General features: G+C 29.2%; 5 protein-coding genes, 1 long non-coding RNA gene and 1 pseudogene across 13 annotated transcripts; 3 read left to right on the forward strand and 4 right to left on the reverse strand.

The window, feature by feature from the left end:
- Nucleotides 1-9,396: 9,396 nt before the first annotated feature.
- LOC111279314 (protein NRT1/ PTR FAMILY 5.2-like) lies at nt 9,397-14,796 on the reverse strand. Its single transcript, XM_022866337.2, has 4 exons — nt 14,608-14,796; nt 12,775-12,992; nt 10,617-11,182; nt 9,397-10,503 (listed from the first exon to the last, which is right to left on the reverse strand). The coding sequence occupies exons 1-4, from the start codon at nt 14,720-14,722 to the stop codon at nt 9,624-9,626; spliced, it is 1,779 nt and encodes a 592-aa protein (XP_022722072.2). The 5' UTR covers nt 14,723-14,796; the 3' UTR covers nt 9,397-9,623.
- A 5,233-nt stretch (nt 14,797-20,029) lies between these two features.
- Nucleotides 20,030-21,795, forward strand: LOC111280212 (uncharacterized). Its single transcript, XR_016334728.1, has 3 exons — nt 20,030-20,400; nt 20,500-20,589; nt 21,611-21,795. It is a non-coding gene; the product is annotated as an uncharacterized LOC111280212 (long non-coding RNA).
- Nucleotides 21,796-22,779: 984 nt separating this feature from the next.
- On the forward strand, nt 22,780-26,210 carry LOC111280081 (multiple organellar RNA editing factor 2, chloroplastic-like). Its single transcript, XM_022867236.2, has 4 exons — nt 22,780-23,274; nt 23,557-23,654; nt 23,763-23,828; nt 25,822-26,210. Exons 1-4 carry the CDS (start codon nt 22,853-22,855, stop codon nt 25,962-25,964), a joined length of 729 nt encoding a protein of 242 aa, XP_022722971.2. The 5' UTR covers nt 22,780-22,852; the 3' UTR covers nt 25,965-26,210.
- Nucleotides 26,211-27,103: 893 nt separating this feature from the next.
- Nucleotides 27,104-28,872, forward strand: LOC111279704 (large ribosomal subunit protein bL28c-like; annotated as a pseudogene). Its single transcript, XR_016334545.1, has 2 exons — nt 27,104-27,399; nt 28,441-28,872. The product of XR_016334545.1 is annotated as a large ribosomal subunit protein bL28c-like (transcript).
- Nucleotides 28,873-30,354: 1,482 nt separating this feature from the next.
- Nucleotides 30,355-36,024, reverse strand: LOC111279221 (protein NPGR2-like). 7 transcript variants are annotated; one of them, XR_016334543.1, is made up of 7 exons: nt 35,126-35,280; nt 34,424-34,707; nt 33,955-34,207; nt 32,558-33,774; nt 31,889-32,042; nt 30,773-31,381; nt 30,355-30,671 (listed from the first exon to the last, which is right to left on the reverse strand). XR_016334543.1 is itself a non-coding variant. In XM_022866176.2 (7 exons), the coding sequence occupies exons 3-7, from the start codon at nt 34,682-34,684 to the stop codon at nt 31,065-31,067; spliced, it is 2,202 nt and encodes a 733-aa protein (XP_022721911.1). In that variant the 5' UTR covers nt 34,685-34,707; nt 35,422-35,478; nt 35,804-35,962; the 3' UTR covers nt 30,355-31,064. The 7 variants fall into 7 exon arrangements, 5 of the variants coding, with proteins under 5 accessions (XP_022721911.1, XP_089612233.1, XP_089612234.1 ...); XR_016334544.1 differs by having other exon boundaries at nt 34,424-34,878; XM_022866176.2 differs by lacking the exon at nt 35,126-35,280 and adding exons at nt 35,422-35,478; nt 35,804-35,962 and having other exon boundaries at nt 30,355-31,381.
- A 1,118-nt stretch (nt 36,025-37,142) lies between these two features.
- On the reverse strand, nt 37,143-38,658 carry LOC111280111 (uncharacterized). The gene has a single exon (XM_022867274.2). The coding sequence runs from the start codon at nt 38,615-38,617 to the stop codon at nt 37,490-37,492; it is 1,128 nt and encodes a 375-aa protein (XP_022723009.2). The 5' UTR covers nt 38,618-38,658; the 3' UTR covers nt 37,143-37,489.
- Nucleotides 38,659-57,823: 19,165 nt separating this feature from the next.
- Nucleotides 57,824-64,026, reverse strand: LOC149510835 (cell number regulator 9-like). Its single transcript, XM_089756641.1, has 4 exons — nt 63,660-64,026; nt 63,418-63,489; nt 63,035-63,244; nt 57,824-57,882 (listed from the first exon to the last, which is right to left on the reverse strand). The coding sequence occupies exons 1-4, from the start codon at nt 63,733-63,735 to the stop codon at nt 57,824-57,826; spliced, it is 417 nt and encodes a 138-aa protein (XP_089612767.1). The 5' UTR covers nt 63,736-64,026.
- Nucleotides 64,027-67,037: the final 3,011 nt, after the last annotated feature.

A 67,037-nucleotide genomic window follows, 5' to 3' on the forward strand; every position in this document is an offset into this window, starting at 1 on the left:
CTTTTAATCCTACATAGTCGTCTCATCTATATCTAGATTTTATTAGTGAATGCATAGATGAAGAATAAGTGATCTCTAGACTCAACTTTCTTATTACAAAACAAGCAATTAGGGTTTGTTCGATGCTCTAATTGTAGTCTTTGTTTAGTGGACAGATTTGTGAAGAATGATTATCCATGAAATTGCAAGAGTGTATGAGGATTGATATTTAAACCAAATGATCTTATATATGCCAATCAACCATGCTTATCTTTCATCTTGTATGAAAGTTAATGCAATACTACACAATTTCAATAGATTCTTCCAACACCAACTACTACTATGTGAAGGAAAAACTTGCAGGATGTTCTTGCCCTTTAATAAATACTAGTGGGATACTCAGCTCATTGTTATTGGTTAAAATTTTTTTATTTTGTCGACTCTATTCATTATCTTTTTTATTGAATTATCAAATTAAAAAAAATAAAAAAGCAAAAGATAAAAAAAAAAATCAAATAGATATGACACATAAATACCTCAATTGACCTCATTCTTTTACAAAATTTATCTAATAAAAAAATTAAAAAAGAAAAAAAGAAAATAAAAAGCTTGGAAAAGGTGCAATAGACATCATATTGAGCTTAAAATAATAATTTTTAAATTAAGATATTAAATAATAATTTTATTAATAAAATAGATATATATATATATAAATTAAATTAAATTAATAATAAAATATATATTTTTATAATCCGGCATTAAAATACTCAAGGCTTTAACTTTTATCCTTTAACCATCTTTTGCAAAATCATGAGCTAGGCATGAAGACTTGAATATGTGTAATTTATATAATTTTGAAACTTTTTTTTTATAATTGAATAATTAGTAAATAAGACTATTTGGTAAATATATGTAATTTGACATTAAAATACTCAAAGCTTTAAGCTTTACCCTTAAACCATTTTTTTCAAAATCATGAAAAAAGCATGCAAGTTACTTAAAATGTGCATGTGGATGGATCAACACATGGTGGGACTATGCAGATGTCGTCCCAAAAAAAGCATACAATTTTAAATTAGAAACTCTATTTTTTATTTTAATCATTTTCTTTTACACATTTACTGTTAAAAATATAAATATAATTATAACTTATTTTTGTTTTTAAAATTGACAAGCTTTTGACTTGGAAGCTAATTACTTAACTAAGTCTTTTACTATTATCTTATTTACAGAGATTTGTTTCTCACATAAAAAGTTTATAAAAAAATATTTGAAATGAAGATTTGAATAAGCCTAATTTATGTAATTTTAAAAGCATTTTGATAATTGAATAATTGGTAAATAAGACTATTTGATAAATCGGAAGTGAAAATGATCTAATATAACAAGTTGAGATTCCAAAAATGATAAAACATTAATGGAAAGGTGAAATCATGAAAACGAAAAAAAAAACAAACAAACCCTGAAAATATCCAAGTTTTCAAAGATTCAAAGAAGGGTAACTACTACTTCAAAGCTGCAGAAATTGAACCAGTTGCTGCAAAAACAATTTACTCTTTTTATTTTTTATTTTTTATGTGTTTCTTTGATCGGATGAAAGAGATATTGAAATTCAAGATTTGTACGAGGAAGAAGATAGAAGAAAATGCAAAGAAACAAAGAAGGCAGATAGCAGATGGCAGATGGCAGAAGGCGACAACTCTATCGCCTGACAGTGAAGAAGACCTCTCAAGCTAAAACTATTGCTGCCAGTTGCCAGTAGATAAGCCAAATAAAAAGTCTATTCGAATGTTGTGTAGTTTTGGTAAGTGGCCTTTTCCCATTATTCGGTGTTCACACGGTGCATGAACAGTTATAATTTTACTCAAGGATTTCTGTTAGTTTCTTATTTATGATAGTACTCCTTGTCTCCCAGATTATTTGTCTTGCATTTATTTTTATGAAACTTAATAAAAAAATTTTAATTTTAATAACAAAAAATAAAAAAAATTTAAAATATAATTTTAAAATATAAAAATATTTTAAATATTTTAAAAAAAATAAAATATGATTTTGAGACATTCTAAAAAAATGAACAAAAAAATAGAGTAAGTAATTAATTAAATTGCTTGATAATAAATAATTTTTTTCCAATTTTCTTATGTGAAAATTAAGGAAACTTTTTTTATATATAATTTTTCTTTTCCTTTTCCAATTTAGAATCATTGAATTAAATGAATTGAGTGAGTAGAAGGTCAGTTGAGGGGAAAAGTCATAGGCTCATTGCATGCATATGGAAACACATGGGAAAGATGTACTAGGATAGTTAGATGACTATTTTGCCCTATAAGATGTTAGAAAATTAATCATGGAGTTTTTTTATATATAAAAAGTGTCGAATCCTCCTAAGATGAAAAGAAAAAATTATAATTATCGTGATCGACTCTTAATCTTGAGATTTAAAAAAAAAATTATTTGATATAAGGGCTTTTTATTTCATATATCACATCTTCACATTTTTAAAGTCAAGCTCTAAATCTCAAATTAAGATTTTAATAATTAATATGATAGATTTATTTTCTTATATAATATAGTATTTATGTGGATAATTCTCTTAAATGACATATAAAATAGTTTTTTAAAAGAATAAGATGACTTTTTAAATTATAAATTAGATAATTATAAATTTATTTAAATATCAAAATTATTCAAATTATAATTAAAAATCAAATCAATTTAGAGATATATATTCTAAAATTAAAAATATGAAAATGGATTTTATTTTTTAATAAATAATTTTAGTTGTTTACCAAATAACTTTATTGAACAAATTATTTAATAATCAAAATCTTTCAAACATGTTTAAAAATAATAAATATTAAGTTTATCCAAATCTTTTAATAATATTTTTTTATCTTGATTTAAAAAATTATCTTTTTAAAAAATTTACATAAGATATTGAAATTTTAAACAATTTTATGTAAGATTTTGAAAATTCAAAAAATTTTCATCTTAAACTAATTATCAAAATGATTATATTCATTTGAACTCTAATTATCAAATTTATATTTCAAATAAATGTAAAAAAATTAATATTATCTTTATTACTTATTATATCTATTTTAAATTTTAAAAATTATCTATTTAATCTTAATTGCCACTAAAGAATTTTTTTACAAATTTAAGATTACAAATGTAATGTGTTAGACATCAATTTTTTTTAGTAACTTTTTTTAAGGTATATTATATTACTATTGTAATTTGCTTTTTTTTTTGTTCATAAATTTATTCTAAGATATATTTTATTGTTATTACAGTTTCATTCTTATGAAAAATAGTTTTTTTAATTTATTTTTATTTTTTTCACATATTTTCTAACATTTTTCATAATTTGTATAATAATTTAGTCAAATTTACTAAAATAAAAGTGTGTTAATACTTCTTTTATTATTTAATTTATCATTCAATAATATATATTTTATTTTTTTAAAAAAAAGATAATTTATTTTTATTTGATATGATTTTATAGGTGTATAAATATTATTGTAAACAAAAAATCCAAAGGAAAGACATAAATTTTTTACTCTTTTCAGAAAATTTATTTTTTAATAATAAGTTAATATATATAAAATTTATATATGTTATGAGTTTAAATATTTGAATATAATTTTGAAAAAAAACTAATTTATGTATATATATATATTTATATTAAATAAACAAAATTATTTTATGTATCGCATGTCTTATAATTTAGTTAGATCTAATAATTCATAAAATCTTATCTCAATTAAAAGAAAAAGAGATCTTTAAATTTTTTTTAACTTCAAATCCAAACTTCATAAAGTGTGAATTTTCCCCAATTATAATATTGGATTTTTGGATATTGATTTGATTTCTCTATAATTTTTTCTTTCTATTATTATAATTTTTACTTATATTGTTGTGCACGTAATTTTATAAAAATACATAAATATTCATAATACGTTATATTTATAATTATAATTTTTTTTATTACGGTACTGTAATTATTTCTTTAGTGTTGGAGTCCACATCTTTTGCCTTGCTTATTTGCAGCTATGATCGTGTCTACGTAGTTCACTTGGAAACCGCTACATATATATATAACAATAAATTAATTCAAAACTGATGGTTTGTTTCGATTTTTTTATATATAAAAATATTTGTTTCAATCTTAAAATCAAGAGAAAATGGTCATAGCAAGACAAAAAAAAATTTTATATAAATGAATTCGATTTTATTTGTTAACAAAATAGAAGACTTCTATAAAAATTAAGTTTTATAAAGGCAAAGTTTCAAAGAATAGGAAAGATTAAATAAAATTAAATATTAATTTATTAGAATTCCAATCATTATATATGAAGAGATCAATTAACAAAATTATCAATTAAATAGTAAATTTAGTGAAATCTGTCTATTATAAGATTATATTTAAATACTCCTTTATTTTTACTCATCTAGACTTATAAATGAAAGCATTCAAAGCAATTTTAAGAATAATAGTCGAAATGAATTTGGCTTTTTAAGTTAGTTTTTATTCAAAAGAATTTATAATACTAATTAAGGTCCATTTAGATAAATAATGAGATTGATAAATTAAAAATAACGATGAAAATAAGATTAATTATTATAATAATAAAATTAAAATTAATAATAAATATATATATTTGAATACAAATACAGTGGTAGCAGTTAAATCAATTATAATAAAAAAATTATCATTAAAGATATTAAATTAAAATATATATATATAATAAAAAATTTAAATTATTTAAAAAGTTTATAAAAAAATATTTGAAATGAGGATTTGAATAAGCCTAATTTATGTAATTTTAAAAGCATTTTGATAATTGAATAATTGGTAAATAAGACTATTTGATAAATCGGAAGTGAAAATGATCTAATATAACAAGTTGAGATTCCAAAATGATAAAACGTTAATGGAAAGGTGAAATCATGAAAACGAAAAAAAAAAAAAACAAACCCTGAAAATATCTAAGTTTTCAAAGATTCAAAGAAGGGTAACTACTACTTCAAAGCTGCAGAAATTGAACCAGTTGCTGCAAAAACAATTTACTCTTTTTTTTTTTCTTTTTTATGTGTTTCTTTGATTGGATGAAAGAGATATTGAAATTCAAGATTTGTACGAGGAAGAAGATAGAAGAAAATGCAAAGAAACAAAGAAGGCAGATAGCAGATGGCAGATGGCAGAAGGCGACAACTCTATCGCCTGACAGTGAAGAAGACCTCTCAAGCTAAAACTATTGCTGCCAGTTGCCAGTAGATAAGCCAAATAAAAAGTCTATTCGAATGTTGTGTAGTTTTGGTAAGTGGCCTTTTCCCATTATTCGGTGTTCACACGGTGCATGAACAGTTATAATTTTACTCAAGGATTTCTGTTAGTTTCTTATTTATGATAGTACTCCTTGTCTCCCAGATTATTTGTCTTGCATTTATTTTTATGAAACTTCATAAAAAATTTTTAATTTTAATATCAAAAAATAAAAAAATTTTAAAATATAATTTTAAAATATAAAAAATATTTTAAATATTTTAAAAAATAAAATATGATTTTGAGACATTCTAAAAAAATGAACAAAAAAAATAGAGAAAGTAATTAATTAAATTGCTTGATAATAAATAATTTTTTTACTGTTTTTAAAAAATTTATTTTTTAATAATAAGTTAATATATATAAATTTTATATACATTATGAGTTTTAAATATATGAATATAATTTTAAAAAGAAACTAATTTATGTATATATATATTTCTAATAAATAAATAAAATTATTTCATGTATCATATGTGTTATAATTTAGTTAGATCTAATAATTCATAAAATCTTATCTCATTCAAAAGAAAAAGAGATCTTTAAATTTTTTTTAACTTCAAATCCAAACTTCATAAAGTGTGAATTTTCCCCAATAATAATATTGGATTTTTGCATGTTGATTTGATTTCTCTATAATTTTTTCTTTCTATTATTATAATTTTTACTTATATTGTTGTGCACGTAATTTTATAAAAATACATAAATATTCATAATACGTTATATTTATAATTATAATTTTTTTTATTACGGTACTGTAATTATTTCTTTAGTGTTGGAGTCCACATCTTTTGCCTTGCTTATTTGCAGCTATGATCGTGTCTACGTAGTTCACTTGGAAACCGCTACATATATATATAACAATAAATTAATTCAAAACTGATGGTTTGTTTCGATTTTTTTATATATAAAAATATTTGTTTCAATCTTAAAATCAAGAGAAAATGGTCATAGCAAGACAAAAAAATTTTATATATAAATGAATTCGATTTTATTTGTTAACAAAATAGAAGACTTCTATAAAAATTAAGTTTTATAAAGGCAAAGTTTCAAAGAATAGGAAAGATTAAATAAAATTAAATATTAATTTATTAAAATTCCAATCATTATATATGAAGAGATCAATTAACAAAATTATCAATTAAATAGTAAATTTTGTGAAATCTGTCTATTGTAAGATTGTTGTTAAATACTCTTTTTTTTTTTTTACTCATCTAAACTTCATAAATGAAAGCATTCAAAGCAATTTTAAGAATAATAGTCGAAATCAATTTGTCTTTTAAGTTAGTTTTTACCCGAAAGAATTTATAATACTAATTAAGGTCCATTTAAATAAATGATGAAATTGGTAGATTAAAAATAGCGATGAAAGTGAGATTAATTATTGTTAAGAATAATAACTCAAATCTCGTTAGAGATTTGTTTGAAATTTGTCAGATATTGTTTAATGGACAAAAATATTTGTAAAAAAAAAAAATTCTAAGAGAAAGAGAATTCTTAATAGGTAAGTTTGACTTGTAAGAGAAGAATTTTGAGAGTAAATAGATTTTTAATAAGCAAGTTTGTATGATTATAAATAAAAAAAATCTTTATAGTGTTAGGTACGAGAAAAATATATAAGAGAATTGTAGGGTTCTGTGGGATAGACACCACATAGGAATATTAAGGTTTTACGTCTTATGGATGTGTATGTTTGTTTGTGAGTGGACTAAAAAAGACTGAGAGAGTCTATATAAATATGATGTATTGGTACATATTGGTATGTGTTTGGTTATGTTGAAATAGTACACATAGGTATATGTTTGTTTGGGTTGAAAATACTCCATAAGACTAGAGGAGATTGAGAGGGTCTATGAGTTTTGATTGTTGAGTGGTTGAGTAAGAGTGATTTGATGTATATTTGTAATTCTATACAACTAGTAGATCTTATTTCTCATCCGTAGATGTAGGTTAATTGAACCAAATCACGTTAAATTGTTGTCTCTTGTATGATTGATTGATTGTTTTATTTCGCTTCGTTGACATAATTGGATTGGAAGCTTTTTGCCCAATAAATGGTATCAAAGCTATGGTGATTTCCCAAACAAGTGGTATCAGAACATGATTTGAGACATGTGAAGAGGCAAGCTCAGAGGAAGACGATTCAAGAGAAGAGTTTGAGTTCATGTTTTGAGGATTGAAGATCAATTTGCATAAAGCGTAAAGACACACAAGAGAAGAGAAGATGAGTGTGAGACTTCCATTGCAGGTGGAGTCAAGCATGTCTAGCTGAAAATAGATGATTGATAAAATTTGAGTCAAGGTAGAGATTGTTAGGAATAATGACTCAAATCCCATAAGAGATTTGTTTGAGATTTGTTAGAAATTTGTTTGGGATTGGCTATATATTTCTTAATGGACAAGAAGACTTGTAAAAGAAGAATTCTACGAGAAAGATGATTCTTAATATGTAAGTTTGACTTGTAGGAGAAGAATTTTAAGAGAAAATAGATTCTTAATAGGTAAGTTTGTATGGTTATAAATATGAAAAATCTCTATAGAGTTAGTTATGAGAAAAAGATATAAGAGAGTTGTAAGGTTTTGTGGTATAGATACCCCATAGGAGTATTAGGGCTTTACGTCTTATGAGTGTATATATTTATTTATAAGTGAACTAGAAGAGATTGAGAGAGTTCACTTAGGTATGATGTATGGATATATATGGGTATATATTTGGTTGTGTTAAAATGGTACACATGGGTATATGTTTGTTTGGGTTGAGAATATTCCATAAGACTAGAAGAGATTGAGAGTATTTATGAATATTGATTGTTAAGTGGTTGAGTGAGAGTAATTTGATGTATGTTTGTAATTCTCTATAACTAATGGATCTTGTTTCTCATCCGTGGACATATGTTGATTGAACCGAACCATGTTAAATTGTTGTTTCTTGTGTGATTGATTGATTGTTTGATTGTTTGATTTCGCTTCCGTTGGCATGATTGGATTTGAGGCTTTTTGCCCAATAATTATTATAACAATAAAATTAAAATTAATAATAAGGATATGTATTTAAATACAAATACAGTGGTGGCTATTAAATCAATTGTAATAAAAAAATTATCATTAAAGATATTAAATTAAAAAATATATATATATAATAAAAATTTTAAATTATTTAAAATTTATAAAATTAATAAATAATTTAAAATTTTATAATAATTAAATTATTAAGTAATAAAAATTATTTATTCTATTAATTAAGAAATTATTTTATAATTTTTAAATATCAAATAAAAATAAAAATAATGTAAAACATTTTTTATATATAATAAAACTTAAGGATAAAATTAACAAAAGAAAAAACCTTGACCGACCAGTCACCAACTGGATCAAAAATGATCAGTTGATGACTGACCACTTTTTCACCGCACCGTGCATCCATTTAGATGCAAGTTATAATTTGCACGTCCTTTGATTGTAATCTCACCGCCACCGAAAATGAGATGCCTCCAAATGAAGCCTTAGTTGGATCCCTTATAGCCGTATCACCTAAATCTAGATTTTATTAGTGAATGCATAAATGAAGAATATAAAAATCCATTTTATATTTTATTAAATAATAATTTTATTAATATAATAAATATATATAAATTAAATTAAATTAATAATAAAATATATACTTTTATAATCCGACGTTAAAATACTCAAGGCTTTAAGGTTTATCCTTTAATCATCTTTTTCAAAATCATGAGAAAAGCATGCAAATCACTTAAATTGTGCATATGGATGCATCAACACATGGTGAGATGATGCAGATGTCGTCCCAAAAAAAGCATATAATTTTAAATTTAGAAAACTCTATCTCTTTTATTTTAATCATTTTCTTTTGCACATTTATTGTTAAAAATATCAATATAATTTATTTTTGTTTTTAAAATTAACAAGCTTTTGACTAGGAAGCTAATCACTTAGTTAATAAGTCTTTTACTCTTATCTTATTTACAGAGATTTGTTTCTCACATAGAAAGTTTATAGAAAATATTTGAAATGAAGGCTTGAATAAGCCTAATTTATATACTTTTTAAAGCATTTTGATAATTGAATAGTTGGTGAATGAGACTATTTGATAAATCCCCATTTTCATAAATGTCATACAGATAATAGATTGATTACAGAATGAGCTTTCGGATGGTTGTTAATTGGCAAACACATTGTATATTGAATTACTATCATACCCAATAACGTTGATGATGCTCCATCACTTCTAACAAGTTTAATTTCAGCTCTGACATTCCAATGGACAATTGATATGATTCAACATGTTTCCATCAATCTATTCCGTTGACTGTTCTTGATTTGATGCCTTTAATCTCATCACCTTCAGCTCTTCTGTAAGCACATGCATTGAATCTGAAACTTCAGCCTTGTAAACATAAAACTTGATTACTATCAAGAAGAAAAGGAAGTTCAAGAAGTTGAGTATTGCAAAAAATGCATAATAGTAGTCAAGGTGAGATTTATTTAGGTTATTCAAGATCCATCCTTGGTGACCACGCTTTCTGGTGATACGAGAAACTGTTGAAAGAAGGAAGCTGCTGAGAAAATTTCCAATTCCCAGGCTAGTAGTTGAATATGAAGTACCAAGACTCTTCATGCTTTCCGGAGCCTGATCATAGAAGAATTCAATCTTGGCCACCTCTAAAAATGAATCAGCTGTCCCCATTAGCACAAACTGGGGAAGTAAAATGAATATGGTTAGTGGAAGTTGCCCCCCATTTTCAACTAAACCATGTTCCCTGGCCACACTGAGTCTGTGCCTCTCAATAAAAGAAGCAGTTATCATGATTATGATGTGGAGAACAATACCAGTTCCCATCCTTTGAAGAAGAGTGATGCCTCTAGGATTTTTAGTCCACTTCTGCATAATTGGGACGAAGAAGCGATCATAGAGGACAACACAAACAAGCATAGAAATTGTCACAAATCCAGCTAAACTTGCTGGAGGGATCTTGAAGCTGCCTATGTGTCTATCAAGAGTGGTGCCTTGTTTTACAAAGAGGGTATGGATTTGAGCAACCATGGTGCTTGGCACAAAAGTGGCGATCAATATCGGGATCATTCTTAACATTTGTTTAGTTTCCTCTACTTGGGTTACTGAGCATAACATCCATGAATCCATGGAGCCTGTTCTTACAGCAGCCTTGTTCAGGAACCTACATTTATGAAAAAGTTGAACAAAAATGATCAGAAGATCACAAATTAAAATGACAGAAAATTTCATATTCCTAAAAATATGTAACAAATGCTAACAACAATCTACGCTAACCTCAAGGTTGGTGTTGAATCAATCCTGAACTTTCCTTTCCTAGAATACTCTTCCAAGTCAAGTTCATAAAGTTCTTTAGGGTCACTAGGAAGAGGCACATTCCATTTCCTTATGGCAGCTACTATGACCATAGCCATCCTTGTGAAAGGACTCCCTGCGGGCACCTTGTGCCTATACAAAGGCGTGCCTGCCAGGAAAATCAGAACCGAAATCACCAGCCCAATTGTGGGCAGCCCATATCCTAATGTCCACCCCACATTGTCCTGAATGTATACAAGAACTGTGTTGGCAAAAAGTGTTCCAAAGAAGATGCTGAACATCCACCAATTGAAGAAAGATAGCTTATGAGCCTTCTCCTTGGGATGGAAATCATCGAATTGATCGGCCCCGATAGTCGAAATGTTTGGCTTGGTGCCGCCGGTTCCTACAGCTAGAGTATAAAGTGCACCAAAAAATACTGCTAACTGTAATGTTGATGCCTCCTTGCAATTGTCTACGTCGGCTTGGTGACAAGTTGGTGGTTTTAGTCCAGGTAGCGACACAGATAATGTTAGCAATGACATTCCCTGTGATAAAAAATTGGGTCAATTAGTAACTTTTTGTCTCTCAATATTATTAATTTGTTTCTTTTTAAGGATAATTAAATTGTAACTTCTAAGCATATAAATTAGACTTGATGATTTAAAATACCACATGATGATACGACACGAAATGATATGAAAAATATATAAAAATACGGTTTAAAGTTTTAGCAAAAATTATAATGATTTGATAAAAAATAAATTATGTGTTTCATTTTTAGTGTATCGAAATTAATTGTGAAGGTAATTTTCGCGTTTTATAGATATTTTAGATGGGATAAATACAATATAAATATATGAATTGTCAAGTCTAATATTAATCTCTTCTATTTTTGTAAAAAATCATAAATTTGATGACCATAATTAATCACATTTCTTTACATTTTTCTTTCAAAATAAAAGAAAGTACTCAAGTTGATTTTTTATTTTTATATATGTTCAAAGAATTTAGTACATGTGATTTTTTAATAAGAAATTTAAAGATTATATTAGCAATGATCAATAACATAGTTCATCAGGGAGTGATCCTACCCATATCCTATGACTATGAATGGTACAAGAAAATCTTTCCATACAATGATTCAGTTCACTTCTATCCAAATCCCATCCTACCCTTAACTAAATCATAATTTTAAAATCTTATTTTCAAATCTCATTCCTTCATACAATTAGGTGACTAACCAATTTGGAAAACATAAAATTTAATCATAATGTAAAAATTTGCAACAAGGTTTATATATATATATATATATATATATATATATATATAATAGATTGCAATATTAAGAATAGGAAAAAATTTGTAAATATTAAAATTTAAATATATCACATATTTTTTAAAGATCGAAAAAAGAATCATAGATGTTAAATTTAAATGTTAAACTTATTAAATACTATTTTTTAAAAATGATTATATAAATCAATTAAATTAAATTTCATATATCTATTGCCTTGAGCATATATGGTCTCAAAGTTGTGGCATAAAAATCAGTGGTCCACTTGACAAATTTGTCAAAGTCTTCCAACCAATATAAACCATATATAAAGTCATCTTATATTACCTTACACTTAAAACATATAAAAAATTTAGTCAAAGTTTCACATTCTGTCCATGTTTGAATGCAACCTTTTTTCTCGAAATTTGACTATAATTAGTCATTTTTAGCAACCATCCTTAGAGATTTCAAACCATTAACGTCACATCAGCTTCATTTCATGTATAATACGTTAGCACCATGTAAACCAATCATAATTTGATAGGCTTATTGATTAAACTCTAAAAAAATGGGCTTGGTTTTACTATTTTATAAATAAATAATTAAAATAGTTACATTTAAGTGTTTGATTCAATAATTATATATATATTCATGCATACGAAAAGATTTTTATTAAAATTATGGTATCATCATAATCAGTTATAGCAACATCATGTGTATAATAATAATATCTTAAAGATATATGTAGGTCCATTAATGTAACATCAATTTGACTAATTTTTTTCCAAGCAAAACTCGTTAATGTTTGACTACGAATAGTAATATAGATGTAAATGAGATGATAAGCAATAATAAACATACCGAGATATAAATTATAGAGGCAATGACAAATGTCCAGTAGCGACCAAGATGTGCATCTGCTATATAGGCACCCAAGATTGGGGTCACCCATATGGTGCCAACCCAATTGGTAACATTGTTGGCTGATTTGACAGTGCCTTGATGAAGCTTCCTCGACAAATAGAGGACAAGATTGGATGATATTCCATAGTAGGCCATGCGTTCAAAGACTTCATACACTGCACCAATGTAAAAAGAAAAAAAAAAAAGTTTTCAAACTAAAGCTGCTGCTGCCACTGAATGTAAACTTTTTGGTAGTTTCCCACCAATGTGCTGATTGGTTTGGGTTGCTTTTGTGGAGGTCCTTGATGCCAGCGTGTATGGGGTCCATGAAATAATGCCAAAAAAATTCTCAGTTTTGGAACTTGTCACTAATAATTGACTAGGAGCATATTTTTTTTTTAAGATTCAATTTTAGTCATTCAATTTATGATAATAATTTTAAAATAATTATTTAATTATTAAAATTTAAGTAAATATTTGTTATTTAATTGTTAGCCGATATACTAATATGATAATATTACAACAGATATTAAGTGTCAAGTGATAATATTATCTTTTAATATGTCACATGATTTTGTTAGCGTGACATTATAAATTTTAAAAAATAAACTAAAATAAAATTTTTTAATGTAGTAATATTATGTGATACTTGATAGGTAATGTGCCATTGTCACATTAGCATAACATTAGAGATTAACGGTTTGATTTAAAAAAAAAAAAAAAACACTTATACAAGATTGGTGACTAAATTGAAATTTTTAATAGTTTAGTAAACAATGATGAAATTTACCTTTTGTTAACTATTGAAAGATTCAGTTTCAGTCGTATATCTTTAGAAGCCTGAAACTTAATTATAAGTGGGATGCTTGAGTTCTTATTTTGTATTATGTTTATAAGAAGGAAATACAATGGAGCTGATCTGATCATGTTTAAAAAAAATGGTAGGACATGGCAGGCATGAAGCTCTCTGGACTATGGAGAGGGAAGGTGAGAAGGCTCTTAATGATGAGTCCAGTACAGAAGCTGGTGAAGGACTTAAAGATGGGGAGATGGGGTCATTTAATTCTGAAGGAGATAAATCTTTGTCAAATATATTAGTGGAAAAGGAAAACTGAAACCAAATCATCAATATCTTCAAAAGAAAAGCAAAAGTGGGTTGCAGGAAGCTTCTCTCTTTATTATTTGGTACTTGAACCAAGTCAATGCCTATCAAACTCTATAATCATGTTCACAAGCTAGACAACCCTCAAGTTTTAATGTTCAAACCAAGAGAACTAGATCATTTTGATCCTAAAGAAAACTCCAAAAAAACTACTACTTCCATAGCATAAAGTCTATTTAAGAAAAAATGATTGTCCTAAAGAAAAGATTTGATCAAGTCTTAATACTTCTTAAAAAAGACAGATAAAATTTATTAAAGTTCGTGAAATTCTTTAAATCGAAAATATAAATCAGTAGAACATTGAAAGGTTTTGAATTTTTTTAACTAAAATTTTTATTAAATCATCTGAAATTTCACGAACTTCACCGTAAAAAACTTGATCTAAATTATTCGTACCTCTTTTAGACTGAGAAGAGACAAGTGTGTGAAAGTTAATACAGGAAAAATGGTTTCATGTGACAAGAGGAAAAAGGGTTTGGTCCCATAACACAAGCACTTTAACTATTGTCTGAAGTGGAGGAGGAGGAGGAGAGAGATGAATGACAAAGTTTATAAGGCTTGATCTGTCCCTAAAGAGAGGGAATGAAGAGGGAGACACAAAACATAAATTAAGGGAAATTGAAGTTTACCAACAACAAAGGAGCAAGCAGTCCATCCACCTCTCTTAGATCTAAGGACTGGGTTTCCTTTGAGGTCCACGGTGCCATCTTGAGTGTAGTCATCCATCCCTTCTTCAACTGCCATTAAAGGACAACCTTACTTTTTTTGGGGGGAAGATATTCAGTCTTTTACACTTGCAAAGAGAGCGTGTCCATCTATCCACTCCTTTTATGGACCCTCAATTTGATTCCTCAAAGATCCTGCCAAAATTTCTGCTAATTACCACTTTGCCATCATTCTTGTTTTTTTTTTCTTTTTTTGGTTACTTCAGCTTTGGCTTGGGTTATGAAAGCATTGTCATTTTCTTGGTTAAAATGAATATAGATGTAATATTACATCCAATTCCATTTGAAACAAAAACAATTCTTCATGTGATCAGGCTGTGAAAATATTATCTACGTCTTCAACCAATATCTATACTACTGTTAAAATCTTTGATTGAATTGATATTTCAAGTCAGGTGACACCATCTCATGTTAGTGATTATTATTAAAACAATTTGGTAACACTTATATATATATATATATAATGGTTTTAATTTGGGAATATGAGATGAAATTGTATATGTCGAAATTTAAAATTAAAAATTGTTAAATGTTATCATGAATAAATTGAATTAAATGACAAAGAAAGGATTTGATGATAGTTTTTAACATTAAAAAAATAAATAAATTGCTTCAACCCCTTATTTGCGTTGTTAGGGATTACATCTTAGAATGAGCAACAAAAGTTTATCAATGCTCAAAACCCAGATACTTTATATCTTACAATTGAATTGAATAACCTAATTAACTAATTGGACATCCTCTCATTGGTTGGGGTGACAATTCTTAAGATTCATTTGGACATATAATGACATTAATTTCGATGAGATTAAAAATAACAATGGAGGTGAAATGCATAATTATAGTGGTGAGATTAAAATCAATAGTAAGATATATGTATGAACGCAAAAGCAACGATGATGATGAAATAAATTGTAGTGAGAAGAAAAAATAACCATTATGGATATTAGATTGAAAATTGTATAAATAATTTTATATCAAGTAATAATTTTATTAATAAATAATAATGAATCAAATAATATTTTTTATATTAAATTAATAAAATTATTTCATAATTTTTAAATAAAAATAAAAAAGACAAAAAATCAAAATACTAAGAATAAATTTTTTTTTAAATAAGTAGGAAAAGACCTTTTGACTGCTAGACCAGGCAATTATCAACTGGCCTTAACTGAATTGATCGATTTTATTCAATATATATATATATATATATATATAAATATTGTTTCCTTTGACAATAATCTCTTAGTAATTATTAGAGATGACAATGAATCGGATCGAGATAAATTTTTATTCATCTCGAATCTAATCCAATTTTATACCTATAATACCTGCATCCAACCCGATGATTTTTTTTTAATTTTTTTACACTCGAATTTGATCTAATATTATATAAATCGCAAATGACTTAACTCGATTTGAAATTAACAAAATATTATTTTTAAATATAAAATATAAAATTAAATAAATGTATAAATATACAAATATAAAATTAAATAAATAATTAAAAAATAATATTTTTATATATATTGAGTCGGATTGAGTTTGCCTAAAACCCAACCCCGACCTGACCTTGACTTTTTTTTTTTATTATTACCCAATCTAACCCAACCCAAAACCCATTTAAAAAAAAAAAAAAAAAAAAAAACTGACCCTCAAAAGTTCAGAGTTGAAATTCACTGAGAAAAATTTGAGCCGCCATCCCTAATAACTGGTGCTTCAGTGTGCTTCCAAAGGGCGCCTTATTGTCTTTATGTCTCTTTGTAATATGTGTGAGTTGTATCATAACTCTAATTTATGAAGCTCATGAAACCATATAGCAAAATTATTGAGATAACTTATCAACCATTGAGACTAATTTGGATCGATGCAAAGGGAAAACCTAAGGGGAAGATTGTGACTATATATCAATTTTCAAGCTTGGCTATGTTTCATCTAAACTCTAATGTCTTCCTTTGGTTCTCGTTTCATTTTCTAATTATTAGGGTTTATAATCTTATTTATATTTTTTATTTAAAAAAATGTTGTAAGGTAAAATATTTTTAGCTTACCAAGTATATGAAAAAGAAAGTTTTAGCAAGTTAAAGAGAACTTAAATTACACTAAGATGGAAGCATATTTTACCTATAATTCTTTTTACTATAATATACAATTATTTAATCATAATTAAAAATTATGTATTAATTCATCACTTATAAGTATGAGTTCTATATAAAATCTTGATGAGCCACATATAATTTTAAATTAGAATTGATTAATTATATTATAATTATTGTAAATGATATATTCTCGTCCAAATAGATTAATTTAGTTGATAAAAAGAAGAGTCTCCTTCGTTTTATCAAAGTCCAACCTTTGTGGAAAGCATTTTCAAAATAAAATTCTAAAATCAGTAGATAGACATAAGAAGTGCACTCCAAAGATTATCCGAAAAAATTATTAAATACATGAAAAGTCCGAGATACCTTAATTTAAAATGGGTCAAGACTTGTTTCTCGAGGAGCATTTTTGGATAAAATTCTTTTTATCTATTATGAAATAACATTTAAATTTATTATTTTACTTAAAATAATAGATCAATTTTATTATTAATTTTTTTAATGTGTAAATTTTAACATAGTACTTTTAATTTGATTAAGAAATATTAAAAATTTAATATTTTCTCACAAAAAAAATAATATTTTATAAAGTAATTTAATTTTGATCATTTTAAAATCAAATTAAAAAGTATAATTATTTTCAAAGATTAGTAGTAAATTTGGTATATCATCATAGCTAGTAAATTTAAACTTAATCCAATTATAAATATATCATTTTATTCGAAAATTTTTTCTAAATCGAAAATAAAATTTTGACTCTAAATTAAACCTAATTGAAATTTTTTATTTTTAAATTAATTTTTGATTTAATTTAATTTTTATTTTTTTTAATTTTTTGGGTTTAATTTTACTTTTTTTACTCAAAAAAATATAAGTTAAAAAAAAGGAAAGTTTCAATGAAATCCGCTGAAAATGATTTTGAGAGATTTTGGAAGATTTAATTTCAAAATCAATTCCTATTAAAATCAAATTAAATCGAATCACATTCAACACAAATTAGTTGATTGATTTGCCTAATTTAAAGGGGACTAAATCCCTGTAAAGAACCAACCATTAAACAGACAAGAAGGGTGGAAAATTTTTTCTAACAGTCAGCCTCACATATTGCTTCCAACATCCAACTTAGATAAAAGAATTCAGAAGTAATTCAGCAATAGGCAATTTGCAACCTTAGTCACGCAAGCCAGAGGAAGGACCAGAGAGCACCGAAAAGTAACAAACCCGAAGTCAGCATGCACAGTTTCAATAACCATTGAGCGAGTAACAACTCAGAAGCAGTACCCAAAATTAGAACTCAGAAGCAGTACCCAAAATTAGAAGCAGAGATCACAATCAAAAACAGAATCACGCACACATCAACCAAGCAAAGCAAAAAATCCATACCCAGTCAATCTAAACCCATACCCACAATTTACAACATCAAGCAATCAAGAACAAAGGCAAGCAATTTTCAGCAAGCAATCATCCCAGTTCTCAAAAGCAATTTATAGAAACATAATTCCAGAAACTGAACCCCAACCACAAACAGAAACTTCACAAACCTAAACCCATTTTTGTAGTGGGGTTTCGATAAGTGAAAAAGGGGGTTGAAAGATTTGAAGGAAGCTTCTGGCACCGGTGGCCACTTGTAGCGATGCACGGCCAATTGGTGACTGGAAACAGTGGTGACGTGCGGCAGCTTGGTAACAGCTAAGGGCGGTAGCAGTTCTTATCTTTGTCTGGCGGTTTTCAACAAAATTTTGGGTTTGCTAGGCACTCTTTTTTTTTTTTTTTGGATTGAATTTCCAGAGAAAAGAGGAAAGAAAGTCTGTTGAGAGAGAAGCAGAGAACGAAGGAAATAACAGATTTTAGAAGTTTTTATTGGATGCTGAAACGGTGCCGTTTTGGTGCTAAGGTAGAAGAAGATCCGTTGATGGAGATCTTGACCCGACCCGATTAGATTTGTTATGTACTGTTTTTTATCTTTTATTTAATTTTTACATATTTTTATTATTTATTTATCTATTTATTTTATGATGATGATGATGATGATTATTATTATTATTATTATTGTCATGATTTTTATATCTTTAATTTATTTGCGTGTAATATTTATTTGCATAATTAATTATTCACATTATTGCATGATAATTCATATTATTTGTATAATTAATATATTATATTATTACATGATATATTATATTATTGTATGATATTTATATTATTTGCAAGATAAATTTTGTAGCGTAATTTTTGTCTATTTTAATTTATTTTTTTTCTTTCAAAGGTTTTTTTTTAAAAAAAGATTTTTTTTTAAAAAAAAATCTTACCAAGCTATTAGAGAATTTACGTATGAAATTAAATCTTACTAACTATTGGAAGGTTTAATAAAATTTTTAAAAATAAATTTCACACTAAAATATCACTAAATTATTGAAAGATCTGTATTAAAATAAATCTTATTAAACTATTTTCGGATTTTATTAATTATTTTTTTGAATAAAATATATTAATGAATTCGACGACGAAGTTTTTTTAAAGTAAAACACTAGTCTCTATGAATACTCTTTAGATGAATGAATTATCTTAAATTACTATCAAATTATTGAAATAATTTTAAGATCAATTTTTAATATTATATATTTTTTGATAAATTATAAATATAATTAAGACTTGGATAATTTAAAATTAAACTGGTATTATCTTTTCGATAGACGTTGTGAATATGTTATAACTTTCTTAATGCGTAACTGTGTTCTTGAACTCAAAATCTAGTTTTGTGATCAGAATATAATATTTAAAAATATCTAAGTTAATTTTGAAATTCTTTTTTAAATATGACTAATTTAATTAGATGATCAATCGTATTTAAACAAAAAAATTGGTGATGATTTTTTTTAATTTATATTTAGTGGTAAGTTCACGAATTTATATGTTATGACACTAATTTGTATTGATAACGGAGTTTGAAATTTTGTAATGTCAAAATTTTAATAAGAGAAAAATACTTTTTTTGAAGTTCAAACTTTTTATACTATCTATCAATGTGAGTTACCAAATAATTTTTTTGGACTAATTAAAAATATTCAGACCTTACTTTTATTTTTATATATATATCTATATCTATATTATATACTATAATTAATTTCAATCTTTAAATATTATTTTTATATACTATAATTAATTTTATCAAAAGATAAATTTCTGAAGTGTTAAAACCTTGGGAAGAGATAGAAGACAATGCCACCATGTCCACGATCCGCGTAGAAACTACTGCTGCGTACTTCAGAAACTTCCCCTATCTATTTTTTCCAAGAACAGACTCCAAAAATGGATGACCGCAAAACCAAAGCCAACATCACCTGACGATTCCAAACCTTGAAGCAAAAATCAGGCAAAACCCACAATCAAATAAGCAGAGGAAACCGGTTTGGTTCAACCAATGTCTATGTAGCTCAGCTCCTAAAACGCCAGGCTCAGGTCAAGCCCGAAACCGCCCCTAAGCTACGGGCAGCTTTGCCTGACGGCCTAACCTCCCTGAGGAGCATCTCCATGAGATAATGAAGCCACCCTTGAGGTCCTATGATCCTAACCTTATCCAAGAACCAACTGTTTACAGGTTCTTCTTCTTACATAATTCATATAAAATATGAACAAGGAGGATTTTTTTTTAATAACCAAGTTTTTTTGTTTTTTTTTTGCCGGTTGAATGAGGCAGTTATGCATTTTGGTGACGGTATAAAGGAGATTATCAATGAAGAGTTTGGTGATGGGATGCAAGCTTTTTTAAGCGATTCCTTTTGGGCAAGTTAGTGCAATTCCATTTCTTTTGTTTGTTTGGATTTGAGCTAATTTTGAGTAGAAGGAATAGTTAGCCTTTGGAACTTGTATCGAATTTGAATTTAGAAATAGAAGCTGATTTCTAATTGTTTTCTTCATTTCCTGAGTGAACAAATATTTAAAGTTATAACTTTTTTTTGTCTTTGGTTACTAGAATTAGGGTTACTTGATTATTAATTATAACAGGAATTAAGTCAGCAGAAAGAATTACATGTAAAATTGGCCTATTAGTTGGAACAATGAATGATTCAGCAGAAAGAATATGGGATTCGTTTTGGTTTTTTCTTTTTTTGGTTTAGATATACTTGTAAGTGATAGAAAATCGGGTTGAGTTTCAAGCATGGAAATGCTTAAATAAGTTGTGACAAAGTGATTTGAATCTTCATTTATCAATTCACTGATTCACTCATTTTTGGTTTTTACTTAGTTCATGAGTAAAACATAACTGATCTCCCCATTGTTTCTAGTTGATATGGAATTACACACATGAAAGGCTCTCAGACAACAACACCACACATTGGATCCTACTTTGGCTTTTATAGTTAATCCTGAAAATTTTTCCTATTAAAGCTCAGTAGTTTTAACTTTTGTCAATGGCCAATTCAGGATTTTTTCTCAAAATGTCCATTTATTATAGTGGGTGTCTGCTGGGAGTTCGGTGTTTAACTGGCTGTGGGTTGTGATTTGGTATTGAACATAAGTAGCGAATGAAGTGACTAGGAAATTAAGAAAGATATATTCAGTGAAAAATTTTTGTACGTCCAATAGAAAATTGTGAAGGTGTTAACTGAAAATTTTTTCTTCAAATTTTCTTGTTTTTTAAACTTTAGGAGTGTCCATGGACACCCTACTGTAACATTTGCATCCGCCATTGACTTTACCTTGATACTGAGAAACTTCATTAAGAAAGGGATTTAACTTGTCTGATACATAACCCTTCATGCATGTGAACTGACAAGCACAAGCTTCAAATTCCTTTCTAATGGCAGAAATCAGAGCATATGGTTTCCAGACTACGGCTGCAAAGGAGCTATTGAACAGTCAGATGATGCTGCGAACCCGTTTAATATCTTCTTTTACAGCTTTTCTTTTTCTTTTGAAAATGTACTTTTAAGTGATTTTATCAAACTCAACTTTGGTGTAAGAAATTGGTCACTGGTTGAATTGGATGTTGCATGGCTTATCACTCTTATAAAACTCAAGCATAGCAGTTTAGCTATGGTGGTTTTGCATTTCACTGTCTTAGAATATCAAAGCTTGTTCTGAATGGATATTCAACTAAAAAATACCAAAAGAAACATACCAATTCACAAGTTTTACTGATCCATTTTCACTGAATATATGTTTAAATATTTACAAAAATTACCAGAAAATTGTACTACCAAACAATACTATCCACAGGCCGGACTATTCGCTTGGCTCAGGAACCAGGTTTAGGTTTAAATTTTGAAGCTCGTGCCGAATCATTAGTTAATGAACGAAAAATTATTTTTATTTAAGTTTAATTCTGAAATTTTATATAATATTAACATATAAATAATTTTTAATATTTTTTAAAACAATAATCGAACTTGTTTGATTTGATTAGGCATATGATTTGTTTAAAAATTGAGTTATTTGTGCAAATTTAAAAATTCCTTTAAATTTTAAGAGAATTTGATAAAAAAATTATAACTTAGTAAATGGATTTTAGCATAAATTTTGGCCCGTTTAAATTTTAAATTAAATTTTAAATAAAAAATTAAAATCTAAATTCAATCCAATTTGAATAAAATATATATAATTAAAACATTATAATTATATAAATACATATATATATACATATATTTTTATTTTTATTTTTATATTTTATTTTTTAAAAATAAATTTTTTATTTTTATTGTATAAATTAAATTTAATGAATGTGTTATTTATTTACTTTTTAAATTAGAATCTAATTTTAAAAAAATTTAAAATTAAATTTAAATAAATATATAAACTATTAATATAATATATATAAATTCGATATGACCTATTAACGTACCTAAATTCGACATGAATACGTCTAAATTCAAGTAATATCTTTTCTGCAAATGACAAAAAGTTTCTATGGTTGGGCCTAATTCAAAGCCCAAAATATGTAGAGAGAGAAAATATCGCAACATAAATCCCTCCCTTATCCCCAACTTGTCAAAACCCTATCTCAAACAAAAACCCTCGTACTCTCTTCACTGTCATTTCAATCGCTCAAAATGGCACAAACCCTAGTACGTGCCGCCACCTCCACCGTCACGCGCCACCTCGCTATCTCCGTCCTCCTCCCGAAACGCCTGTTCTCAAACGCCTCCATCACCCGTCCTCCTCCTGTCCCTTCGCTCCTCTTCTCCCGTCGCCCTCTTACCCCTCTTTCTCACGCCGTCCGATCTCTACCTGTCGTTCCCACGCGCTTCACCTCCATCCGATGCCGCGTCAACCGGTCTGGAAACTCTGCTTATTCCCCGCTGAATTCGGGGTCACACTTCAGTGACCGGCCACCTACCGAAATGGCCCCGCTTTTTCCTGGGTGTGATTATGAGCATTGGCTCATTGTTATGGACAAGCCCGGTGGAGAAGGAGCTACTAAGCAGGAAATGATTGATTGCTATATTCAAACCCTTGCTAAAGTCGTTGGCAGGTATTTTTCAATCTTTTGGTGGATTTTTGGGTCTTTGGATGCTGAGAAAGTGTGGGAAAATGAGAGGAAAATGATGTGTTAAGTTTGGGAATGAAGATGATATCTTGGGTTTTTGAGTTGGTTATTTTTCTGGGTTGGTCTTTATTTTCTTAAAGATTGATTCTTTAGTAGGATCGATCGTGTAAAATAATTTCATTTCTGGATTTGGGCGTACATAATTTTGACTTAGTTTATTTTTTAAAGATTATCGTGATTTATTTATTTGTTATTACTCTGTGTTAGTGAGGAAGAAGCTAAGAAGAAGATCTACAACGTTTCCTGTGAGAGGTACTTTGGATTTGGCTGCGAGATTGATGAGGAGACCTCAAATAAACTAGAAGGTCCTGCTTTTGGTTCTCCTTGAGTTGGTGGATTGATTTTTTTTTTTCTTTTCCTAATGGAAGTTTTTGTTCTATAATAAATAAAGTTTTTTCTGTTATTGTTAACAGGATTGCCTGGTGTTCTCTTTGTGCTCCCGGATTCTTATGTTGACCCCGAAAACAAGGACTATGGGGGTAAGCCTTTCAGGAATGAATTAGTATTGCGAAAACTTTTGCTAGTTTTTGCATAAAATGCTGATTAACTGAGGACATGTGCATCCATTCTGACATTTCTCTTCAATTATTCTTCCTTCTGAGGTCTTATGACAATGTCTATTGGTCTTATATGTTTATATGCTTCTTCTCTTGTGTTATGGTTAACTGCTGTTAACATGTTTGCTTTTCTTATTTTGACTATGCAATTGCATTTGCATAATTTGTTTTGCTTGTATGTTGTTTCTTAAGATCTGAAAACTGCAATCAGTAGATATGTTAGTTAAATTATGCATGGGAATATTCTATTTATTTTAATTGACCTCAGTGAGGTACTTAACATGCAATAATATCTAGCAAGAGTGTAACAGGGAATGCCAGGTTCCATTTTCTATGGTACATGCTAGTCCATCTTGGCAAAGTTAAAAAGCCATGTAGGCAATGTTTAGTTTTGAATGCTAATGGACTTAGATTAAATGTGTCTCTCTCACGGCTTTGTGCATCTTTTTCTACATGAAGCTCAGATTATTGGGGGGGGGGGGGGGGAAGGGGAGACATTAGTATATGGCTTGCACCATCAAAAGTGAACGAAGTTCTTCTTTAAGTATTTTAGTAGTTTAGCTAGGCATTTAGTCCATCTTGGCGAAGCTAAAAGGTCTTATAGTCAATGTTTAGTTTTGAATAGCTTCAAGGCTCTCTGTTCTCATCCTACATGGAGCTTAGCTCAGTGGAGATGAAACATTAGTTTATGGTTCGCACAAATAGCTTAGGGTGGTCTCCTTCTTTGGCCAATAATCAAGCATTTGTCTCACATCTCTTATCTTTAATTTCTTTTTCCATTTTTATGTTTTCTTTGGGTCTCTGTGCGAAAGTTTCCAGATTTTTTCTGTTCAATAGTCATGGCTACATTGTTGATGGGAGTAGCATTGTGTGATAAGAACGCCAGTCATGAAACTGTGGCATTATAGACTAATGAAATACTATCAGTTAGATATGTAGCAGCAATAGTAACTTTTACCACTGGATTCATTCTTTTCAGAACATATTATCACTCCATCTTGGCAAAGCAAAAAAATCTAATTGGTAATGTTTAGCTTCAAATGCTAACAAACTTAGATCAGGTTTCTGTGTTACTGGATCTGTACTTCTGATGCTTTATGTAGCTGCAGCTTTGAGAAGATGAAACTTAATAGATGGGATATTTGTATATACTTATATAGGCTTACTCAAACATGAAATGAGTCAATCTCTGCATGTCATGTGCATAGTTGTTATTTATCAACAAGATGAAGTGAATATTTTGCGTTGGAAGTTTGGAACATAAATGATCTATTTAAGAGCTTGTAAACCCTTTAGCTCAGTCCATCTTGGCAAAGCTACTAGCCTTGAGTCGGCAATGTGTAGCTTTGAATGCTAATGGACTCATATTGAAGTCCTCTCCGTACTCTTCTGTGCTAAATTTTTGGAGTTGCAGAGTAATTGGAGATGATACATAAAATTTGCTTTTGCGTAATTCTTTCACTTTTGATTATTTTTGTTACTCAGCCCGTTTGTGGTTGTTTATAGAAATGAATAGCCCAAGAGGATTCAAACTACAACCTAATTTGATTCTCTTATTTGGTTTTTCATACAACCGACTCCAAAATATGGGATATAAGGCTTAGTGTGTTGTTGTAGTCAATTTTTGGTTCTCAGAAGGGAAATAAATGATGCACAAATTTCTAATCTATAGTACATTTTAAGTTTAATCTCCTGATTACCAAAAAAACACAAAGATAGTCTTCTGCATTCGTTATTGTCTTGTTCCATATTTCGAATTTTGGTTCATTTTGCTTCACATTGTACGCTAGTCTCATAGGTCTAGGGTTTATATTGGGTTTCTTTTGCAAAGTTTAAAAATGAGAAGTTTTCCTGCTCTTGTTCTGTTCCCATCAAAGATGGATTGTATTTGACATTTGCATCTCTCACTTTGCAGCTGAATTGTTTGTTAATGGCGAGATTGTTCAAAGGTCACCTGAAAGACAAAGGAGGGTGGAACCACAGCCCCAGAGAGCCCAAGACAGACCAAGGTACAACGACAGGACTCGATATGTGCGTCGCAGAGAGAACATGCGGTGAAACATTTGATTACAAAAAAAAAAAAAAAAATGGATGTATAGAAATCTTGGAAGCAGTGAGCCTTCTTATGTGTTCGTGGACATATGGAAGCATTATTATGGTTATATGGATATGGCTTTTGATGTTTTCATGTAGTTCTTTTTCTGAACTTGGATGTTCTGTACTAAGGGTCTCGACCAAAAATTGTTGTACGAACTATGATAAAGTCATGCATTGCTCTGTGTAGAACCGAAGTCCCTTTGATTATTTTCCTTCTTATTTGCCATGTTTCGCTAACACGAGCGATGACGAAGGTAGCCTGTCATTGTCTTGATACAATTAGTTTAAACTTTTTCCAAGCAAGATGAAAGAAAAAGGGTAAATTGGTGACATATGCGGGGAAAAAAAAATAAAAACGGTATAATTTAAAATTTTAATAAAATAATATATTAGTAAAATGAAAAATGTGAATTGTTTAATAAATATAAATTGTGGTATAATAATTTTTATATTTTATATATTAATCAAATAATAAAATGTATTTAAATTAGATTAAATTTTAAAATTTTATTTTTATATTTAAAACAAGATATTATTTAATAAAATATTTAAATATTATTTAATTATGTTAAAAATTTTAACTTATAAAATAAAATGATTTATTTAATATATTTAGTTTTATAGTTAAGTTTTATTATTTTTTATTAAAATTTTAATTAATTTGGATAATTTGTTTTTCAAAATGAATTAATTAAAAACAAAAATTTTTATAAAATCATTTTGAATAATTGATTGAAATTAATTAATCAAATTAAATTGATTCGATTTATTAATTCAATTGAAATTGAATTTCAAACACCCCTATCAAAAAAAAAATTTAAACAATAACAGCAGCAGTAATAGTTTTTTTCTCATTATTCTTATACATGAATTTGGAAAAATAAAAATTATTTTAATCTTCAATAAAAATAATTTCATTTTTTTGGAAGGGTTAACCATGAGCTGGGCATGGTGTGTTCGGCTCGTACTTTCTTTTCTGCTTCAGCCATTTTTTCCTTTGTTACAAAAGAAAAGTTTGTTACTCTTTTATCTAAAGGCCAAAGCCCACAATATCAACAAATAAAACAAAAATCAATTAAAGATTAAAAAAAGAAAAAGAAAAAAGTGAACAAAATCATCGTCCAGACATTATTTTCTTTTACTAGCCAAAAACCAACTGATAAACAGAAAAACTGAAAGACAGACAAAGCAACAATGGCAATGTTGGCTACTTTGGGAAGTCCTTCAGTCCTTAGATTTCACAAACCAGAGCGTCTAAAGACAAGGCCATCTTCACAACTTCTGAGTTTTGTTACTTCTCAACTTAGTGGCATCAAAATCTCCTACAATCTTCCTGACGTGGCATTTGTAAAACCCATATCCTCACCTTTCACTCCTGCTTTCCAGCCTGTTGCTCGTAAATCATTTATCTATATTTTTATTTCAGTTTTTATAATTGAATTTCTGGTTTGGTTTCAATTTTGCGCTTTCCTTTTTGTTTTTGTTCCATTATGTGAAATTTCATTTGCAAGTCAACAATTTTGAAGTGCAAGTGGGTGTTTTTAAGAGTGTGGTAGTGAAAATTTTCAAAAATAATATCTGGGTTTGTTGACTTGAATGCAAAGTTCAAATGAAAATGTGAACTTGATTGGTTTAAGTTGCATTTTGGACAAATATATAGAAGACATAAATACCAGCTAAAATCTTTGAATTGTTTGAATTTGACAATTTTTTATTGTTAACCTCTTTTCATTACACAGCATGCTAATTCTAAACTGGAATCCGTTATCAATTAGAGTTTATGAAAGTTAAAATACCTGTGTTTTTGTCTGTTTTAGTATAGTGACCTTTACATATGAGCTTTTGAGGAGGGAACTTTGCCTTTTGTTGGCTTTTATGTACAATTTGTGGAAGAATTTTTGTTACATTTGGTGGGAAATGGATAGAATTGAGTGTTGGTGATTGGTTAAGTGTTCCAGACTAAAGGATAGAATGTTGATCATGACTTTCTCTGTGGAGGATTTTAGAGCTGAAGATAGAATGTTAATATCAACAGTGTTGGTTGAGTCGGTAAGGTTCGAATACTTCACTTGTAAGGCCTAGATTCAAGTCCCACAGCCAGCTGTTTCTTTGGTGGGCAATCTATAAATCCAATGTAAATCTTCTCTGAGATTTGCTGTCTGCTTTAGACCTAGAATGGGGAAGCCTTCCATTATCCTAAACTTTTATTTACCAGAAAAAAGAAGATAGAATGTTAATGAAGATGACAATGTGATGGCCATTTCAGTTGGCTTTAGTGATGAGGATATTGCCTTTTTTTGAAAGAATGGAAAGGGGGGGGGGGGGGAGGGTGAGTAAACATATGTCTATCCTCAAAACATGTTATTGATTTTAATTAGAGCCATTTAATTGATTGGGGACTATGAATCAGGATTCATATCTTGATCAATCTTTTCAGGCAGAGTATGTCCTTTCACTGGAAAGAAGGCAAACAAAGCTAACAAAGTTTCCTTCTCAAACCACAAGACAAAAAAATTACAGTTTGTCAACCTCCAATACAAGAAGGTTGGTGGGAAGCTGGTAAGCGCTACGTAAAACTGCGTTTGTCAACAAAGGCATTGAAGACCATAGAGAAGAATGGACTCGATGCTGTTGCTAAGAAGGCCGGGATAGATCTTCGCAAGGAATGATAAGGAACCAAATCTTTGGATTCCTGTTGTATTTGGAAAACTATTTTCAAGAAGAAAACAAAATTGTTCAATTTCCTTTTCCTATGTAACTCTCTGTAGCCAGATATGTTGAATCCTTTTGTTAGAACGAGAATATCATGATTCCGACTAGTAGCTGTATTTGTGAGAAAAAAAGCAGAAGTTAGTTTGAGTTGGTGAAAGTTTTAGATCCTTCTGGCTTCTGCATTCATCTTGCAGTAAGTTGGGCAATAGAAGTGCTCAACTATCATGTCATGTGCATCAAACAGGAATTTGTGTTACTTTTCTTCATTGCTTGGAAGATGAAGCATAAATTGAAATAATTGCATGGTTGAAATTTCAGTTGCAAAAATCCATATCATATGATGATGATTACAAGTTGCGATTCAGATAATTGAGAGATGTCATCACCTTCAAACAGCATCTATGCAGGTGCATTCATCTTTGTATGTAATCAACGAAAAGAGGGAAACATTTTTCTTTCTTCCTTTACAATTGATCCAATATAACCTAGAATCTAGTTTCTGTTGATTCAACTGAGAAAAAAGAAAAAAGATCTTATGTTCCTTCTTCTGATCCTCACTCCAGCAATTAGTATACAGTCACCAGATCTGCACCTGCATGAGAAGTGAAGGAATAATGAATCCTAGCCGATAAGCTCACAGAAGATGACATGATTGTAATAGAAGAATAACTAATCATGAAGAAAAGCATGGTTCATCTCTTATCATTCAAGAAGCAGTCTGCTGTTTCAGGATCAAGTCATCTGCTGAGTAACGATCGGGATCAAGTTCTAGCAGCAGGTGCTAGTGTCATGGGTCAAGACTTAAGTTTCGACTCGCGCGGTTTCGGGATCCAGGCATTCACCCTTCTGATGTCTTAGATCAGTCTGACCGTCACGGTTCACACCCTTGTGAGGTATTGTCCGTTCTGACCCTCACGGTTCACATATTTGTGAGGTATTGTCCGCTCTGACCCCTTTGATCTCACGGTTTTGTCTTATAAAAGGTGTCTCACAAGATAGGCGTCTTACAAGACAGAGGTGGTGTGAATCTTTTTATATCCCAGTGACTTTCTTATTATGTTCGATGTGGGATTCAGGACTCCTCTTTAGGTTCGTGACATTCTCTCCCATCCAACCTCGTGACGCCCCCGTCACGGAGACTGACCACTTACTTCACTCGAGGTTGGTTCTAATACCAACTGTCATGGGTCGAGACTTAAGCTTCGATTTTCGTGGCTCCAGGACCCGAGCATTCACCTTTTCGGCGTCTCAGATCAGCCTGACCGTCACGGTTCACATCTTTGTGAGGTATTGTCTACTCTGACTCCGTCTGACTTCAGAGTTTTGTCTCACAAAAAGCGTCTTACAAGGCAGAGGTGATGTGAATCCTTTTATGCTCCAGTGACCTTCCTGTTATATTCGATGTGGGATTTACGACTCTTGTTTAAGTCCTTGACACTGTAACTTGAACCTCTTTTAAGAATAGAAATTTATTTTGATTAAATCTGATAATTTTAAATATGATATAGTGATACAATATGATACAAAAATGATATAAAACAAGATTACAAAAGTGATGCAATTTAAATTTTAGTCAAAATTGTATGTGAATTTGATAAAAATTAAAAAATTCGCTTTGTGTTTAACATATTGACAATAATTATGACACGATAAAAAATTATATTTTATATATATTAAATAAAATATATAAATACGAATACATAAATTATCAAATTTATTTTATCACTCTTGTATGTCAGTTACAAAAACAACTGACGAACTCTGAAGAAACATAATCAAAAGCAGCATAGGCAACATGAAGCAGAGGAGCACGGCCGCCGATTCCATGATCCATGCAATCTTAGAATTACCCAAAATCCAACAGTTCAGATGGTGATTTCATTTCATTCAGCAAGACCTGTGGATTGTTTGTATATAGTGTACATAACTGTGTCGAGCAAATTATTTGATTCAAACCTAGTAAATATTTAAAACAAGTCATTTTGATAAGTAGTTTTATTGAATGACTTCTAATCCAACAATTAAAGCTGAAAGGAGCTTTTATTGAACTACCATACCTTGTGATAACCAGCAACCACAACAAATGGAACAGCATGTCTTTTCGCAGCAAAGGCAACGATATTCAACCCAACAGGTCCTATGACCCCACCATTTCCTCACAGCATAGAACTCCAATATAATTTGAAGCAGGGGAAATCATAATAATACAGCATTTTCCTCTTTTTTTTTTAGATCTATATATGCTAGATAATCTAAACTAAGATGTACAAAATGACATGTCTCAAATTACATACAACAATTCACACATGGAAAAGGCTAACAGTAACAAATTTGTGCAGATAAAGCTGTTCATCTAAAGGGTTCAACCGGTGCAGATTCTTCAAGAAGAGCAGCAGCCTCAAAGCATTCTGCAGCCTCAAGGGGTGATGCACTAATATCAGCCTTGTAGAGCAACCCCAGATTGTACCAGGCAGCCGGGTTTGTTCTGTCGAGTCGAAGTGCATCGGTCAGAAAACTTCTCACTATAGGCATTGATTGGCCACCAAGCTGTCTGAGGATGCAAGCCGTAGATATCAAGCTTGGAACATGTGTGGGTTCAACATCTAATGCCTTCCTGTATGATCTCAGAGCTTCCTGGTGCAACCCCTTAGCTTCGTTGAGTAAACCTAACAAAATCACCACCAAGCTTTAGTTCACGAGTTCACTCACCTATAAGACTACCAATCCCAAATACTAATAAACACAAACAAGTCATTCGGAATACATAACCGAAAATGAGTTCAACAGAGAATAATTAAAGAAAACCAAAGTTCATATTAGAAGATCGATAGATAAGACTTAAAAACAATTCCATGCAATAAAAGTTTAAACCAAAGTACTTTCTTGGTGCTAAATGACCAAGTGCATAATGAAAAAGTTTCAAGAAATCATTTTCACAGCTATGAGAAATGATCTATAAGCTACAGTCAACATATGTTCTATGGTCAAGTAAAGACAGAGCAAGGGAACTAAAGAAGCAAGAAATTTAATAACTGAGACTCTAGCTTTGCAAGTACAAATGATTAGTATGACAAGTTAAGAACAAACTGCCAGCTATGTTTGTGTAATACACATTACTAATCAAAATATCAAGAATAATTTATGAACAACAGCTGAATGAAGCATGTGTATACCTGTAGAGTACCATCTAGAAGCAGAAAATGGACTGATAGCCTTGGATTTTGACAGACAGACCTCCGCATCCCGCCACTCTGACAAGCTCGTGTACACATTGGCTAGATCATGCCATGTTTCCATTTCCAAGCTTCTGTCCCACTTTCCCTTATTCTGTGAGGAATAAAAAGACTAATTTAGCCAAGAATACCTTGGTTCATACTGCATTCCATTCAACACATACGAAACTCTATGCAGATTTTAAGTGGCTCGGGATAGCATGCAATCTCACTCTCAAGTTGAAAACAAGCATAAAGTTTCAAATTTTTTACTCTATTTAGTCTAATGCTTTGAATGGCTCTCAAGTTCAGGAGGATCTATGCACAGTGAGCCACTTCTTTGTTTCGCACTGACATGCAGGAATGAAAAAGTAATACATGCTCAATAATCTCTTCCCTAGTTAGATTGGTAATAGTACTATCAACTAGACAGTTAAGGTTATTATGAAAATTGGTGAGAAATTTATATACTTATCTCTAAGTGACGTGTTCCTCCATCAGATAGGAAAGTCAGTTTATTTGATTTTTCAATTCCTTTCATAAAATTGTCAACAAGTTGCAAGTTTATCCCAGTTTGGCAAAATTCAACTTCAAAAGAATAAATTTGATAAAATGGTATGTGCAGCCTACCCTTAGATATTTCTTTCCAGCACTCAAGCTTTTATACTGAACTTGGAGAACAGCAAGAAGATGAGTGTATGTCTCAACCGCATTTTTTAACTGGCCCTGTGCAATCTGGAGTTTAGCTTTGGTTCTCAACAGTTCTCCTTGATCCCATTTCACGGTTTGGTCAAGGGCAGTATTAATTACGGTCTCTGCATCAACAAACCATTTTTGAGCTGACAAAATCCGAGCCAAAAGGAGATATCCTTCAACACTGGACCCTGCTTCAAGTTTCAAAAGCTGCTTTGCATAATAAAATGCAACATCCAACTTTCTCTGCTCAGCATTTTCTAGACAAAGATGGAATACAATGTAAGGATCCCTTTCTCTCATCATCTTTTCTGCGGTTTCCAGCACCTCAATTGTTTCAGACTGCTTCAAAATCCTCTCAGAATCAGAAGAAACCAACCTAGATTGAGCTGACAATAAAACTCCCAGTAAGCAGTTTGCTTTGCTCACCATCTGCCTACATCTGCCATTCAATCCAGCAAGTGCTTTCCGTGCCCAATTGATCCCTTCTTCAATATAACTCATATTCTCCCCACAAATTTTTGAGGCTAGCAATAATTCCAGAATGCAGTCTGGATTGTCTCTGCTATTCAAAAGATTTTGCAAAAGATTCAAAGCAATTATGTCCTCAGCTTCCCCATAATAACAAAGAGCCAAAGTACAATATTTTTCATTTCTTTTCATGATCTCTGGATGCAACTCTTCAACCTGATGAGCTATGGCTCTTAGTTCCCCTGAAACAGATAGAGCAAAAGCAAGATGATCCAAGATTGATGGATCCCAACTAATCCTTTTGAGAACAAATTTTCTCTGCAGAATTAGTAATAAAAGAATAGCCTCTTCTATGTTGTTTCTAGGCACAAAGGAGTCTTCCATCTGCGAACGGAGGTTTGGAGGGCTTGCTTCAGCACCACTGTATAAAAGCAATATAGCAAATTCCTTTTCTAGCTTTGCTTTGGTTCCCGTATCAAGATTCCAGTAATAGAGGAGAGCCCGCCGGTACGACAAGATAGCTTCTTGGGGATCTCCTGCAAGTTTCCATAGCTCTGGAAGCAATTCCACAGCTTTGTTCACAATTTCCTGTAATTTACAATCTGCAGAGAAGTTGTTGGGCAGGCCCTCCGGCAATGCAGATTCAACAGTGTCCAATATAACTTTGCATGATCGAGCAGCTTCTGTAAGAATATCAGGAAAAAAAAATATAAAACGATGACAATGCAGTTGATGATTACCACACTGAACCATCAAAGATGCCAAAATTTTCTGTCTTTCAGTTTCTATTAGGTCACTGAATTAATTAGTATTGCATGAGAGATCTTCCAAAAAAATAAGTAGAAAGAAAATGAAGGGCATACCTCCAAACCTTCCAAGGTGCTGCAATGATTTTGCCTTCAGAAATATAGCTTCAAGAAGTAAGCTAACAGCATGCATAGACATGGCTGGAGCAGCATCACTTTGTGAGCGACGCCAATTTTGTTCAAATCTTCGAGAAAGAGAGGCTTTCATCTTGGAAGTCACCGCAGCAACATCTATTCCGTCAAATACATGAAGTGCAGCTTCTATATTTCCCTTTTGAAACTCAAGCCTTCCTAACAATGCCCTTGCTTCCTATAGATTAAACTATTTGTTAGCTAAATCTAAGCACTGAAAATCAATATAAAATAGGTAACTGTTCTATTGACCGATAATTACCCATTCCTTCCATAAAATTTCCATAAACGTCAAAGATCAAGAGGGTGCAAAAGACAATAAAAAAAACTGCTAAAAGTAAGAAAAGAAAAAAAAAGGGTGAAAGCAAAGAAAGAAAATTTAGATGCTATCAACCTCATAGTTCAAATAACCACTCTCACGAAGAGATGATTCGGCTTCTTCAATATTGCTGTTGTCAACCTTTGTCTCCACCATCTCACTGGCTCTAGACGAGTAACCACTCACTGAATAGTCCCGAGTTGCTAGGGACTCTGAAGAAGCAATAGTGTCATCATCAACTCTTAATTGCTGTCCTGACCAGATGCACATCATCATTTTCTGAAACCTCTCTCGAATACTAAATCGTCGCTTATTTATCCAATCCTTGATTGCCATACTGTTTTGTTACACTTGAAAACCTTCAACAAAAGCATCAAGATAACAAATATGCAAAATCAGGAGCATTCCAAGAACATAAACATCATAAAATGCAAGCATTAGCACCGGTTATATATCTATTATTAGCGGTATTGTCTGTTGGTAAAGCTCTGAACTCTTAGCTCCACTGATCGGATTCAATCCCCAACAATCTCAAATACCAAAAAAACAAGAAAAAACTGTTCAGCAAACTCTGAGCCAGAAATTCTTAATTATCTATCTAAAAGGAAAACAAAATTGACCTTTGTATGCTAAAGAAACAAAGATGAACTCTTGCAAAGAGATCTAAACCACAATTCCAAATCTTTGCAACTTTATAAAAATACTAGAAGCACTGAAGCTCTAAAATTTTGAAGTAAAAAATCATATGTTGAAACAAGAAAAAAAAAAAAAACCCACCAATTTTCCTGCAACCCAGCTTGAGAAAACCACCATAACCATTCAGGTACGGTGCTTAAACAGCCAATTTTCTCATCAAAGATAAGGAGTACAACTAAATAACAAAAACCCAGAAAAATTCAACTCAAACATGATCTTGGAGCAACCCACACCACAAACACACACCCCAAAAAAAAAAACTAAAATACCATAAATTGAAAGCTACAGTAGGAGGTGAAAATAATCACCCATTACATCATCATACAAAGAAAAATAAAAAGACCCAAAGGGATTAAAAATTGGTAAAAAGAAAGTACCTTTTTATAGCCAAAAAGCATTGATCGAGCCCACCAGACACCTACACCACTGTGCATCTCCACAATTCACCCAAACAAAAAAAAAGGGTCCTTAATTTTTCGCTTGAAAAGCAAGAATCCAAAGCAAAGTCTTGATTGTTATGTTATTTTTTTTTTTTAGTTTTGATGTTACATGTAGAGAAACCATGAGTGCATTGAATTATGAAATTTAACACTGTACCAGCTTTTCCTAACTTACAGATGTGAACAAAACGATCTCTTTATTGTTGAGAGTAATAATAAATGTACCATTCAAGTTTTTTTTTTTAAAATTAAAATATAGAAAAATCAGTTTCTTGAAAGAGGGAATGCCCCCTGGTCCAGTTTGAAATCTTCTCCCCACCTTGATCAGCTTCTGGCTCCATGGTCCATACAGATACTCTCTGTCTCTCCCCCTTTCCAGCTCACTGACACTTTGTTTCCCATTTTAAATAGAAATAAACCATGAATTTATGGGAACTGTGTTTCGATTTAACTAAAAATGGTATCCACTATTTTTCTTTGATGAGAGAAAGTTTTAACTTATTTGAAGGGAAAAAAAAAGTTCAAGGATCGGATACTTGTGTTTTCTGTTTTGCTATTTGCTGAGAACAAAACAAAGCGTCTTTAAAAACATTATTACCAAAAGTGTGATTGGATGCTGTTCTGTTACTTTGATTTCAATTCAATCCAAACCATTTCTTTTGCAGAAGATGTACTGTAAGACAAAAGTCAAATCTAGTGGTAGCATTTTTTATTTTATTTTTTTTGTAGTTTTCTCAAAGTGGAAACGTGTTTCCAGGACATGATATGGTAAGCTCCAACCTGTCCGATCATTCTCTTCCTTCAACATGGAGTTCCGCGTTAAACTTATGAAATATTATTTTTTATTCAAAAGTTTTATAATTTTATTTTATAAATTTAAATTTTTATTTATATATTATATTACATTTTCAAAATCTTAAAATACAAGATTGAAGTATCATGATCAAAATTCAAAAGTGATCCAAAAGTCCCACCACCGCAAGCTTCTTTTACCTTGTAAGAGAGTTACCAGTTTAGAATAATATATATAAATATTAATAAAATTAATATTTGATATATTATTAATATATAAATTTTATATATAATTAATAAATTAAATAATATTATTTCATTATTGAAAAAAATTAAAAAAATCAAATTTATCTGTATTCATTTTAAAAACTTGTAACAATTTAAATTTATTAAATAGTGAGATAATATTATTTGATTTATTAATAATATATAGATTTTATATATTAATAATATATCAGATATAAATTTATATTAATATTTAAAATTTAAATTTATAAAATATATTATCTCTTAAAAATAATGTATAAATTAATTAAATTAAACTTTAAATAACCTAAATTTCTTTTTGACAAAATTATTATTATTATTATTATTATTTACTTTCCCCTTCAACTCAAACCCCACCGGGAAAAAAAATGACATATAAACCCCATATTGCTTGATAAAACCTGGTTTTTATTTATTTATTTATTTATGTTATTAAACAGAATTATATATAGAATGGAGAAAATCATTTACTAATATGCAAAAGTGGTTCATATGAGCAAGGATGGAATCAAGATTTTCAATTTAGGGATGAAAGTTTTATAGAGCATTAAAGCTTAAATTTTACATAAAATACATAAAATAATCTAATGCAATGAGTATAAATTAAAGAAAAATAATAACATTAATTTCATTAACAGATGATATATTAAGCTGACTAATCAGAAATGCTTTGCACTATATATAGAGTGGAAAATTAAAGAAAAGCAAAAAGGGATATAAAAGAAGGGTAGGGTAACATTGGATTTGGTAATTAAGGGTTTATTTAACTTACTAATTTTATTTCTAAAATTAATATTTTGTTTCAACAAAATCGTTCACATGATGATGGTAATAGGAAGATGGTTGACGGTATTAATGTATTAAATATGCTCTAATAACTAGGGATTTTAATAAGAGCAATTCAATCCATGCATGCATGCATGCATGCATCGTGAAGCTTGTAGTTTTAGTGGTGTCCAATTCCGCCACCTCCTCCGCCTCCAAAACCTCCGCCACCCCCAAATCCACCACCTCCACCTGCTCCTCCCCCAAAACCACCGCCACTTCCGGCACCACCTCCAAATCCTCCACCTGAACCACCTCCAGCGCCACCTCCAAATCCACCACCTCCACCAAAACCACCTCCACCTCCACCTCCAGCACCACCTCCATATCCCCCACCTGCACCGCCTCCAAATCCACCACCTTTTCCAATCCCACCTCCAATGCCACCACCTTTACCAAAACCGCCTTCGCCACCAATGCCACCACCATTACCAATTCCTCCACCAAGTCCTCCACCTTTTCCAGTTCCTCCACCCAATCCACCACCTTTTCCTATTCCTCCACCAAGTCCACCGCCCTCTCCAATTCCACCTCCAATGCCTCCGCCACCAATGCCACCACCATTACCAATTCCTCCACCAAGTCCTCCACCTTTTCCAGTTCCTCCACCCAATCCACCACCTTTTCCTATTCCTCCACCAAGTCCACCACCCTTTCCAATTCCACCGCCAATGCCTCCGCCTTTGCCAATCCCACCTCCTTTACTGATGCCACCTCCGGATCCACCACCAATACCTCCTCCTTTGCCAATCCCACCACCCTTTCCAATGCCACCTTCATATCCACCACCTTTTCCAATTCCACCACCAAGGCCTCCACCCTTGCCAATTCCTCCTCCAAGTCCACCACCCTTTCCAATGCCACCACCAAGTCCACCACCTTTTCCTATTCCACCACCAACGCCTCCACCCTTACCAATCCCACCACCAAAACCACCTCCTTTCCCAACTCCACCGGCACCACCACCGCCTCCACCACCAAACCCGCCACCACCACCAGCTCCTCCACCAACTCCTCCTCCGGCACCAGCACCAGCACCAAAACCGCCTCCAACACCTCCTCCAGCTCCACCTCCAGCTCCAGCTCCACCTCCAAAACCACCCCCACCTCCGGTACCGAAGCCACCTCCCTTCGTTAGTGACTTCTCATCCTCGTTATTTTTCACTACATTTCTTGCAACCACATTCACTACAAGCACATTAAAGCAAAGCAAAGATAACAAGACCACTCCTTTGGTAAAGGTTACCATTTTGTTCAAGTTTAGCTTCGTTCATGATAGCTTTAAAATCACAAGTACTGCTTTTATAAGCCAATTGGATTGCATTAAATTACCTCTAACAACTAACCGTTCGCCACATTTAATACCCAAATAATAATCTTATTTACTATTACCATGTATCCAACATGCCTTTTTTTGGTAAGTTGTTTTGATTTATCTCTTCTCTGAGAGACTGACACCAAATTGGCAGCCAGCTCACATGGTTAGGTTTTTAATTTTTATCATGCTCATCTGAGATCAACCCTCGTTCTGCTTACATAAACTAGTATAAAACCAGATTAGTTTCAACGATATTAAATTTACTACAATAGTTTTATTGTATATCACACCATACATGATTTTTTTTAATATTTCATTTCATTTTGACTCAACGAATTTTTTTAAATGTTTCAAATTCATCCATTTTTGTCTACCATTTTAAGGGTTGAAATTTATGTCACATGTATATTCATATATACATACATATATATATATATATATGATACTGATGTAACATGTTCCATTGAATTTTTAATAGTGATATATGAAATGAATGAATTTTAAAAATAAAAATTTAAATTTAAAAATTATGAATAAAAATAAAATATTGCATAAAAGTCATTGGTACATTTTACTCTACATAAGCAAGTAAAGTTTGATAATATTTCTTCTATTACGAGAGTAGCCCAAGATTCAACGAATTCCTTTGTTTATAAGATAAAAATTAAGGGAAACTTGAACACCTCGAAATCTGACTTTTGGTGTTACTAACTGTCAAGGACAAGTCGAACCAATTCCTTTATGCATAGGTCAGTAAATGAGAAATGATAAAGAGTTTTGGAAATATAATTGTCAAAATAGTCACAATATTTTTTAGGTATAATTCTTTTTGTATAAAGGAACAGGTGTTAGAATTTGAATCTCAATTTATTGAATGCTACATTTTAAAAATGGTTACAGAACCTACTAAGATAAATTTCAGGTTCAAAACATATAAAATCTTTACTCATAAAATTTGTATTATTTATATATATTATCATCATTTTTATTTTCCATTTTTAGATTTCCGGGAATTTACCATAAACTTTGTAGATTTCCATTTCATATATACATATTGATATATTTTGAGGACCACAACCAGATTTACTGCTATTCCTTCTTGCTGAGCATCAATGAAGAAAAAAGAGGAAGAATTGCAGTCCTTTGACTAAATGACATGCATGCATGTATCATATCTGTCCATGCCTTACCTGGACTGTAAAACCAAAACGTTGGATATTCATGGAGAATTTTTTTTTTTAATAATTTAAAGACCAAAAATTTAATCAAAATGAGAAATTTAGTTTCAATCATCATCTTTTTTAGGTATATATATCACAAGATATTCATGCTCATAAGAAAGTCTCGGCTGCATCTATAGCCTCTATATATGTTTATCGTACAACTAGCTAGCCGATGGAGAATCGACCTCCGTTTCAAGCTGTCCACAGGCAACAATTAGTCACATTATATATATGAAACAGATCACCTTTTAATCAAAACCAGAAATATTATACAGAAATCGCCCAACAGTAAGGTATGGTGGAAGTTTATTCCATGCTGATCAACAGACACTTAGCTGTCGATGTTATTAGCCATACACAAAAAAAAAAAATAAATAAATAAAAACCAAAACCACATTTTCACCCTCTTTGTAAAAACATTTAGGAGATAGCATCAATTAGTATCTATATTGTTTAGACTTCTCATTTTTTTTTTGAAATACTCGTGTTTAATATTTTACATATCTAATGAACATGAAGGTTCGACTTCCAAATATATATGAGTTTTTTTTTTTTTTTTTTTTTGCAAAAATTAAACTTACTCATGCATAAATAGATCATAAAATCACTTCCCGAGTCCGCAAAAAACCTAAACTAGTACTGTAGCCTTATAAGATTAATTTTCTGGTCTATATCTCCAACGGCAAATGCATGCAGTATATGCACACGGGGTCCAACCTCAACCAACCCTTTGAAAATGAAGATGTGAAAATCAGGGTACCGATTTTAATTTTCAAAAAAGATTGAGCAACCAAAAGTACTTGGCTGTTGAATGCATGCACCGTATCCATGTGCTTGGTAGATAGAGAATTTATTGCATGCCAAAAGGGAGGAAAAGAAGGTTTCTTGCTTAATTTCTTTGTTATGGCATTTATAAGCTTCTTAAGAGGAAAAGATTTGTAGCTAAAGGATCAATAGCTTAAGCTGAAAGTTTCTTAATTTTCATGTAAATCCAAACATGTTCTCTCTTTGGGATATTTGATATTTCCCAATTAATTGTGATTTGTGTCCAATGGCTATCACCGACACTTGAAAGCAATGGTTTATCAAAAGAACTGGCGGATCAACTCAACCATTTACTAATAAGCTAATGATATTTGCAATATTGTCTCGTTTGTCTCAATTAATTGTCTCATTATATAAGGTTATGAGTGAAATGTAAATGATAGACTGACAAATTGTCTCATGAATTATTAAGGGAAAATATGACCAAGACATTAGATATTCAAAATTAAGGGAAAATGAAAGTGGAAAATTGAAGTGAAATTTTCTTATTAATTTGAATTTAAGACTTAATTCAATTGATTCATACAATTAATCTCAATATCTATAATCTTTTTTCATATCTTTGAATTTCAGCCCCAGTAAAAAAAATTCTTATTAATTAGCCCATGAAATCAAGAATATTATATATGCTACCAAGTATCATTTAGCTTTAGAAATAATTCAAGTTCTAGAATCAAGTTGTCTGGAATTTGAAGTACTTTTTTTCTCTCTTCAAAGATATTGTAACTATTGTTATATGCCTCTACATGTCCATATGCATTATCGATCAGAACATTGCAAAATTCAATTAATTTGCGTAAAAAAATACTTATTCAAAATGACAGCTAAAAATGGATTGTTATCAATTTGCCTATGCCCCAACTTGGCCACAAGCCCATGCCCCAAAATCCAAAGTCGTCTCCCTTGCGTCGGTGCTTGACTTAGATTGATGGTTATGCTTATCAAACTTCATTGGCACAATTTGTTTTGGTCTATTGGGAGTTATTGTCTGATTGCTGGTGGTCATCATTAAGGCATCTTTTTAATGAAAGAGACTTGAATCTATTATAACGGTTAGGGGATTTTAGACAAAAATTTTAAAAATTTTAAAATAGAGGAATTGCCACTTATTTTTTTAGTTAAGTGTGATTGATTATCTAAAAAAACTTATCTATTTAATACAATTTTAAAATTAATTAAAACTTATTAAAAATTTTTTTTTTTTATCTACGAAAAATAAAATTGAGTTTGGAAGTATAACCAGCATAAGAAAATAATAGCACCTTTAAAACATCCGTTTTAAAAACTATTCAAACTATTCATGTGTTATCCTTTTGCTTTGATAAAAATGACCTTAATTCTAATATTTAAAATAATTCCCTTAATATTTATTTTTTTGTAAATTTTTTTTTAAAACCTTTTATTTAGGAATAAATGAAAATCTTTAGTTTAGAAATATATTTTTCGAATTCTTTAATATTTAGGCGGAATTTAGAAAAACATTCTTTCACTTGAAACTCTCGCAATAACCTTTAATATTTGATATAATACTCATTTATAAAGAATAATTATTGAGAATCCTTCCAATATGTAGGCAAAATTCCAAAAATTACTTTTACTTAAGAATATTTTTTATTTCTAAAAAATATTTTCAAAATTTTTATTTTATCAATTCACATTTATTGCCTACTATGATGCATGTAATGTCATATGTGAAATAAATGACACCAATAAAAATAAAAGAATGCAAATAACCAATTTTATTTCATTCTTTTCAAATCTTTCATTTTTATATTTCTTATCATTATTTCTTTGATAAAAAAGTTTAGTAATAAAAAATTTCCTTAATTCTCCAATATTTAAGTGAAATTTAGAAAAATTGATCATTTATTTCAAAAAATTCTCACAATAAAATTTCAAAAGAAAGAAGATAAAAAAGTAATTATTTGAATTACCTCCAATATTTAGGTAGGGCTTCCAAAATTACTTTTACAAAGAGATATTATCTTATTTTATTTCCAAAACTCTCTTTTAAAGGTTATTTTGAAATTACAAAATTATTTTAATTTATTTTTTATTTAAAAATTTATATATTTTTTTATCAACAACTTCATTCATCTGCAAATAAATTTCATCTATAAATAATTTTATTTCCAAAGGTGCTTAATCTTAAATAAACATAAAAACAAATAAAATAAATGGTGGGAAGAAAATATACCCAATTTGTACCATAAATCCACAAGTCACATGCCTTGAAAGTCCAAATCAATTTGAAGCACAAATTCACATCCAAATTTTAGTGTTAAAATCTAAATCCATAAGTCACATACCTAAATGTATTACACGAGAGAAAACCCATACAAATTGGGCCTATCCAGGATTATAGGCTAACAAGGGTCAAGCTTGTTGGGTCATAGGTCGGGTTGACTCTGATTAGGTCAAACTGACCTATTTTTTTTCTTTTCTTTTTCTTTCTTCTTCTTTTCACTTTTTCTTTCTAATAGAGAACCTTTTTCTCTATACCAGTCATCGGCCGCCATTTCAATAAATGGTCGGCGTCTTTTTCTTTTCAAATTTTCACCAAATGTCCTCTTCAACACTCTTGCCACAAGTCTAAACTCAAATTTTCTTAAAATTGCCTATAATATCGTAGATTTAAGACTTTAGCCTAAAACTTCAAACCATTAAAAATCTTTCTTCTACTATTTAATCTTTCTAATATCGAAGTATGTCTTTCTCCTCCCTTTACTGCCCCTTTTCACAGTTCGAATGCCTAAAACTCTCCTTTGATAATGTAGACAACCTTACATCATTACTACTTGTGCCATTGTTTACAGCCCAAAAAGCCTTTTTCTCTCTCTTATTTTATATACTAAAATGAGACCACTTAAAAACCTATGAAGACTAACTAAAACCAAACTTCCTTTCATTTTGTGATTTTTGCTTTTTTTTTTTTGTTTTGCTTTTGTACTATCATTATTCATTCTAAGGGATATATTTGATTTTTTAAAATTTTTTTGTGCTATAAGTTTCAGGTTTGGTTACAAAAAAGTTTTCTTTTTAGGTGGTTGTTTGAGTTGATGGTGATCTTGTTATAGGTTAGAAAACAGCGAGTGAGGATGGTAATGGGGTGGTAATGGATTAGGATCTAATCCGAGTGTTGGGTTGTTGACAATAATGGGTGGTGATAGGGCTTGTTGAGGTTTGATTGTAGTGTTAGGTGTTTTTTACGGTGGTGATGGTTGTTGAATGGGAATGAAAATTCTTCTTGAAAATTATACCCCTTGTTTCCTTGTTTTCTTATTTTTATCCTTTTAGGAGAGAAGATCTAGGATTCCAAGCTGTCAACTTTATCTAATTGAGGATTTTCGCATGTTGTAGCAAATAGTAATAATGACTATTGATTTTTTGGTCTATAGAGCACATTTATTTTGAGGTATTAGGATTTTGACCAATTCATGTCAGAGGTCAATGGGTAAATTAGGAGGGGAAAAACATAAAATTGGAAGTAGGCATCAATTTGGAGAGAGGGTTTTGGGAAGTAGGGCACGTAAACTATCATGGCAGTCTAAGCTTCAAGCTTGCTTCTTTTTTTTAAATTAATTTTTTGTATTTTTTAGCTCTTAACAAAATGCACTTAGGCTTTAAAATTTGAATGTAGGTTTTTATTGGGTTTTAGCCTCCCATGCCCAAATAATGTAACTTAAATTTAACCCAAAATTAAATTGGGCTTTAAAAATGTATGTTCGAATTTCAAGCTTTTAAGATCGTATGAAATTAGCCTAAGATTAGATTTAATTAGACTTTAATCCTTGTGAAATGATCTAAAAAAATAATTAATCCAACACTAAAGCCAAAATGAACCTGATTAGGTAATTGTCATTAAAATGCTCAAACAAGCCCAATGTCAGTATATCCAAATACGTAATAGAATTGAAACAAATCGTATAGTTTTAGACAAAACTACCATTATTTCAGTCATTGATCTACTGTCTGTCTCCATCACTGTAATTTTTTTTCAAAATTTTCACAAAACGTCCTCCTTAATACCCTCATCATAGATCTTATCTCTGAATTTCTTAAAATTGCCTCTAATGTTGTAGATTTAAAACTATAGCCCAAAACTTCAAACCACCAAAAATCCTTCTGCCACCTTCTGATCTCTCTAATATCAAAATATGTCATTCTCTTCCCTTTACTCTCCTTTTCCACCATCTGATGCTTGAAAATCTCCTTCGACATCGTGAACCACCTTATGCCACTGTTGCTTGTGCCACCTTTTGTAGCAAAAAAAAAACCTTTTTCTTTTTTTTTTTTTTTTTTTTTATACTAAAATGAGACCATCGAAAAACCTATGAAGACTAACTGAATTTGAACTTCATTTTATTTTGTGAATTTGTTTTTTTTTTTTTTTTTTTTTTTGCTTTGGTGGTGCTTTTTCTCACTCTAGGGGATGTGTTTGATTTTTCTTATTCTTTTGCTTTTGATTTTTTTTTATGTTATGGATTTTGGGTTTGGTCATAAGTAGTTTTTTTTTTTTTTTTGGTTGTTTGGGTTGATGGTGATATTGTGAGAGGTTAGAAGGCAGTAGGTTATGGCAAAGGATTGGGATCTAATTCGATTACTGGGTTGTTGGTAGTAGGTGGTGATAGGGCTTGTTGATGTTTGATTGTAGTGTTAAGGTATTTTTAATGGTGGTGGTTGCTAAATGAGAGTGAAGATTTTTTGCTTCCTAAAAATTAGTTCTTTTATTTTGTCCTTTTTATCCCTTTAAGAGAGAGAATATAGGATTCCAGCCAACTAACTTTATCTAATTGAGGATTTTAATGTGTTGTCATAGATAATAGTGATGGTTGTTGATTTTTTTATCGATGGAGCATGTTTATTTTAGGATATTGGTGGTGGTGGTTGCCAAATAGGAGTGAAAATTTTTGCTTCCTAAAAAGTGTCCCTTTTATTTTGTCTTTTTTATCCTTTTAAGAGAGAGAATATAAGATTTCAGCCTATTGACTTTATCTAATTGAGGATTTTGGTGTGTTGTCATAGATAACAATAATGATTGTTGATTTTTTGGTCAGTGGAGCATGTCTACTTTAGGGTAAATTTAAAGGAAAAAATAAAAAACTGGAACTAGGCATCAATCTGAAGAGAAGGTTTTGAGAGGGAAAGCTAGCTACCATAGTAGTCTAAGCTTCAAGCTTGTTTCTTTTTTTTTTTTTTGTATTTTTTAGCTCTTAACAAAATGCACTTAGGTTTTAAATTTTGAATGTGGGCTCTTATTGGGTTTTGGACTTCCATTCCTAAATTATATAACTTGAATTTAACCTAAATTTGAATTAAGCCTTAAAAATGTATATTTGGATTTCAAGCTTTCAAGTATGAAATTAGCCAAAGATTAGATTCGATTGGACTTTAATCCAAAACCATGCAAAATGATCTCAAAAAATAATTAATCCAAAACCAAAGTCAAAACAAACTCGATTAGGTAATTTCCATAAAAATGCTCGAACAAGTTCGAGATAGGCATGTCCAAATATGTAATAGAATTGAATCAAATTGAATAGTCCTAGAAAAATTAGGTGTCTATAAAATCTATCATTTAGATTAAATTCTCACACTATTTTCACCTTTGTAAGTTAATTATATTCAAATATATACATAATACTAAATGCACCTAGATTCGATTTTTATGAAAAGTATTCTTGAAATAAAATTTTAAAATGCATCAGATTTATGTGAGAAAATATGTGCTAAAGGTATTTTATAGTTCTAACTATAAATTTGTCTTTTTAATGTAGAGAATGACTCAACAAACTAAAAGTTTACTTTTGATCATTTGTATCGATTTGACATGGCAAGCCAACTTAATTTTTTAAAGCTTATCTCAACTTAGCCGATAGGGTAGCCTACCCTCTACCACTTGAGAAAGTTAATGTGTCACTCAAACATTGAGAGTCAACACACTATGTCAGGTCAAATTGCATCATGTCAGTTAAAGATCAAGCTACAAAGGTCAAGCTGTTTAGATTCAGTTATGTCTTTCTTCATGTATAAATACCCCTTTTCAATCTTAGTAAAAGTAAGGAATCATTCCTTCATTTTTCATTTTCTTTATTACTCTCTCGTTCGTCTCGATCATTGATTTGAGTATTGGAGTATAAATACTGGAGACAACTCCAACCTTTACTTCTAACTGACCTTCCACATTATAATTTTAGGTTATTACCTTTTAATCCTGATTTAGCACTAACATTATGCCTTTAAAATCATCTAAAAAAATTAGGTCCAAACGAAAGTCTCAAGACATCTATATTACTATATTTATACTATACATTAAAACTATCCTCTAAGAGGTTAGTTTTTTTGACACATGTCTAGTACTATTAAATTATTAGTTTACCCTTTCATTATTATAACATTATTATTTTACACTTTAATATAAATAAAAAATAAAATAAAACAAAACATGATTAATAAAATTTTAAAATATAAGAAAATTAAAATAAACTTAGATCTATAAAAAACTAGATCTAAAATAAAAAAAAAAATGGATACACCATCAACCACCAACATTTACCACCATTAGCCATTGTCATGTCAACTAAACAACCAATCCAGAATCCAACCACGACTTATCTATACCAATTACTTAACCAACAAACAATAACAAGCATCATTCTTGAAGTTACATAAGTGAAAGCAAAAATAACATAAAAAAAAACCAAGAAATAGCAAAACAAAAATGAGAAGTCTTCATTTTTTAGAGTATTAAGAAGTTTTTGGGCTTGAAAATCAAGAGTAGGGAAGGTCATAGGATACGGATAAACATAATAAGAGATAAGGCAATTTGAAGCGACAGAGGCATGTGTTTTGGGAGTTTTTAGACTACGCCTTAGGTTATAGATCTAGGCTTTTAGGGATTGATTTTGGAAAATCTAAGCCTAGAATAATGACGAGAAGGGTGATACAAGTCTGTGATAAAATTTTGGTAAATTGCATTTGTAGTCCTAAAACCTTTTATATAGGTTCCGCTTTGATCCCTAATATTTAAATTGTTCCATAATAGTTGCAAACCTATTAAAATTGTGTCAATATGCTCTTTCAATCAAATTTTATATAAAAATAAGAGAGAATTACAAGTTAAGGTAATATATTTAAAATTATTACTAAAATATATTTATTGAAACTAAATAAAACTTTTAAAATTTTTAAAAATGAAATATAACTATCATTTTTGCCCCTGGTTTTCAAATTTTAGTTGAAAAATAAGGAAAAATGGCGCTTTGGTTTTCTTTTTCATAATTTTAAAAATTTTATTTTCTTTTTAATAAATACATTTTAGTATGATAACAAAAGTATAAATTTTGGGTCCACCATGATTTTATCTCTTTTTTATTCTTATTTTATCAAATTTTATTTTTCCTATATCTATAAATTTTGATCAAAGAATATAAAATTAAATCTTGTTAGGAATAAAACTAGAATTAAAAAAGAAAGAAAGAAAGAAAGAAATGAAACATACCCAAATGATGTTTTAACACTTAATTAAACATAGAAGTGTCGTAACGATTTTAGAACCACCAGACATAAAGAATTTTAAAAATCGAGAAAAATAAAAGGAAGAGTCACCACCAATCTTTTTTAGGGTGTGATTGGCCACCCAAAAGTGTATCTTTTTAATAAAACTGTAAAATCATATTTAAAGTTTATCAAAAAGATGAATTTCAATCTACGAAAATCAGGTTGGACCCAGAAGTCAGTTACGTGTGAGGAAGGATTAGCACCCCCACAATGCCCATAAATTGGTATCATTTAATCATGCGCTATTTTCAATGTTGGATGAAATGATTTCGATTTGATATTTAATAATATAAAATTTTGTTTAGTACTAAAAAAAATTGCTAAAATTCTTTATTTAGAAATATTGAGAAATCTTCAAGTTAAATAATCATCTTAAAATTCTTCAATATCTAGATAGAATTTAAAATAATTTTTTTCACTTAAGATTTAATACAATATCCCTTAAAATTAAAATAACACTCATTGCAAGAAATGATTGTTGGTGACTCTCCAACATCTAGGCAGAGTACCAAGAATTATTTCTCTTGAAATGTTATTTTTATTTTATTTTAAAATATCATAATTTTAAAAGTAAGTAAAGTAAAAAAACATTTTGTGCAAAAAAATAAATAAATAATGGTATTATCAGGTAACAGGTAAAAATTAAAAACAAACAAATGCAAACAATAACGAATAAATGTATGTAAGCTAATAGGTGTTGTATATGATGATGAAATGCAAATTTGAAATTAGATTCTTAAATATAATGAGACCTCTTTGACTCTCCAACATCTAGGTGAAACTTAGATGCGACTATTCATATTTAAAATCCCATTTTATTATTATAACTTTTTTTATTGATTTTAATCCCATGGTTAAAGCGAATTAAGAACTGGCATGAAAACTTAATGAAATAAATTTTCTTAAATACTTCATCGTCTAGGCGATATTTGAGAATAAATTATTTCGAGTGAAATTTTTATACGTACCCTTAGGATTTTGAAGTGGTCTTGGCTAGAGCTTAGATTGAGGTTTTAAAGGTTTGGTGAATTTAGGGTGATGATTCAGGAATGCGTATCAAATTTGGGTCTTTAGACTTTCGAATTTTAAGATTTTGGATTTTAGGGTTTGAGATTTTGGATTCTTGGGTTAGGGTTTCAAGTTTCAGATTTTGGGGTTTAGATTTTTGATTTAGGATTTGAGGTCTAGAGTTTTGGTTTTAAGATTCGAGGCTTTGGGTTGTGGTCGTAAGGTTTAGAGGATTTAAGATTTTGACTTTAGGGTTTGGATGTTCAGGGTTTTAATTTTTAGAGTTTGGAGGGTTTAGGGTTTCATTTTAGGGTTTGAAAGGTTTAGGGTTTCGTTTTAAGGTTTAAATGTTTGGGGTTTAATTTTGAGATTTGGAAGGTTTAGGGTTTTGATTTTAAGGTTTAGAGGGTTTAGCGTTTTGTTTTTGGATTTGGAAGTTTGGGGTTTAATTTTAGGATTTAGAGGGTTTAGGGTTTTGATTTTAGGGTTTTGAAATTTAGGGTTTGGATTTTAAGGTTTCAATTTTATGGTTTTAAAATTTAGGGTTTGGACTTTAAGGTTTAGGAAAACATGAACATCTCTAAAAATCTCCAACATTTAGGTGAATTTTCGAAGCAAGTTCGATTTTTATAATTTTTAAAAATTGTTATAATATTACTAATTTATTTAGTGTGTTTTTGTTTGTTTGTTTTTTTATTTTTTTGTTTTGGTTTTTTTTTTATAATAATAACTCCTCAATATGTAGGCGAAATTATCATTATTTAAAGTATGATCATATTTCTTCTAACATCTAGGCAGGAAAAATTTTTTTTATTATTAATTAATTTTACAATCATTTTATAATCGTTATTATTATTATTTATTTTATTTAACACTTGGGTTAAAAAAAAGAATTAAAAGTTTTAAAAACATTATTATTATTGTTGTTATTGTCATTTAATTATTACTATTATTATTAATTATTATAAAACAACATATAATTATTTTAATAAATTCTAACAGTATTAAAACATGCATAAATAACAATAACAATAGAGTTAAAAGGATATAAAAAAATATTTAAAAAAGATTGAAAAAAATGTAAAAAAACAAAATTACTTGTATCGAACCAGTCAACAGCCCGATCAATGGTCAGTCTAATCGGTTTAATGAATCGGTGATTCAAACTAGTGCAAACCGGTTCGTTGGTGATTCGTCTGGACCAGCTGAAAGCTGACTGAGATGGGTTAGCAGGTCAATTTGTGCGGATCTCAGGTTGGGTCATGGGCATGCGTAGATCCTCCCGATGCTCAAAATCGCGTCATTTTGCTTCTATGGTTTTTCTATAAAAGTCAACTTTTTTTTAGTTCATTTCATCGTTCTTTCAGAAAAAAAATTCTTTAGCTCTCCAAACTCTCTTTGGCTTTAGTCAGGGTCCTATGCTGTGCCGCCACGTCGACCATCGTCTGAGGTCACCGCCAGTGTCGCTATAGTGGTCGTCAGTGATTGAAAAATGCCAAAAAATCTCAAAAATTCTCCTCAACCTCCTCGTTCTCGATTCGATCTTGCTTTTGTGAGAAACGACCTCGATTGACATAGATCGGGGTTTGAAGTTCCTGAGTTCCTTGTTTTCTTCTTTTTTTTTTTTGAAAACCGACACTGACTATCTTTTTTTTTTGTTGCAGGAAAGCTTTTGGCATTGATGGTTCCTTATCTAAGCGACAAGGATTGTGATTTTTTTTTTGTTTCGAGTCTTTTTGGTTTTTTTTTTTAGGTTTTTTATTGAGTGGAGTGTTTGGGTTTTTCGGTATAGGATAGTTTGGGGTTTCTGGGTGTGGAAGGGAGCGGTATTTTGAGTTTTTGGGTGCATCCGAAGCTCTGTCAGAGAGTCTGGAAAGGCAAGAAGCTGGGTTCTTTATAAGAGGTTGGGTGGTGATGAAGGGTGGAGTAGATGGTGGTTGTAGGGGGTGGCTACAAGGTCGTTGGGTGTAGGAGTATAGTGGGTTGTAGGGTGGCTGACCTGATGGGATTAGGCAGGGGGCTGGACGGGCGGCAACGGCGCCATACACTAGCCCCTTATTTTTTGTTTTCTTTTTTCTTTCTTTCTTTTTTCTAATTTTAGTTTTTAATTTTTTAATATTATTATTTTTTAATAATATTATTATTTTTTAATTAATAAATCAATATAAATAAAATAAATAAAATAATTTTCAGGCCTTGGGCTTAAAAAGAAATAGGTTTAGGGCCTGATTGAATCGGATTAGGCCTGAAACCCAATTGAATCAAAATCGGGCCTAGAGCCCAATCAAATTGGAATAAGGCCTGGGTCTGAAAACCCAATACCTGTGACAAATTTTAACACGAGACTCAGCTAAAAAGCCAGACAAATTTGGTGTCTATAAGAAATAAATAACAATTAATAATTTTAGAAAGTACTTTTTATAAATTTACAAGATCACTTAGCAAATAAGCATGATTCATTTGCTGTTTAAGTTTAAAATTATAGCTAAAATGTAAAGTTTATTAACTGAGTGCTTAGTATATAGAAGCTTTTTATAATTTTTTTTGAAAAAATAAATGTCAACCACCCTAAAGTTGAAATTATTTGGGTATGTTTAATTTCTTTCTTTTTTTGTTAAAAATAATTTCTAAATTTATTTTTAATTTGATTTAATTTTATAATTTTATCAAAATTTGTAAATATTAGAAAAAGAAAATCTAATAAAATAAAACAAAAAAGAAATAGAATCCGGGTAATTGATCCCAAATTATTACTCTTTACTATCATAATAAAATGTATTTATTAAAAAAAATAAAAATTTTGTAATTATTATGAAAGAAAATAAGGTACCATTTTTGCCTTTGATTTTAAGTTGAATTTTTAAAATCAAGAGAAAAAAAATGATACTTTCGTGTCTTTTAAAAATTTTATTTTTTCTACTAATAAATATATTTAAATTATTTTGGGATAGCGTATTTCTTTCTCTTTTTTTTTTGTTAAAAATAATTTATAGCTTTATTTTTAATAGGATTTAATTTTATATTTTTATTAAAATTTATAAATATTATGGAAATAAAATAAATTAAAAAAAGAAATAAGATCAGGATAATGAACCTAAAATTATTACTTTTTGCTTTCATACTAAAATTTATTTATTAGAAAAAAAATTTTATACTTATACTAAAGGAAACTAAAGTATCATTTTGGTGAAGGTGAGACAATTGCCATAGACAAACATTATTATTTTGGCACCAAAAATTGTATTACTCCTTTATGCGAGTTTTTCTCTTTTCATGCTTTTTGAAGTCATCTAGAAAAGCTTGATGTCTCTTGCTTTTTAAAATTGCACGAAAAGATTAGCTTTACCTGCATGTATGAACACTCATTAGCATACATTTTTGTGAGATATATAATGCAGTTTTTTTTTTTCTTTTTTTTTTTTTTAATTTGGATTTATAGCTACAGCTTTAGTTTGCAAAGAAAAGTTGTGAGTTTTTTCTGTAGTGGTGTGGTGGTGGCGTTCTATATCTAAAAGCTTTTACCAAATAACAAGCCAGGCTTGGAAACAGGGACAAAACATTGATGAGCTGTTTTGAGGTTAGTTTTATTGATATGCTTGTTCAATTCTTTTTTTTTTTTTTAAGGTGTAAGTGTACAACATGGTCTAATTGTTACATATGAACACTGTACGTCCAGTTCATTCTAATAATAATAATAATAAAAAATATTATTATTATTATTATTATCTATCAAATTTATGTGATAGTACTTCAAAAAAAAATTTAATGATATAACTGATTAATTGAATCTCTCAATGAAATATCAAATTTATATGACAGTATTTAAAAAATCTATCAAATTTATATGATAATACCTCAAGAAAATGTTATATGATATAACGGATTGATTGAATCTCACACTAAAATATCAACCAAAATATTAAAAATATACAAGTTGTTAACGACTTCTCTTCAAGTGTTTCAAGTTCAGAAAGATTATCGTTGAGAAGAAATTGGGTTCTGAAGAGTGTGGGAAGTTTGGTTTTGTTTTTGGTGATAATGGAAGTAGTGGAAGGGTGAAATTAAATCCAGGAAAGGAAGAATCCAGCAATTTTGCAGCTGAGTTTGGATGATTGTAGGGAAGATGAAAGTAGAAACTCGTGTCCAGGGTTGCAAAGATAGTAATTTGGAGTTTACTTTTAATTAGAATACAAGTGATTTAGCCTCAAATTTGGATTCAAGAAAGGTAAACTTTTATGAAACTCTCAAAGAGCAAGATTTTAATGATATAATAATACTTAAGAATGTAACAACTAATTATTTAATGAAAGTTTTGTGTTGATCATATGTTCAGAAATTATAACATGTATATATATATATATATATATATATATTATTACGAAGATAGAATAAAATATAATATAGGGAAAATATGTGCTGATGGAAATGTGCTAAACTTGTATTTATGGAGTTATGAACTGATAGTCAAGTTCTCATAATTACCATTTTGTCTTTTTTTTCTTTCTTATTTATTTTAAAGGTAGAAACAATAATTTTAATCAGAGCTATTATGCTAGCATAAATATCATTTTTTTTCCTTTGAAAATGATTTTAGTTAAAAATGATTTTAGGGTGAAAATTTTTTTTCCAACCTTTATCATCTTTGAAAACTAGTATCCACTGGTAGATCAAACTTAGCTGGATTGGGGCCATGAGACATGGCTAGAGAAAATAGTAGAAAGGAAAATAGTGTCCTAAGCTTGATTGTTGCTTGAACTAGGAAGTAGGGAAGATCACCAGTTAGGTTTGAACCAGCAGGCAATCCAATTATCTTTACTAGTTTTACTGGAAGTTACAGAAAGGGCTATGCTTCTCTTGGTCAGGCTAATAAACAATCTATGCTGCAGGTAAGATCATCAAGCTATAGATGATCGATCTATTTCACTTTAATAAGGTTGAATTACCAGGTGTACTGCGATCCAAAAGTTACAATTGGATTAAAGATCAATCACAAAGCATTTCGACATTATTGATAAAAAATAAAAGAGAGAAAACAACTACACAACAAGCACCAACAACAACAGGAATGATAACAGTAATAAGCATTTAATAAGGTTGAATTACCAGGTGTACTGCGATCCAAAAATTACAGTTGGATCAAAGATCAGTCACAAAGCATTTCGACATTATTGATAAAAAGTAAAAGAGAGAAAACAACTACACGATCAGCACCAACAACAACAGGAATGATAACAGTAATTAGCCATAATAGTTTCCCCTTTTGCTTTTTTTTTTTTTGGAAACAACAATGGCCGTTAGAATCAATGGAAATGGGGAATTAGAAGAGGCATATGACTCAAGTAATGAAAGTAGTTTTGACTTGAACAAGATATTATGAAGATGCAACATACCTTCAACAACCAATCAGTCATACATCATGAAGAAAAAGTGGTTCCAAGGAGAAGTCAATTGTTCCAACAACACCTATAACAAGCAATTGAGCAGTAATAAATACCTCCATTAATCCTCAACTAAATTTTTCATAAAGTCTAGCACTACTGAAAATAGCATCAAACTTGTAAGTGAAAAAATTGGAGAACAAAAAAAAAAACTTTTATGATCAGGTGATTTTACTACATAAAAAATGCAGAAAAATATATGTACTATAAATTTAACTTAAGCTCCATTTCCTCCCAATTTCTTGGCAGCCAAACAGGAAACCTTGGAATATGATCCAAACACACCTTAAAACAAAAGAAGAGAGAAAGAAAAAAGTCAACGTACCATGATGAGAAGCAGTCTTCTCAACTGAAGCCTTTTGATCCCAGAAATTTTTTGAGCTATCAAGTCACTGCACCAAGGATTCAAATAGCGGTCGGATAGCGGTGTCGCAGCCGCTATTTCACGGTCGCGCCACTATCCGTCACCGTTATTGGAGAAAAAATGAGAAAAAATTTGAATCTCGTCTGTAGCGGATGAATCGCGGCAGTGAATTACGGTATAACGGTGAATAGCGGCAATAGCGGTCCGTTATTGCCCTCTATTACCGCTATTGCCGCTATTCCTATTTTCATTCAAAAATTCAAAAAAAAGATTCATTTGATTTTATTTAAAAATTTAAAATAAAAACAACAAGAAAAAAAAATAAACATCAATTTACAAATTCAAAAAAAAAAAAAACCCAAAAAACTTAAACTTTCAAAAAAATCAATTCTCTCAAATTCAACTTCAATCAAAATTAAGTATATGCAATTTAAAGTAAACAATTAATTCAATACTCAAATTATCTTCTTTTTTTTTTAATTTCCAAATTTGTCATGATTTTGTGTGTTTGGGATTAGATTGGACTATATTACATTGATAGAAGGAGTCAAAAGTTGCTGGGACTTAAAATAAGAGATAAGAGATGAGAGTGAAACTTGAGGTTCACAGAAGCAAGCAAATAGCACATACCTAATAAAAAAAGAACTGAGAGATGGGGATGAGGATGAAGGTTTGGAGAAAAAAAATTATTGAATGCAAGGTGAAGGGATAAGAAGTTGTGTGGGTTTGTACAATTTAATCAAGAGACAAGAAAAGTAGACTTGAAGTTATTATTGTTGAAAATCGATCATAACATGGAGGCTGTCAAGTTTGATTTACTGTAAGTTCATAAAAGGCAATTCTTTTGACTCATAAATAATAATGCTCTTACTTAATTTATGAATACTTAATCATTTATTATTTGATTTATGCATAATATAGTTCGATAATAATTGGATGAGTACGGTAATTAAATAATTAAATATATTATTCATTATGATTATTTATTTTTTATATATTTATTTATCTCTTTTTATTTTTTAATTATCATATAAATAATTTTTTAAATATGAATATTTTACTATAAATATTTTTTCTTAAATAAATAAAATACATGATATGATATAAATTATTTTAAAAATTATAAAATAAGAGGTTTTATGATTAATAATTAAAATTATTATATTTTATAGCAAGTTGAGCAAAATTTAAAAAAATTCACAACCGCAATAACCGTAATGACCGCGAAAGTCTTCGTTATATCTTCAACTGTGATAAATGCGATGCGACTGAAAACGTGACCGTTACTGCAGTTTAAATCCTTGACTGCACCCAGCTAAAACCCCAGCTGTAATTGCCTGCAACCCGCATCAAAATCAATATATACAAACTGAAAACAACTCAAACAGCAAAAACTTAACAACCAACCCCAAAACAAGGCCAATGAAGCGGCGAAAAGTAAAGAGAAAATGAACCAGAATTGAAACAAGAATTCAACAAAGTAATCAATTTCAAAATATGGTTATTAATCAAGAAGAGAAAATATGTTTTACCACTACCTTGGTTCTTAGAGGGTGAGCTTAAAATTGAATAAGATATTTTCGCCATGCTTCTTGGGCAATATCAGACATGGTAAAGAAAGTGCTCAACCCTCAAAAACTCTTTTTGGTTTTTTTTTTTTCCTCTGAGCGTGACAAGAACTTAAGTTTCTTCTGTCAATGGAGTTTGATTGGGAGGTTTTTAAGATTTTTAGGACAGGAAAGTGTACAAGAATAGACGGGGATATGTTCTATAATGACAGCTTGGATTTTGGTTGTTGAGTTCTTCAGTTACACTTGCGATGCGAACGCTACGCTATCAGTTAGCATGGACAATGACTCAATATCCTAGTACACGTTTTTTCTTCATTCATTTTTATTGAGAAAAAGCACCTTTAAAAATCTACAATTACTAAAATTTGCAAGTAATTCCATATATATAAATTGTAAATAATATTTGGCCAAAAAATTACTAGTAATTCCATATAAATTATAAATAATTTGTAAAAGTAAATTTTTTACTAATATAAAAGTTTGTCATAATAAAAATAAAAGAATAAATTTTATTTGGATACAATAAAAAATGAAATTCTTTTTTAAAATTTTAGATAATTAAAATGTATATTTAATATTTAATATTTAATATTTTATTTTTTACATTTATAATTATTAAGATTTAAATCCTTATAATTAAAATTAAAAATACAAATCATGTTGCTATTGGTTATTTTTAATATATTTTTTAATCACTCAATGACTCATGTTTTTACCATCTAAATTTTGATTGGATCTTGAATTCTTGTTTTCATTTTTGTTTGATTCATGGAGTTTCATTTTTTTTAACTGTTTTCATAAAAAGACTCCATTACATACTTATAATAGATTGTGTAATATTTTTAACTCAAAAGATTTAAATTTGAATTCAAAATAAATTTAGATTTAAATTCTATCACTTACAATTTTTTTTTAATTTTTATATTACGATTTTTTTTTGTAAAAATTAGTTAAGTCCAAAATTTATTTTTATTAAAATTAAAATTTTTTTAAAAAAAATCTAGACTTCCTCTAACCCAGTTTCGAAATTCCAATTTGGAACTTCCAGGCTTAATCTAAAGATAAATCTTTTTATTTATCAAAGATAAATATTTGACAATCTTGTAACTGAGCAATTGGTTTTAATCTCCTTTGATAATTGGTGCTGATCATCTCTGCATGGTAGGAGGCAGCAGTGAAGGTGGAGCATTAGGGAGTCCATACCAACCTGTAGTAAGCAAATTAAAATTACTCAATTATTGTAATTTTTAAATTTATCATTTTACTTAAAATGAGGATTAAAATGTAAATTATTTAAAATTTTATTTTAATAGAATGCATAGTTATTTAATTTATTTAATAATTTGTTTACACTCTTTTAATAAAAAAAATAATTAATGAATAACATAATTTACATTTTCTCAATTATTTTAATTATTTCAAATCAAAATTTATTTAATAAAATTTTTATTTGATTGTTTAATTATTCAAAAAACTATTGTGTTCTATTTCTTAAAATTTCTTTCAATTATTTTTAATCTTACTCTTTTTTTCATATTAATAAAAGCCAAATTTAATTTATACTCACAATTAAAAATAATAAAAAATAGTAAAAATGGATAAGCAAATATTTAAATCGTTATTTTTACCACAAATTTATGATTTTTTTTGTGTGAATTATGTTTGTTTTCTGATAATCGGTGCTGGCTAAAAATAAGACAGCGGAATTGTGTGTAATTGCCTTCTTATAATTTTAAGATATTTTTAATTTTTTATTATTTACATTTTATATTTTTTTTTATTAAGGGTGAAATGATTATTATATAATATGAAGGGGCGAAATATTCACTGTCTAATATTGGACACTCGTCAACAAATTTTTTATTATTTATATTTTAAATTATTTGTTGATTAAGGTTAAAATGACCATATAAAGAGATAAAGAGTCATTGCATAATATTGGACACTTGTCAACAACTAAAGGGATAGTTTTCACAATTTTTAAAATGTGGTCCCCACTACATCACAGATTATTTTTTTTATTTTAAAATATAAATTATTTAATTTTTTACTTTAACAAAAAAATAATTATCTAGCTTACTTAATGATTTAGTTTTTATTATTTTTAATAAAATGTCACATGTTTAATTTTATAAATTAATGGTAAGAGTGTTATAGTATTTTAATATGTTGTTAATTTTATATTATGTTAAAATTTAATATATAATTCAATAGGAGCATTATAGTAATTTTAAAATAAAATATCAAATGTTAATTTTTTATGAAGCACTCATAAATGTATTTACGTAATTATGATATAAGGAGTATTATAATAATTTTGATTAATTATAGTGAAAAGATATTTTTATAGTATGGCATCGAGGGTATTATAGTGATTTGATCAATTATTGTACGAGAGATATTTTCGTAATTATAATAAAAAAATATTATAGTAATTTTAATCAATTATAACAGGAAAAGCATTTCTATAATTATGATAAGATGATATTATAATAATTTTGATTAATTATGAAAATAAGAATAATTTCGTAATTATGGTAGAAAGTTATTATAATAAATTTAAATACGTATCAACATCATATTAAACAAACAAATGGGCGTTATAGTAATTTCAATGAGAATTGTTTTAATATATGTTATTTAACATTTAATAAGTAATTTGATAAGAGTATTATAATAAATTTCAAACAAAGTTCTACGTGTCAAATATATATGAAGTAATGGCAATAGTATTTTAGTAATTTGATATGTAGTTAATTTATATTATGTTAAAATTTCATATGTAATTTAATAGGAATATTATCATAATTTTTAAATAAAATTCTCATGTCAAATTTTTATAAAGTAATGGTAAGGATATATTAATAATTTAATATGTGGTTAATTTTATATTATGTTAAAATTTAATATATAATTTAATAGAAATATTATAGTAATTTTGAAAAAAAATATCAAATGTCAACTTCCTATAAAGTACTCATAAAAGTGTTTCCATAATTATGATATGAGAAATATTATAATAAATTTTGGTTATTTATGTTAATGGTATTTTCGTAATTTTGGTAAGATGGGCATTGTAGTAATTTTTAGCTAATTATAGTAGAAGGGTATTTCTATAATTATTATAGGAGGATATCATAGTAATTTTAGATAATTATAAAAAGAGAAGTATTTTCATAATTATGATAAAAAGACATTGTGATAAATTTGGACATATGTCAACATCATATCAAATAAACAAATAACTATTGTAGTAATTTTTAAGGAGATTGTTTTAATATATGTTATTGATTTGAAACAAAATACCACATGTCAACTTCTTATTAAGCATTTATAAGGGTATTTTCATAATTATAGGATGAGGGATATTATAGTAATTTTTATTAATTATGAGAGGAATGTATTTTCATAATTATGGTAGAATTGTATTATAGTAATTTTGATAAATTATAAGAGAATGTATATTTTCGTAGGGCATAATAGTCAATTTGATACGTGTTAATTTCTTATCAAATAATGAAAATGGTATTTTAGTAATTTTTTAAGATTATTTCAATAATTATAGTATAAGGGTATTATAATAAATAATTATAAGAGAAAATGTATTTTTGAAATTATGGTATAAAAGCATAATAGTCAATTTGGTCACATGTCATTTTTTTATCATACAATAAAAAAGGTATTTTGGTATGTTCTTAGGGGAGGTGTTATGATAAATAATTATAAGAGAAAGAGTATTTTTGTAATTATGGTATGAAGGCATAATAGTCAATTTGGCCACATGTTAATTTATTATCAAATAATGAAAATAACATTTTGATAATTTTTTAAGAGATTATTTAGTAAATAATTATATGAGAATAGATATTTTCGTAATTATGGTATTGAGACATAATAGTCAATTTGGTCATATATCACTTTGTTATCAAATAAAAAGAAGGGCATTTTGGTCATTGAAAAGGGTATTTTGATAATTTCTTAGGGGAGGTGTTATAGTAAATAATTATAAGAGAAAAAGATATTTTCATAATTATGATATGAGGATATAATAGTCAATTTTGTTAATATTAATTTCTTATCAAATAATGAAAAAGACATTTTGGTAATTTATAAGAGATTTTTTAGTAAATAATTATAAGAGAAAAGATATTTTTGTAATTATAATATGAAGGTATAATAATCAATTCGAACACTTGTCACTTTCTTATAAAATAAAGAAAAAAATTTTGATAAATTTTTAAGAGATTATTTTCATGTATCATATAGACTAGAATATTACCCTTGCTTTGTCTAGGATTTTTTAAAATTTTATAAAAAATAATTTTAAAAATTTTATGTTTTCAACTTTTGAATTTTTGAGATTTAAGCAAAAGAAAAGAATTTGAAAATTTTATTTCTAGAGTTTTTTATATGGTTGTTTTTGTTGATTGGTTATCGATAATTTTTTCATTTGAAAATTATTAAATAATCTCAAATCTAATATCTTTAGTTTTTTAATTTAATTTTTTTTGGTTTTTAGGAGATTTTTTTTGGAAAATAATTAAATTTTAGATCTAGTAATCTTTTAAAAAAATTTTTGTTATTTTGGGTGAATTTTTTAATTTATTTTTGTGTAAATTATTTTTTCAATTGATTATTGTTTTAGTTGTATTTCTTTATGTCTTATTATATGAATGAGATTCAAAATGTTCATTAGTCTTAGGATTTTTTACGTTGACTTTTTTATTGATGAGTTGAATATATATTTAGGAATTTTTTTTAATATAGGTGTTTGATTTTATTTATTTATTTTAGCAAAAAATTTGAAGAGCTTTATAATTGCCGACAATACTTCCTCCTCCGTCTACTCATCTCCTATTATGTATTTTATTTTCTATTTTTATTATAATTATAATTAAGCAATTAGAAAATATTTTTTGAAAATTTTTTAAAAAAATTTAAAATGTGACATGATAAGTGAATAGCTTGCATACTAACTCTTTAGTAGATTTTTTGAAAAAGATTTTTTTAAATGTTAAAAAAAAGAAGATGATAAGTAGCAGCAAAGAGCTTACCGCATGTTACCCTACTATCCGTTAAGGTAATTTTAATAGTATGTTATAAAAAATTATTAAATAATTAAAAAAAAATGACATTGGCACATGTCACCATACCATCTACATGTCACGATACTATCTCTTAGGAAATAATTTTAATAGTATGTTATAGATGTTATAAATGTTATAAGTTATAGATGTTATAGATTTTAATTTTTCGAAATCAACATTTCTTTAATAAAATTTTTATTTAATTGTTTAATTATTAAAAAGACTATTGTATTCTATTTCTTAAATGAATATTTTTATTGTTTAATTTATTCAATTATTTTTTAATTTCACTCTTTTTACAAATTAATAATATGATAAATTTAATTTATACTCAAATAAAAAAAAATAAATGGGTTAATAAATACTTAAATTATTATTGTTTAGCCCAAATTTATGGTTTTTCTATATGAACTGTGTTTGTTTTTCTGATTATTGTTGCTAGATGAAAATAAGATTGTGGAATTATGTGTAATTGCCTTTTTTATTTTAAAATATTTTTAACTTTTTATTATTTACATTTTAAAAATGTTTTGATCAAGGGTAAAATGATCATTATATAATATGAAATGGTTTAAAATAATCATTGCCCAATATTAGACACTTGCTAATAAATTTTTTATTATTTACATTTTAAATTATTTTTTTATTAAAGATAAACTGGTTATTGTAAAATAGAAAAGGGAAAAAATAATTATATAATATTGAACACTTGTCAACAACTAAATCCTTAAAGATAGCTTTTATATATAGATATAGATGAATTTTTTTTTTTTTTAATTTTGATTTGGTTCAAATTAGGTTGATAATTTTAGACATGACATGAAACTATATGAAAAAAAAAAAAAAACTAAAATTAATCACACAGTTTAAAATTTTAATAAAATGGTATATTAATTTGACAAAAATAAAAAAATATATTTTATTTTTTACATATCGACAGAAATTATGATATGATTCATGTTTTATATATACTTGACACGAAATACATATGATACATATACATACGAATTATCAAATTTAGTTTAAATATGAAAAAAAAAAAAAAAAACTAGTTATATTCTATAGAATACTCATTTATTCCCTTACAAAATATTTTTTATCGTTAAATTTTTATTGTTCTTAATTAAATTTAAAAATATATTGATAAAATTGCACATGTTTAAAAATGAGTTATAGATTTAAACTACTACCAATGATAATTTTGAATTTTATTCCAAGATAATATCAACAAAAATATAAAAGATAAATGAAGTTAAGTAATGCAGGATCAACCTTTGGATGGGTCAAAACCTCTATTCTTGAGCTCAGCATGCTCTTGACAAAGAGCACATAGCTCACAGCAATAATGAACACAGCAATCGTCGCAAGGCTCTTCTGGCAAATCGAATCTGGCTCGCAATCTCTCTCTATAAACACAGGACAGCAGCCAGTGACATGAACACAACATCAACAGCCCATATGCACAACCTTGTTTGATGCAAGCTGTTAAAAATAGGAGAGAATATTCAGACAACATTTTTAAGTAAAGAAAATGATTTGGACTGCTAACAATGTAAAATGTTGGACTTTTGGTTTCAATGATTAACATTTAAATTCGGATAATCTCAAATATAAAAAAAAAATTTTAAAAATTGACGATGGATTTCTATTCTTACAGGCTTTTCCTTGATCCACAATTTCTGCAATTTGGCCAAAGGTGATGCATGGGAGCCACCATGTTATGCAGCCTGCAATATACAGATAAGAAAATCTAAAGAAAATTTTGAAAACCAAACTAAATATAATAAAATATAATATATGCATAATTATATATATATATATATATATGTGGGTGTATGTGGGTGTATGTGTGTGCAAGCCGGCACATGTTATCTAATATTAGAAACGGAGAACTTACAAGTGCATACATCGCTTCCACAGCCGCAGAGGAAAGCAGACCATATAGGTGGTTGGGGACGATGAATAATGTCCATGTTTCCTCAATGCAAAGGTTGGTTATCATCAACGACAAACAAATTTTAGGAATACCAATGATCCATCCATCCATTTATAGTAAGGGGTGGCATTGGCATTTGGAAATCGACACCTTTTGGAATTAATTTTTTAATTACACGTTAAACTTTAATTGGATTTTCATTTCAGGCAAGCCTAGAAATTGGTGATGGAAGAATATTCAGGATACCTTCTTACCATTGCCGTCATAATAGAAAAAAGAATAATATTATTTTAATTATTGTCATTATTCTTCATTTTCGGCTAACAATATAAGACAATATATTCAGTTTTTATAAGTTTTTAAATTAATTTTATAAATTTTAATATCCTTGGAAGCTAAGAACAATTGATTATATGCATATATATATTGACTCATCTTGTTATTTTCTTTAGAGGGATGTTAGCAGGAGTTTGTTTTGTTTATCATGGATCTCCTCGAGAATATCTGGATAATATTTTTAATATTCTTGAGGATAAATGAACGGATTAAATACAATAATTAAAAGTATTAATCTGATATGATAATTTAATTTGACCTAATTTATAAATACATTTAAATTATTTTTTATTTTTTTTTCTCTTGTTTCTTTGGCAAAAAGGAAAATAACACTCACCCTTAAATATATTTATAGTTTTTTTTTTTCTAACAGTGGTAAATTGGTTTCCTAAATTTGATAAAGATATTTAGTTTTGATTATTTAGTTAATTATTCTTTTTATAATAGGACGCTTAAAATCAAAAAAAGAAAGGTTTCCAAGAATGGTTGGGATCTTGGGTTAAACCAAAACTATTGGGCCAGAGATACTTGAGCTGGATATGAGGGAGAGCGTAAGAATTGGGCTGCATTTCTGACTTTTTAACAGTATCTGACTCTAAAAAGATAACTTGAAGTGGGCTTTTGCAGCTGAGTAATCTACTTGGGCTATCAATAAATGATTAGATTTATTGTTGAAGTTGAACAAAACCAATTGTTTTTAACATGGAAGAATGGGTATAAAAATAATTACACTAAAATAACTAAAATAAACTTAAAATTTATCATTTTATTTATATAAATATTTATATTTTTATTACATCCAAATATGTCATTAACCTTTAATTTGCATTCAAACAAAATGCTTAATCTTTAATTTGTATCTAAATAAACTTTTAACATAAATTAATCTTTCACATGAAATAAGAGTTTATTTGAATACAAATTAAAAAATAATAGTTTATTTGTATATAATAAAAATATAAAAGGCTTATTTAGAAAAGTAAAATAGTTAGAAGGTTTTTTAGTATTTCTAGTCAAATAATTATAAAAGCTTTTCTATACACCTCAATTCCAATGAATTCTGTAATTAATCTAACAAGAAGAAAATTGAAATAAAAAATAAAAAAAGGCTTAGCCACCTTTTATTCATTTGAAAGGAAGCTTAGTGGGTCTGCTTTATGTATTATATGGTGCTTATAACCAAACCATTTTTAGAAGAGTGGGTCAGTTGCTGGAAGAAAGTTGCATAGTCCAGTTGTTTTGCAGTAAAGCATGTCACTTGGCTTCAAATTTTGTATTTGATCCCTTTGTTTTGTCTTATGGTGTATTACAATACTTAATTTAAAGCTGAAAGTGACGTATAAGAAAAGCATATAGTAGGTTGCTTTGGCTCTTGGAATTTGCATTGGGACACTTGAAAATTTTAACCATTTGATCTTATTGTAGTACTAGTGCTCACCAATGTGATTTAAGCTGTAGCATAACAATGTTTCTCGCTTCAATCACAGTACAATATTCCAATATTATGTCTGCAGAATGCATGGTTTAGAGCATTAAAAATATGTGTCAAAATTATAGTTATCAGGTTGATAAAATTTGAGAAATCCATGCTGCAAAGTTCTTGGTATATCTTGGTAAGCACTGAAAGCTTAAAACCTGCTGCAGACTGCAGATAGGGAATTACTTTGTAATGGAAGATCTAAAATATCTGAAAGATCCTGAAAGAAAGAGATATATAGTCATGGATGCTTGACAAATTTCACCCTCTCCCACCAGCATGCAGTACTTGGGGCTAAGGTGCTTAGATATGCTGTCTTCGGCAACAGAACAATTCGATCAACAAGTTGGATATACCCGCATTGGCTTCATTTGTTTGGTCGATGAGAGTCTGATATCAGGATTAGAAGTAGGGACAAATGCATTATCTTATTAAGCAATCCTATGTGACTGTATCTTTGCTTTAATCCTGATAATGATGTGGTAATTCAACAGGTTTTCTTGATTATGAGGAAATGGCTGCAAGGTCTTACAATTTGCAGCATGTTCATGAGATCAAGGTAGCAGTTGTTCAATGCACTTTTTCTGGACCAAGCTTCTGCATTGCACTTAGGAGTTGAATATTTCATCCTTAGTCTAAAATCATGATCTCCAATGGGGTTCTTGCTGTTATACATTAACAAAAAAGAGATCATTTGAGCAGGCCATTTAGCCAGAGTTCAATTAATTGCTCTATCTAAAAATTTAGAATGGAAAAAGACAGCATTCATCCATTTGCATTCAACTAGTATTCCAGCAAATTGCGAGACGTTTATCGACATCCATTCTTGTGTTAATGAGAATCATGACGTTCTCAAGATAACATCTTCAGTAATTACATCTTATATTTTCTTTACAAGTACACAGATTCCAGTCTCAGAAGTGCTGCAATGCTAAGAGTAGTACAAAAACCTCCAGAGCTTGCTGATCAATAGGGCTTTGTTATTCAAACAAATCAAATAAGGATTATAAATAACCATGTACACCTGTTTGTGTTTCCCTTTAAGGCCTTCAACAGTGCCTTAGGCTCGAAGAAAAGTTTTTCTCCCCCGGTGTATAGGCAACCGTATGGAAATGAACTCCTAATGGTCTTGTGCTTAACCTTGATGAAGACCTGCAACAACAACTTGTTGATTAATTTATAGGGAGAAATGCTTCCACCGTCTAATTCTCAATTCAATGAATTTTTAATATGCCACTTTCAAAGTTGCAAGAGGATAAATGCAGTTTTATTTTATTATAATTTGGCAATAGATTGAATGGTTGTTTTCATTGGCATTTGAAGACAAAAGCAATGTTGTTGATTGAATGGTTATTTTTGTTTTAGGGGAGCTACAAAGCAATGTTGCATGAAAACTTTTAACCATTTTAAACTCAAAGATAGTGCAACATTGTGTCCTTAAATGATGAAATCATCAAGAACTTACAGTTCCAGATGTACCTGACCCCTGTTTTGCAAGCTAGTAAATGATGGCTGAATTAATCTCA

This window comes from Durio zibethinus, chromosome 27 (assembly GCF_047325235.1).
Source record: "Durio zibethinus cultivar Kanyao isolate XHJ-2024 chromosome 27, ASM4732523v1, whole genome shotgun sequence".
Classification (NCBI taxonomy): domain Eukaryota; kingdom Viridiplantae; phylum Streptophyta; class Magnoliopsida; order Malvales; family Malvaceae; genus Durio; species Durio zibethinus.

Bases quoted from the DNA above. Each gene is read 5' to 3' on its own strand.
- LOC111279314 (XM_022866337.2), bottom strand. From the start codon at position 14,722: ATGGCAGTTGAAGAAGGGATGGATGACTACACTCAAGATGGCACCGTG. The intron at 12,993-14,607 runs GTAAACTTCAAT...ACATTGGTGCAG, and splicing joins TGCTTGCTCCTTTGTTGTTG to TGTATGAAGTCTTTGAACGC. The intron at 11,183-12,774 runs GTATGTTTATTA...TTTTTATCACAG, and splicing joins CCTCTATAATTTATATCTCG to GGAATGTCATTGCTAACATT.
- LOC111280081 (XM_022867236.2), top strand. From the start codon at position 22,853: ATGGCACAAACCCTAGTACGTGCCGCCACCTCCACCGTCACGCGCCAC. The intron at 23,275-23,556 runs GTATTTTTCAAT...ACTCTGTGTTAG, and splicing joins CTTGCTAAAGTCGTTGGCAG to TGAGGAAGAAGCTAAGAAGA. The intron at 23,655-23,762 runs GTCCTGCTTTTG...TATTGTTAACAG, and splicing joins GACCTCAAATAAACTAGAAG to GATTGCCTGGTGTTCTCTTT.
- LOC111279221 (XM_089756107.1), bottom strand. From the start codon at position 34,684: ATGGCAATCAAGGATTGGATAAATAAGCGACGATTTAGTATTCGAGAG. The intron at 34,208-34,423 runs GTTGATAGCATC...TTTAATCTATAG, and splicing joins GTGGTTATTTGAACTATGAG to GAAGCAAGGGCATTGTTAGG. The intron at 31,382-31,888 runs GTATACACATGC...TGATTTTGTTAG, and splicing joins TTCTAGATGGTACTCTACAG to GTTTACTCAACGAAGCTAAG.
- LOC111280111 (XM_022867274.2), bottom strand. From the start codon at position 38,617: ATGGTAACCTTTACCAAAGGAGTGGTCTTGTTATCTTTGCTTTGCTTT.
- LOC149510835 (XM_089756641.1), bottom strand. From the start codon at position 63,735: ATGGACATTATTCATCGTCCCCAACCACCTATATGGTCTGCTTTCCTC. The intron at 63,245-63,417 runs GTAAGAATAGAA...TATTTTTAACAG, and splicing joins TGTGGATCAAGGAAAAGCCT to CTTGCATCAAACAAGGTTGT. The intron at 57,883-63,034 runs GTTGATCCTGCA...TGCTTACTACAG, and splicing joins AGGTTTTGACCCATCCAAAG to GTTGGTATGGACTCCCTAAT.